Here is a 57,164-nt window from a genome sequence, read left to right on the forward strand (position 1 = left end):
GTCAGGGTCAGAGGCTGGGGACCAAGGGCACCAATAGAGGCCTAGGCATCATACTCCCTCCAGTTGTTTCTTAGCCTAGGATGGGACAGGATGCGGTCATCATCCACCCAAGAAGCAGATGAGTCCCAGACCACGTGCCCATCCATGCCACTGCATCCCTGTCATGTCCTCAGCCACAACAATAGTAAATTCCTGAACCCCAGGGACCCAGCTGGCCCATATCCCAGGAGCCTGCCTCAGTCAGAGAGCTCTGTGGCCTTAGAAAAGCCTCTTCACCTCTCTGTGCGTTCATGATTCTGAGACAAATCTGAGAGAATCACCTTTACTGTCTGTGGACAGGGCAAGGGAGGTTGGTAAAGGAGGAAGCCATTCTGAGGATACAATTTCTCCCCACCCCCCAACGCTCCGGGAAGGCAGGGCTGAGGGGCTGTACCCATTGCCCACCCTGAGAAAAAGAGGGTTAACCCAGCAGCCTCCATGCATCCCCACCCTCTGAGGGGCCCAGCCCCAAATCCTCTCCTCCCTCCCGGGGGCCCCCAGTGCTCCAGGTGGGGGGCAGCCTTGCCGTCCTGCCGCCAGGCAGTATCCTGGGGTCAAGGCCTCCAGGTAAGCCCGGGCGGCCCTGAGAGACTCCAGGTCCTTGCTGAGGTAAGTCAGGAGGGGGCCGTCCCCTGCGGCTGGGCAGGTGCCGAGGGCCGGGGCTGGCTTGGAGCTGACGCGGAAGGCCTCTGGGATGGGAAATCCTGAGGGCAGGCAGGGAGGAAGGGATGGAGGGTGCCCCTCAGTTCCCCCATCCCGCGGGGGGGGGGGGCCTCAACCTCCCGATTTTCAGGACCTTCCTCCCGTTTGGGGTCTTCTGGGGCACTGGATAGGGTGGGGGGCGCCCGCCCCGTTCCTAGTGACCCTGGCTACCGAGGGGTCAAAAGTTAACCCCAGGTAGGAGAGGGGATTTCAGCTGCCTCCGACCCCCACCCCAACGGAGGTCACCCGGCTCTTCTGAAAACCTGTCGAGGCTCCCAGGGCTGTCTGGAGTGGGGCTTCAGTGTCTGGGGCAGGTTCAGGGAGGGGGTGCCCACCTGTATCTGGCAAAGATCAAACAGGGTGCGGGTGTCCAGCAGGCACCAGAACTCGCCCAGCAGGGAGGTGAAGATGCCCACGAGGTCCAGCCAGCGGCCCACGGTCAGCAGCAGCAGAAAGAGGCCGCACATGCGTACCAGCACCGTCTGGGCCTGGCTCTGCAGGCCGGGATGCTGCTGCCGCTCCTCTGCAGAGACACGGTCCCTGTCACCGTCCGCCTGTCTGCCTGCCCTGAGGTCCAGCCGAGTCGGTTGCCTGGACCCCCCAGCTCCCCCCGCCGCTCTCCTCAGCGCGTGCCTTCCCCTCGCCAGGCAGCCCCGCTCCCTTCCTTCTCAGCCCACACCCACTCCCAGCAACTACAGGGGCGCTTCTTCCTCCCAGGCCTCACTGCCCACCCCCAGTCTCCCCCTGCAGTCAGGACAGGAGGTGTCCTGACTCCTCTTTCCTGCACTCCCTCGTCCGTTCCATCAGGAAGTCCTATGAGCTCTTTCTACCAAGTAGATCTGGGTCCCAGCGCCCTTCATCTCTCACAGCAGGCTCCTCACTGGGCTCCCGTCTTCTGATCTTGACCCTACAACTCAGCGTGTACTCAGCAGCCGGTAGCCTTCCCAACACACTAACGAGGTGAAATCATTCCCCTGCTTACAATCCTCCCAGGACTTCCCACTGCATTTGGAGTAAACTCCAAACTCCTCACCTTGGGAGGTCCTGCCCCATGTGACTGGAGTCCCCTCTCCGACCTCATCTCATCTCTGACTTGGTCCCCCTTGCTCTCTAGCCCCAGCGATCCAAGTTTTCACCAAGCATGCTAGATTCCTTCCCACCACAGGGCCTTTGTACCTGCTGTTCTGCCTGCCTGACTGCCCTTCCTTGTCCTGACTCTTCCATCCCATCCCTACCCTGCAGCCAGGTGGCTCCTCCTAGAGCCCAGATCTGATCAGGTCACTTTCCCCTGCTTAAAACCCTGCAATGGGGCTTCACTGGTGGCGCAGTGGTTGAGAGTCCGCCTGCCGATGCAGGGGACACGGGTTCGTGCCCTGGTCCGGGAAGATCCCCCATGCTGCGGAGCGGCTGGGCCCGTGAGCCATGGCCGCTGAGCCTGCGCGTCCGGAGCCTGTGCTCCGCAACGGGAGAGGCCACAACAGTGACAGGCCCGCGTACCGCAAAAAAGTAAAAAATAAAAAAAAAATAAAATAAATTAAAAAACCCCCTGCAATGGCTTCTCATCACACTGCCTTGCTAGGATGATGACAGCTCTCCATCAGGCCCCTGTGAACCCAGCCAGCCTCATCTGCTCCACTTGCCTCCGTGACAGCACTCCGTTTTCATGCCTTGTCTCACTTCTGGGCTTTGGCATTTATGGTTCCCTCTGCCAGGATCTCCTTTGCTCCCTCATCTCTCCCAGGAGCTCCTGCTTATCCTTCAAGGCCCAATTCAAGTACTGTGTCTCCAGGCTCCCCCTGCATGCTGCACCCTTATCTGAGCTGCCCCACTGCGTGGCCCCTGCTAGCAGGCTGGGTGCTCTGGGATGGCAGGGGCAGGGTCTGAGTGTCGTCGGCCTCCCCAGGGCCTAGCACAGCGCTGGGCCTGGGTCAGACGGTGGGATGTGAGTGTCGAGTGAATGAACTGCCGCCCGCGACCCTCACCCTGCATGTAGATGACCAGCAGGGCGTAGCAGATGGTGAGCGGCATCCAGAAACGCACAGCCTCCGAGGTGGTCAGGAAGTCCCGGTTGAGGAGGGTCACGGCTGCCAGGTTGCCCACTGCAAAGGTCACGGCCAGGGCGCGGCCCAGCAGCCGGGGGAGGCTGCAAGCGCCAGCCAGCAGGCCCAGGCAGACCCCACAGTAGCGCTGGCTACTGTGCAGCTCGTAGAGCTGGCAGACGTGGCGGCGGAGGCGCCGGGTGCCCGAGCGGAGCAGCGTGGCCAGCCCCAGGCCCAGCAGCAGGTTCAGCGTGCGGTGCGGGGCACCCTCCTGCAGGAAGCTCAGGCTGCAGGTCAGCCCGCAGCCCAGCGAGTACTGGCACAGTAGGTACAGCTGCAGCCTCTCGGTGCCCCGGGCGCCCTGGGCGGGGGAGGGGGCAGAGAGGGGCCACGATTGTGCGCGCTCAGCCCACTCCTCACCGCGCGGGGACCCAGAGGGTGTCAAGGTACAGGTGGTCCACTCTGTGGGAGGCCGTTCCCGAAGAGGGAATATTGCCTTCAGGTCAAGCCCTACTGGAATCATTTCTTTCAGCTTAATTTCAATCGTGATAATTACTTGGGACCTATCTGCTTGCTGAAGGGTGGTGGCTCAAAGCCTTCGAGGCCTGGGTTCAAAGCCCGACTCTACTTCTTGCTGGTTGTTGGCCACAGATAAGCCACGTAGCATCTCTGAGCCTTAGTTTCCCATGTGGGAGATCGGGATCACAGCAGACTTTTATCCCCTGTGGTTCTGAGAATGAGATGATGCACTCAAAGCATCTAGCGCCGTGCCTGGCTCACGGGAAGCTCTCGACATCCGGGAGCTGCTGTGTTATCTTCTTGGACTGGGGTGGTGTCCACTCTGAGGGGAGGCTTGGCTTTGGCGATGACAACCGGGCCCAGTTTCCTGTATTTGGGGGTGAAAACTAGGGCCCAGGGCCGGGCAGTCCTCACCCACCACCTGCCTGTGGTCTTACCTTGTCCAGGGAAAGCAGCATGGAGACAGCCCGGAGGGAGAACTCGAGCACCACAAGGGCGGCCACCCGGACCTGCACGACGGTCAGGATCAGGGCCAGCCCTGCCAGGTGCACGGTCTCCAGCGAGGCCCACTGGGCCCGCAGCCGTTCCTTTTCAAGCCGCCGCTCCGGGTCACTGTGGAGGTAGAGGGGGCACGGGCAGAGGGGCAGAACCACCAGCCTCGTCCCTGGAGGGGGTACCGGTGCCCCCAGCCACACCCTGGGGGTTAAGGACGGGTGGTCTCTCCCTCCCAGTCCTGCCCTCGGAGGAGGCCAGAGTCGCATGCAGTGTGGGCTCCAGGGGGCTGGGAGGGGGCCGGGGAGGCGGGCACTCACTTGGTACAGCCCACGAAGAAGTAGACCTTCAGGAGGTTGTTCAGGACGGAGACACCGCAGGCCCCGACGAGGCCTGACAGGGTTAGTAGGGAGGGTAGGCAGCTTGGTAGGGTTAGAGGAGGGGGCGGTGGGAGACGCACGTGGGTGGGGTTCGTCTTGCGCCGGGCTGGTGCCCCGGAGGGGGTGGGGCTGAGGGGGATGGGGGAGGGGCTCACCTTGCAGGAGGGCGTCGAGGAGGCCGGAGCCCCACTCAAGGGAGGGGAGGCTGGGGAGCCAGGAGGGGAGGGACAGCAGGGAGAACATGGCCGCCAGGATCCAGCCCCAGCCTCCGGCCTGGTCTGCGCCAGAGACACCGCAACGTCACCACCACCGGGCAAAGGTGGTGGAGGCGAGGGGAGGGGCTGGGAGGGGTCAAAAGCCCAGGCGAGGGGAAGGGAGGGAAGGGGAGGGGAGGAGAGCCAGGGCCTTAAACCTTTGGGCTGCTGGGTTAAGACCGCTGCCCAGGGTCTCCCCATTTGGGCAGCATGGGGTGGGGGGCATCTCTGGGTGGGCTGGTCTCTGTCCTGCTTTTCTCAGGACAGAGACCAACCCACCCCTGGGCCTTGCCACCCATCCCTTCCTGAAGCCCCAGGCCTCGCCTCTTCTGCCCTCCCCCAGCCTCCAGTCTGGGTCCTGCCCTCAGCCCAAGGTCTGGAAGGGGGGCTTCGATCTCCCCATAGCCTGAGGTCAGGCTCTGCTCTCTCAGCCCAAGGTCTGGAAGGGGGCGTCTCTCCCGCCACAGCCCGGGGCTGGGATCCAGCTCTGGGCCCTCCCCTCCTGCGCCGTAGGGCAGTCCGCCTTGACGATCCTCCCCGTGTCCACTAGGTGGCAGGCCTCACTTGGCCTACGGGGCGGGGCTGGCTCGCCCCAGTTCTTTTGGATCCTCCTTTCTCAGACCGAGGAGAGCGAGCCAAGGGTGTGGGTTCGGGGGTCGGGAGACTGAGGCTGCCAGCAGAGGGGAGTCGTTGAAGTAGACAAAATAGAAAACTTTATTGGTTTGGAGTGTGCAGTAGGGCTGCCCCTGGGGAGCAGCTCTTTGCAGACATGGGGTGTGGCAGGGAAGGTAGTTCAGGCTGCTTGACCTCTCCGCCAGTCCTGCCCCTTCAGGGACTCAGCATCCACTTCTGTAGCACAAAGGTCGGTGCAGGCCTTAGGAACACGCCCATGGTGGGAGGGTGGCTGCAGCGTGGGGAGAGCGCCTGGGATGAGGCCGCCCAGCTCTACTACCTTGGGCAGGTCACTTCCTTTCCCGGGACCTGAGTCTGCTCACCTGAACAACGGGCACCATCAAGCGCTACCTTCCAGGACTGTCGTGAGGATCTGTGCCAATGTCCACAGTGCTGGGCACCTAGGGGACCCTCAGTAAAAGCCCTCAGTTGATGCGCTGAATTGCGTCCCCTCCCCCTCCCCAGATGCATCTATTGAAGTTCTAACCTCAGAACGTGACTCTTTGGAGTCCTAAAGAAAGCAATTCTCAAAGGAAGTATTGATGAGTAAGTTAACATGCGGTCATTAAGGGTGGATCCTAATCCAATATGACTGGCGTCCTTATAAGAAGGGACTAGGACACAGACACAGAGGGAAGACCACGTGGGGACATGGAGAAGCCGGCCATCTGCAAGCCAAGGAGAGAGGCCTCAGAGAAAACCAACCCTGCCGACACCTTGATCAGACATCTGGCCTCCAGAATTATGAGAAAGTAACGTTCTGTTGTTTAAGCCGCTTGGTCTGAGGTCCTCTATGACGGCGGCCCTGGCAGTCTAGCACAGACGATGACATTACGGCCTCACGGTGCTCCCCAGGGCCTCCCCACGTGTACAGTGATCCCTCAGGGGCACCCCAGCACCCACGGTCCGGGCTCTTGCCAAGGGCACAGGTCTGGGCTGGGCAGAGCGGGGTTCTCTGCCCCTTCAAAGCTTTGTGGCTGTGGTCAAAGCACTTCACCTTTCTGAGCCCCCGCTTCCGAATCAGTAACAGAGCATTTCACCGTCTCGTACTGTGTGAGGACTAAGCGATCTGGCGCACGTAAGTGGCCCAGCTCATGGTAACGTTCACACCCTGAAGCAGTTATTATAACAATGGGATAAGGTTACCCAGGACAGAGAGGGAAGAGAAACTTTCTGGAGAACAGAGTGGGTGGTGATTCAAGGCGGATCCGTTGGCCCTGGGTGGGCCATGGGGCTGGGTTGACCACAGCTGTCTACACTCTCCCCGAACCTGCGGCAGGGCCTGGGCCTGGGCGGGCTCCTGGACGGCCATTCCCAGGTGGAGCAGGCCGTCGCTTCCTGCCAAGGGCACGGCTGTGTCAGGGTGAAGGACGCCGCCTAGCTGCCCTGGTGCTGGGCCCGCCCGGCCAGTTTCCGGAGCTCATCCCAGAAGAGCATGCTGAGGATGGTGTGGGGACCCAGGCGCAGGTAGGTGGGGCCCAGACCCTTGTAGAGCGCCAGGGGGCCCTCCTGCCGCCAGATCTTCACCAGGCAGTCGGCGAGGCCACCATACAGCCGGCCCTGGGGACAGACACAGGGCAGACATCACTACAGGTGTCGTGGGGCCCTGGCTGGCACAATGGGGTGTGTCTGTGTATGGGCTTCTGTGGCACATCAGAAAGGGCACTCCCCCAAGCTCGGCAAATCACATAACAGTAACCCTTCGGGCTGTGAAAGTTAAAAAAGGGCCTCTTCCTCCAGGCAGCCACAGCCCCAGGCCAGGCGCTCAGCTTGGTTAGTGGCACGCGGGTGGATTTCACCGCTAACTCAGCCCGTGGAGGGCACCTCTGTGTTCGGCACACCTTGCACCAGTGTACGTGACGGCCCCTGTGCACCTGTGAGGCTGTGGGGTCAGGCCTCGATTCCAGTTCAGGCTCCCCCACCTACCGGCTGCGTGACCTCAGGCAAGTCACTTGATCTCTCTGAGCCTCAGTCTTCTCATCAGGAGAACGAAAGTTGTTGTGAGGACAGAATAGGATCCAGGTGTGAAAATGCTTAGTACGTGCCTGGGACATAGGTGTTCAGCAAACAAGCCGAATTAATGTGTGTGTGTGTGTGGCACACTTCTCCGTGTCTCTGGCTGTGTGTGTGTGTGTGTGTGTGTGTGTGTGTGTGTGTGTTGGGGGATGCTGTCCAGCTCCCACGCCCTCCCCCACTCTGTCCCCTGCTCACCCTGCCCGCTCCGTCCACAGGCTGATTGTACAGCCGCGTGCTGACCACGTCGAAGGGGGTCATGACTGTGACCACAGCTACGCTGCTGATCATGCCCCCGGCCAGGGCCACCAGCCAGCTGTCCTCTGGGAGCCACTGTGGGGACACACAGGCTGCTGAGCCCTGTAGTGCCCTCCCCCCTCCCCCACGTGGCGCCCACCCCAACCTCTCAGCGCCCGGGGGCTGGAAGAGCTAGGGAAAGGGGGGCAGATGAGGCCCCTCCGGCCACTCCCCCCCCGCCCCCCGCCGCCCTGAGCTCCTTTACAGCTGAAGGGTTCACTGCGGACTCTCCACTCTTGCTGGACCCGAGGGCCAGAACCACGGCCCTGAGGGCAGAGTCAGGGCCCTCGGCTTTCTTAAGGGGCCTGTCACCACCCCCTGGGCTTCCCTGCGTGGGGTCCAGCTGGAGATGTGGAGGCGCGATACGGGGCGCGGGTGTCCCCCGCTCCTTACCTGTTGCTCCTGCACCCAGGCCTTGGCGGAGGCGAAGGTGGCCAGCTGAGCAGCCGAGCCCACCATGACCCGGGGCACGGCCCCACCCACACCCTGCCACAGCCCCGCCAGGCCCCGCTGCCGCCAGATGGTCCCCAGGGCATCCAGGACGTTCTGCAGGGAGAGGGCACAGGGTCACCGGGCGGCCCCTGCCCGCCCAGGGGCCCATCCAGCCCGCCCAGCCGGGGAAGCCCCGGGGAGTGACGGTCCCCACCTGGTGAGGGTGCTGGTGTCCCACAGCCATCGCGGCCACCGTCTGGGCCTGCAGCTGCGTTTTGACCTGTGAGAGCAGGGGTGACACAGGGCCTGGGGCTGGAACCTTAGAAGACCCTGGACGAGCTGTGCGTGTTGAGGGCACCCCTCCCCAGGCCCTGACACCCAGACCTCCCTGAGCCCACACCTGCAGCCTTGGGGGTGTGTGTGTGGAATAGGGTTGGAGTCGGCTTGGGTCTGCATCTGGTTGTGACCTGGGACAAGTTACTTAACCTTCTCTCCGCCTGTCTGCTCACCCTTGGAAGGCTGCTCTGGGGACCAAGAGAGATGATGACTGTAGCATCCAGGCTAGGATGTGGGGCCCTCTCTCGATGGAAGCTTTATGCTTAACTTGCACAGGGCATGCAGGAAGACAAGTGACCACGTGGCCCTGAGCTAGCACACCTCCTGCCACCCTCTGCCCCCTCCCCCGGCTCAGGACCAGTGGGGCGGGGGCCCCAGGGGAGCAAGGTTCAGGGCGAGGCCCTGGTGCCCTGGACCAAGGGGCAGATTCCAGGCCTGGGCAGGGATGTCCCGGGGAGCAGCCCCACCCCATCTGCTCCACGGAGGCCAGCCCAGGAGGCTGCAGAGCCCCCATGGGAGCTGGGTCCCAGGGTGGGAGCAGATGGAGACAAGGCACTCACCAGGTAAGCAGGGCTCCCCACGAAGGCTCCCAGTGCCCCTGCCACAGCGCCCGCGACCACGGTGCCACCCGGCTGCTGGGCGAGCCCGGCCTGGCATGCCAGGCTGTAGCAGTAGAAGCGGACGCCGTTCATGAGGCCCTGGTAGAGGAGGCCGGCAGCCAGCCCCTTCTGCAGGCCGCACAGCCCATCTGCACGGGTCACAGCGACGACGGAGGCCACAAAGCCCCGGTAGTGCCGAGGATAGGTGCCCCGGGCCTGCAGCTCCCCCTGCAGCTGCAGCCGCGTCTTCACCACCTCCAGGGGGTTGGTGAAGACACAGGCCAGGCAACAGGCCGAGGCGCCCAGCACCAGGTCCACAGCTGGAGCCACCGTCTCCTTGGCCTCCGGGCCAGGGCCCGGCTGTGCCCGTGTCAGAGGCATGGGCACGGGCCCTGGGGTGGCGGTGCTTAGGCTGTCTTCACTCCCACAGGGCCACAGGGCTGGGGATCGAGGGAGCCTGGGGCCATGTCTGGAGGGCAGAGGTCCGGGTCAGAGAGGCCGGCTGCTGCCAGGCGGCCTGCTCTATCTCAGAGGAGTCCACCTACTCTGCTCCTTTCTGGGAGCCTGGGACACGCCCCCGCCGGCTCTGGACCAATCCCAGCTTCCTACGTCCCCCACACCTCCCTGCCGGGGAGGGCCTGGACCCTGGGATCTGGGGGAAAGGTCGCCTGGGCCCCAAGGGAGACACGGGGTGGTGGGGGTGGGGTGGGGCAGAAAGTGCCAATGAGCCAAGACACCTCCTCCCGACCCTCGGGTCCTCCAGCCTCCCCTCTGGTCCCGGGCAAAGCGCTGGTGCCCAGCCTTCCCTCTGGCCCTGGGCAAAGCGCTGGCGCAGCTGCCCTCCCTCGGGCTTGCCCAGTCCTGCTGTAGCTCAGGGCCCTGGGCAAGAGGCAGCTGCTTGGGAGGCTCCTCTCAGCAGCTCAGCAACGCCCCCCCCCCGCCCCGCCCCCCTGCCGCTGTGTGCCGTCCCCTTTCCCGGCCTCAGTCTTCCAGTCTGGCTCCCACGGTCTGTGGTCCCACTGCCAGTGAGAGCAGAGGGCTCCGGAGTAGTGTGGGACTGATCTGGAATCCCAGGAGCGGCTATTAGGTGTGCCCTGGGCAAGTCAGTTCCTTTCTTTGAGCTTCGGTCTGTCCATCTGTAAGATGGGGATGTGGATACCCACTGCAGAGGTTCTTCGGAGGATTACGGGCGTGTGAAGAACGCCTAGCACAGTGCTTCACTCTGTAATAGGCGGCCCACATCCCCCCCTGCCTGGGGGCCCTGGGTGGGTAGGAGATGGAAAAATAAGGGCCACTGTGTCTCAAGGAGTGACCTTGCAGCTTCGGTTGCTCACCTGGTAAGGACTTGCCCCCTAGTCCTGCCCCTCCTCTTGGTGGGAGCTGCTCCTGGGCTGTGGTTCTCTGGAGCAGAGGCCCAGGCATGGGAATGGATCTTTGTGCCTGGTGAAGAGGGACCTCCCAGCCCTGGGCACTACTGTCAGGTGCCAGGCTGCTCAGGTCGGGGGCCGGCACCACCTTGCCCACCTCGGCCTCGGCCCCATGGTACCTCTCTCCTGCCAGGGCCACCCTGCATCACCCAAGTCCCAATCAGAACCAGAGGCAGGGCCGCCCTGCCCAGAACCCCACCTCTGTGGCCTCCGCACCTGCTTCTTCCAGGTGTCCACCCCTTTCCTCCCAGCTGTGAGGCCCTGGAGGCCGCAGTGCTGAGGGGCTTGAGGGCTGCAGAGCTCCTCCTAGGCCTGGCAGGCTGGGCACCCTCCGGCCAGCCCCGGGGTAGCAGCTCAACAAGAGGTCTTGGGGACAGCCTGGATTCTCCCGGGTTGATCCCGAGTGGCCGGCACTCAGCCCCCAGAGCTGGGGGAGGCAGGGCAGGCAGGAGTGCCCTGCCCTGGCAGTGTAGCCACGGCCTGGGACCCGAGCTGGTGGCTGCCCTCCCCTGGCCACTGCAGGAAACAGGAAGGAGGGCAAAGGTCCGGCCAAGAAGCTCCCAGGGCCCGAACTCCTCCACTCAGTGAGTGCTGGGGGGCAGCGGCCAGTGATCTGGATCCCGGTGTGGGCACAGAGCATCTGACGGAAGAGCATTTGTGGAATGAACGAGGAACGAAGGGCCGAGTGGCCTGAGAGGAGGTGCCGGAGATCCCTCACCTCCACCCTGGTCAAAAAGGGCCAGTGACGAGTCTTGGCAATATAACATGTCTATTTTATTTTAAAAAACAAAACCCAGGCCACCTGACCCCTTCCCCCAGAGGGCCCTCTTGGGAAGGACCTGGCTCCAGCCAGGCAGGGGACACAGGCTGGTGGGCTTTGCTCCTCTCCAAGCCCTCCTCCCTCCCCTTTGCTCCTGGCAAAAAGGAGATGGCCTGATCCCTGGGTCCTACAGGCACTGCCAGGTTTGGAGGAGGGGAGGTAGGGGGCCGTGGACATGCAGGGCCTCCTGGTAGCCAGGCAGGGCCATCCCGGCCCCCTGCAGCCCCCTGGGCCCTGGAAGGCAGGGAGCAGTGTGCTTGGGGATGGAGCTAGTGAGGAGAAGACATGCACTGAGACCGCGGTGTTCCAGCTTCCCTCCCAGCCGGGTGAACGTTCAAACATGAACAGGGATGGCCGGGCACTCAGAGCCCCCAGGGCGGCCAAGCCTCTGCCCGGGCCCCTGACCCAGGGGAGGAAGAGGGGCTCCTGCCCTCTGAGTCCTGCTCCCCTCGTGGAGTGAGGCGGTGGCCCCGGGGAAGGGGGCCGTGCATCTGCAGAGCCCATAGGGCTCGGACCCTCTGCCCCCAGCACTTCCCAGTTGCCACCTGCTGGGCAGGAGGCCCAGGGTGCTGGGCACCCGTTCTGGGTCCCTGGGAGGGAGACCTTGTCTCAAGCCCCACTCGGTGGTTCTGCTGCCCGGGAACGAGGGCGGGAGCCTGGCCCCAGCAGCCGCTCGCCCGCCTCCCTCTCCGGCCCCTCCAGGACGCCCGCCAGCTCCGCCTCAGCACCAGGGGTCCCGGGAGGCTCTGCCCCGGCACAGGCTGTCGCTCCGCTGCCAGGCGCTGTGGATGAGGCTCAGGGCGTCCTCGAACTTCTTCTTGTTGGAGGCTTCCTGGATGGCCTTACGGGGGAGGTCCACCTGGGTGGGGCGTGCAGGGAACCTGAGGGCTGCACCGAGAGCCCCCAGGGAGCCGAGGGGCCGTGGGGTTCCCCCGCACCGGGTGTAACCTTGCCCTGAAACTACATCCACGCTGCTGAGATCTCGGGCTCCTCAAGGAGGGGCTCAGGCCGACGGGAAGGCCCCGGTTCTCGGAGGAGGGGGCTGGGGGTGGGGCCGGGAGGCGGGCCGTGGAACTCCGCCCAGGGCTGGTCCGGAGCTTCCGCGGGGCAGCCCAGCACGCGCTCAGACTGCGATCTGTGCAGGCATTCGATGAGGCCCTCTCAGCCTGGTGCTGCGCTCCATGCCCCCATCATCCGGGCACAGCTCTAGCCCCACCGTAGGCACTTAATGCCGGCTTTTTCAGGGTAACTGAGAAGGTCAGGAATGGCGTTTCCTGGGCTCTATGCTTAGCTTTAGCCTCACACTCACTGGGAGGCAGGGTCTTGCCCCTTCGGTTTTACACGTTCATGTCCACCCCAGAGCTCCTAGTATGGTGCTGCCCCAGGCCCCCAACTCCTGCCTCGGTCTGTGCCGTGCAGGGGCTCCTTTCCCTAGGGAACGGCTCCACTCCGCAGGGGCCTGGGCAGCCGGGTACCTGGTAGATGGTTTTCCACCCGGAGTTCAGTGCAGACAGGAATCGGTCCAGTTCAGATGTGCAGCTCAGGTAAATGACCCAGGGTGGGAGGGGCTGCTGGCTGTCCTGGGAAAACTCCTGGGGAGAGCGGGGGCCCCAGGTGAGCAGACACAGCGCTCCTTCGTTAGGGCCTGCCTCCATCGCCCCCCACCCGACTCACCAAGACACAGTACTCCTTGCCCGGTTCAGTGGAGACGGTGCTGATGTCGGCCAGCTGGGCGGTGCCCAGGGAGCGGAAGAAGCTGGTCTGGCAGTCCTCGTGGCACGTGAAGAGGCGGTCATCCGTGATCACCAGGCAGCAGGGGATGCAGGGGCTGGGAGTTACCCCCTGGGGGATGACCTGAAGGCACCAGCAGAGCGGAGGGGAGAGGCAAGCTGGAGCTCTCCAGGGCTGGTCTGCACCAGGACTCCCCGCGTCAGGGGCCTGCCAGCCCCTCTGCCCCTCCCTCCAGAGGCCAGGAGTACAGGGGCCGACAGGGGTGATGGTGGGAATGTCAGGCCACAGGCGGCCCTAACCTCCAGGGTTCACTCCTGGGCTGGCCCCTGGAAGTCCCATCTTGGTCCTCAGAGGCCGCTGCATGACTCGCATGGGCTTGGGGAAGGGACCCTGGGGACCCGGGGTGGGGTTGGGAGGTGGTGAGCGGTGGGGCAGGAGGCCCTCACCCCTTTGGACACGGCCTGGCAGAGGTGCTGCATCCAGTCAGCCATCTCAGCCTCACTGCCGGCGCTCAGCTCCAGGCAGGGCCGGTCGGCGAGGATGACCTGGAAGGCGTGGGGCCGGTCCGTGGTGCTGGATCTCCGACAGCCACCGCACTGCTCCCCCCTGGGCCAGAGGTGGAGGGTGAAACGGGAGCAAGGGAGCAAGGGGGCAGGGGGGCGAGGGGCACGGGCGGAGCCCCTGGGGTTGGCCTGCCCCGGAGTCCCGAGGGCTGGAGGACACCAGAAGGTGGGCCAGAGCCCTCCGGCTCGAAGGAGAGGCGCAAAGCTGCTGGGCAGCCCTGCCCCTTTTCTGTGTAACACCTTTTATCCACAATCACCAAGGTTCGTCTAGATACCTGAGCAGGGCCAGGTGAGGGGCTGAGAATCAGCTCCTGGCTCCCGCCCTCTCGGAATCAGTGCACATTCATTGCTGTTCCCCTTACGGGCCGGATGTTTCCTCCAAGCGCACGCATGCGTGTGTGTGTGCGTGCGTGTGTGTGTGTGTGTGTGTGTGTGTGTGTCCATCCTCCCCATCAGGTCAAGCGCTTCCCAGGGAAAGGACCGCCTCCCCTATCAGATCGGGGGACGCCTCCCCTACCTGCTGGGATCCTTTCCAGGCAGGAAGCTCCTCTTGCTTCCCCACCCTCTCCCTGTTCACCCAGAGCTCAGCAGACCCCAGGGCACTAAATGGGGGTGGGGCCGAGGGGGGGTGCTCAACTGACAGGAGGGAGAGCCAGTTCAAGCCAGGGAGGACGGGAGCCCTGAGGCTCAGGCCCAGCCGGAGCCTTGACCTTCAGGCAGCGACACAGGCCCCGACACCTGCCCGGCCCCTCCCACTGCCCAGGACACTCACCCCATGTTCACTGAGAGCAGGGGGGTGACATCAGTGCGGTCGGGATACTGGTAGAGGATCCCGTTGCTGCAGGGGCACAACGTGGCAGGGGTGAGGCCTGTTCCAGGAACTGGGGGCCAGGTGGAACAGATCCCAGGGACCCCCCCACAAGCTGGGGTCTGAACCCCAGAGGCCAAGGAGCCCGGGGCCTGCCTTCTACGGCAGGGAGGGTGGAGGAAGAATTGCAGAGGCACAGCAGGGAGCGCGTGCCCCCAGCCCTGGGGACAGCCCTGGTCTTCACCTGGGGCCTTCTGGGCTTCCCTGGGCCCCAGGTGGCTGGCTGTACAGAGAAGATCTGGGATCCCAGGGGACATCTGCTCCAAAGCCCTTGACAGGGAGGGCGCTGTCCCCCATCCCAACCTCCGGGCCAGAGCTGCGGGGGCTCCCACCTGAGCACCACGAAGCATGTCTTCCAGTGCTCCTTGCCCAGGTAGGAGGTGCCCGCCTTGTAATGCAGCATGCCTTCTTTGGTGACGGCACCCTCAGGGGGTGAGCAGTGGCAGGGGATGCGGCCCAGGGACTCATCCTGGGGGTCCTGCCAGTGCACGAGCCCGTAGAAGCACACAGTAACGGTGGTCGCCTGGGGAGGGGGCAGGGGACAGAGTGGTGAGGTCTGGGCCAGAAGCAGGAGTGGCCGCTGGCTGGCGGGGTCAGGGCACACCCCAAGTGGGGAGGGGGACAGGCCGGGAGGGAGAGCCCCTCCCAGGTGGGTGATGGAGAAACGCTAAAGACAGTTATTTGCACTTATTTGCACCTCTTGACCCTAATACCAGGGCTGTCATCTCGGGGATGACACCCCCTCCTCCCCAGGTGCTTACCTCACACTTAGATTCCTGGGCCACAAATTTGGCCAGTGCCAGCTTCTCCATAGTGGCATCAGTCAGGACGCTGGGGTAGGGTGGTTCCCGACAGCCCTTGATCATGGCTGACTTCAAAGAAGCCAAGAAGAACCTGTACGCGGAGTGGGGTTTGCTGTCAGAGGCCTGAGGCCCCCACCCCTCAAAGGGACATGGCACAGGCCTGGGGACTTCTGGCCCGAAGGGGTCACAGGATCTTGCGGGGAGGACCTGGCTGGGACCACAGCTCCGGGTGGCGGGTGGGGCAGTGACGCAGCAGCAGTCCATGATCATCAAACTGCGGCCGGGAAAGGCCTAACCCTTCCCAGCGGCCGAGGGGTCTTGGGTTGTGACCTCAAGGGAAGCAGCAGGACTTGTACAAAGACCTGATCTCAGGACAGTTTCCGTATGGAAGCACAGGGGGCACTTGCGGCCCCAAGGCCCCGCAGCCGGGCTTGCGCTTTCTCTGCTGTGGGGATCACTCCTGCCGGCCCCCTTCCTCTCTGTGGGCCACTCAGGGCCTGAGGGCACCCGTCGGTCAGTGTGCCCGTCACCTCCCTGCTTCTCTGCCCTTCGCACCCCACTTGCCACCCTCCAGCCCCAAGGGCGTGGCCAGGCCAGTGGCAGATGCCGATTCGCCAGGCCTGCAGAAGGGGGCGTGTCACTCACTCGGCCAGGGCCACGTCCGCCGTGTCCAGCAGAAACTGCTTCCTGCGGTTGGTGCACACCAGCTTCACTGTCTGCTGGTCGAGGCCCACCTGCCAGAAACCACACCCTCACATGCACACGGGGCTTGGCCGCAGCTGCCAGAAGGGGCAGCCGGGGCCAGGTTTAGGGCGGGCTGGGGAGGGAGGCAGCGCACTCTGAGGTCACCACAAGGTGGGGAGGGATGGTCAGATGCACAGCGGAGGAAGAGGTACCCTCAAGCCTGCTTCTTTTCCCCGGCTCAGGTAGAGAAGCTGCTCAGAGATGAGAGCTGGCACCCACCCCCCGGGCTGAGGCAGGGGTCAGCCTTGCTCTGCAGGTCTGAGGCGGGGCGGCCCGAGGAGCCCTGCCCTACAGCACACACCAGCCACGGAGCCTGTACTCACCGACACATAGTCAAGTTCATTGTAAGAAACAGCCTCTTCCACCAGGTATGGCTTCTCTGTGGCCCCTGAGAGAGGAGACCCCCATGTCTATTACCCCCAGTGGCCTCTCTGTCCTCCCCCTGCCCCATTTTCTGAGACCTTTTCTCCATGAGGACCCGTCCTTGCCCTGCGATCTGAAGTGGCGAGGTAGGAGAACGACATGGGGTGCTCATGGAGGGGGGCCCCAGGCTCATGTGCTGGGGCAGCTGGGACTGCTGCCAACCCGTTTCATCACCACGTGCCAGGCAGCACTCTGTGCTCTTCAGCACTCTGTGCTGATCAATGACACTCAGGGCGGGGGGCGGGGGGAAGGGAACGAGGGCGGCGTCAGCCTCATCCTCCACGCCCCTCGGCACCTGCCCTGGCCTAGCCTGGGGGCGGCAGGCACCTTTCCGGAGCAGGTAGACATAGCAGTCTGTGAGCAGCACGTACAGCAGCTGCAGGTTGCCCTCCATGTGCCCCGTGCTCATCCGGATCATCTGAGGGGCCGAAGCACAGGGGTCAGGCACTGGGGCCCCGCGCTGCCCCAGACAGCCCGCTTCCCCTTCGGAGCGGAAGCGGAAGCGGAAGCGGCGGCCCATCCGGCCTCGCCCTTGCTGCGCGGGCTCTCGCTCCTTCTTGAGATCCCGGGACTTACTCTGAAGAGCTGCTCTTCGTTTTCTCGGAACACGTGGATCATGAGCAGGAGTAAGTGATTGTTGTCTACCCTGTGGGAGGGGCGAGCGCAGGAGGGCGCGGTGTCAGGCCGGGCAGGGCCGCGAGGGGCCGCACCGGTGCACACGCGCGACACACATGCACGGGGCCGAGGCAGGCACCCCGAGGTCTCATGTTGGCAGCGGCTCCGCCCCCCACCAGGAGCCAAAGTGAGGGACGGGAGGACCGCACCCCCCTCCTACCTCCCAGCCCAGTCTAGGTCTTCCGGGAGTCGTGCTTGGTGTACTTGGAGGGCAGATGCCCAACGTGCCCTGATCGACGACAGGGGCGTCTCAGGCAAGCGGCACAGACAGACTGGCTCACCTGAACTCTGCCGAGTGGCTCATCTCCGAAGGGCTCCCCTGCCCCTCATCCACCCCGGAGTCCTCGGCGCTGCTCAGACAAGGGCTGGGCTGGTCTCGCTTGAGTTGGCAAAGAGTTTCCTGGGTCCCAGGCTCCTGCTCAGGCACAGGTCCCTCACCGACCAGGGGCAACCGGGTCTCCAGCTCCTGGGCCTCTGGCTCCTGCGTCTCCCCCGGGGTGTCCTCTAGGGGCCGAGGCGCCTGTCCCGGCCCTCGTCCTCCTCCCTCTTCTTCTTGGCCAGCAGCCGCAGGGCTACCAGGAACATGCAGCGGTTGGCCAGGCCCTGCAGGGTCATGGTGGCCGCCACCTGATGCAACAGTACTTGGACTCTCGACGGTAAAGCGGTAGAAGTCCATTGGGGCTGGAAGCCCCTCACTAAAGTCGCAAAATGGCGGCCTCTCCGGGGCGTCCCCGGGAGAGCCAGTCCGAAAGGACTGGTTGGGGGGCTCGACGTGGGAGCACCAGGTGCTGGGGTCCAGCTGCCCGTGGAGCTGATCAATGACCTTACTCAAGGGCTGCCCCAAGCACTCCATGGAGGTGTCCTTCATCTCAGGGATAAGCAGGCCCACCTGGCCGGGCTCTGAGCGCTCGCTGCCCTCGGCTGTGCTGCCGGGCCCCTCTGTCTCCTCCCCGGCGGAGGAGAGGATCTTGTCTGGGGAGACCCGCCCGGGGCCTGGGCTGCTGACGAGGGTGTCACCACTGCCCCGCCTGGCACACGTGTGCTGGGTAGAGACCGGGTGGAGTGGACTTGCTTCCTCATCCGATCTGGGCTTCTTCTTCTTGCCAACTTTCTTCTTCTTGGTGACCCTGGATGGTAGTGATGGGGAGAGGTTTGAATCTGAGCACCCCAGTACTGAGGGCAACGAGATGGGCTGGGTCCAAAGAGGTGATCTGGGACTTCCTTGGTGGCTCAGTGGTTAAGAATCCGCCTGCCAGTGCAGGCGACATGGGTTCGAGCCCTGGTCTGGGAAGATCCCACATGCTGCGGAGCAACTAAGCCCACGAGCCACAACTACTGAGCCCGTGTGCTGCAACTACTGAAGCCCATGGGCCTAGAGCCTGTGCTCCGCAACAAGAGAAGCCACCGTAATGAGAAGCCGGTGCACCGCAACGAAGAGCAGCCCCCGCTCGCCGCAACTAGAGAAAGCCCATGTGCAGCAACGAAGACCCGATGCAGCCAAAAAAAAAAAAAAAAAAAAAAAAAATCATTTAAAAAACAATGTCTTTCAAAAGAGGTGATCCTGGGTGAGGGACCTCTGAGAGCACAGCCAGAGCTTCAGCGGTCCCGGGCAGCACTAGGCGGGAGGCCGGGGGCCGACAGCAGCTCAGGCCCCAAGTACTTCCCACTGCCGGCAGAGGCAGGGCCAGCACGAGGGAGGCACAGACGGCAGCGGCCAGAGGAAGCCCTGAGCGGGTCCTGTGAGTTCTAGCTGATGGTACCACTGGGCTAGCTGTGCTCTAGGGAACAAAAACAGGCTGGTCAGAGCAGTGGCCCCCTGTACTCAGCCTCCCCCTAGCATGTGGGCAGCCGACCCTGAGCTGACCCTCCTTGCCGTGCGGGGTCATTAGGATAATTCAAAAGAATCAAAGCCTTCTGAGCTCAAACTCCTTGGTTCCGAGTTGGCTGAAGTGGGCCTGGCTAAGCAGCCCTGGGTCTGAACCACTCAAGCTGCTCTGGACTCCAACCAGCCTGTGGGAGCTGGACTCCTGGCTCCAGTCACTGGGGAGCAATTCCCCCACCCTGGGCCGGCAAGCCTCTGGGAGGTCTGACGTGCACATCTTCTTATTCAGGGTGGAGAGACTCCAGAGCAGGAGCCAGGGAGGTCAGGGAGCCGAGGAGGCTCTGGGCCAAGAGTTTCCCAACCTGCCACCCACCTCCTCCTTCCCTGTTACGTCCCCAGCAGTACGATGAAGATGCTCTTCTTGCAGCGAGCCATGCTGAACTAGAATTAGTACGAATCTCAGAAATTGTGCTCTAATGTCCAAGAACTCCCTTGGAACGAAGTCCAGGCTGAAGGTGCTTTCTGGATGGACCAGACAAATGCCCCAGCAGTCTGGGCACAGCCCCAGAGGCTGGCCATGTTGATGCCTGTGTCACCCATCTTCCCTCTGTTTCCTCTTGATCAAAGAACTACTGAGCAGGGGTGAGGTACCTAGTCTTCGGGAAGATGCCCAAATGCCCTCCGGGGGGGAGAAGGTCCTAGTCTGCATGGACTAAAAAGTGATGCTAGGAGTGGACAGGATGGACACCAGGACACTCACCCAGCTTCTCGAGGCCCCTCCCCACTGACCTGATGACCTCGAGCTCTGTGCAGGTGTCTGGCAAGTCCGGGGTATGGGGCTCCCCCTTCTCCTGAGAGGCGGTGTGCACAGGGGTGGTGTCGGAGGAGGACACGGTCTCTGCCTGGTCCTCATTGAAGGGGTTGTGGCGCTGGGTGGGACTCTTGGTGGAAGCCTTGCTGCTGGCCGGGTCCGAGGCAGTAGAGCGGGGGCCACTGACAGTGTCTGTGAGGTCTCCATCTGGGAGAACAGGAAACACGAGACAGCCCGTCAGACACCAGCTGGGGACCACAGGCCCCCAAAGCATGCCTTATCTCAAGAGGGAGGCAGGTGAGTTCAGGGAAATCTGATCGGGGTGGCCTTGTTTCAGGAGTAGAAGCCCCAGGCCAACAGGACAGGGGGTTTGTGCTTTAAGAGCAACTTGGAGGAATGCCATCACCACCACCACTGGGCCCCCCCCCCACAAGAGCTCACAACAATGTGGCCAAGTTTGAGTTAAGAGCTCCAAGGTTAAGCAGCCTCCAGGCTTAAGCCCCTTGGGGATGGTGACCCTGATGCCTCAGAAGATGGGCTGCACACCTCTCAGCTTAACCTTAGAGCCTCCTTTAGCGCCAGACACCCCCGACCAGACTGAGATACCCAAAGCCTTCTGAAGGGTCCCCCACAGTGGCAGATACAAAGGAACAAAGGAAGAGAGAAGGGAGCCAGGATCAGAGAAAATGAGGGGTGCAGAGGCTGCAAGGCCAGGATAGGGTCCAAGGGTGAAGAGCGAGGGGGAGGGGCAGGAAGGAGGACCCAGGGCAGAGAAAGAAAGGTGCGCAGAGTGGCTGCCCCTCGCCGCCACAGATGCCTTGTGGGCCCTTCTCCTTCGATATCCCACCGGGCACCCCTTTAAGGCGGGTGCTGAGAACTCCATTTCATCCAAACCTCAGCCTGCCTACTGGTCCTCTCTGGGCACACACTCTCCCAGGGCTCCCCCCGGGAGATGACGCAGCCCCTCTAGAGAGGAGCTGGTTTAACGGCTGCCCTCACCTCCAACCGTCCATCCCAGGTCACTGGAACGGGACACAGAGGGGAGGGGGTGTCAGCATGAAAGCACATAGGGTGTTTATCCAGTGGCAGATGGGAGGCCACCCATGCTGGCAGAATAGCCTGGGTGACAGTTAACGGCAAAGCACACAGGATGTTCATGCTCCAGCTGCAGCTCGCTCACATCTTGCTGGCCTTTATCTGCCAGAGGAGACGTGGCAAACATGCTTCCCACCCTCAGCCTCATCTGGAAGGGCCAACCTGCTTAGTGGATCTTGGAAACCACTGGGCAGCTGTCTGCTGACGCAGCCCATCATCAAAAGTACACTGTCTTTTAATATAAGGACGAATGAGGGGGCAAAAAGCAACTCCCAGCTCTGCCAGAAAGACACTAGTGAAATATGAGACTGTCTTCAGATGTCCAGGGACCCCAGCCAGAACCCTGGTTCTCAGACGCAGAAAAGCCTGCCCTTCAGCATGAAAGAAGCCTCCTGCCAAGCCCACGCGTTCCTGGTCCAGCCCGAGATGTGCGGTTACGTCCCCCTTGGGGAGGGGGTCCCAAGAGGTGGGCAAGCAGACCTTCGGACGTGGTGGGGGTCAAGGCTGGGATACCCACCAGTTCTGGTTTTTTTCTGGCTGTGCTGCGCAGCAGCACGCGGGATCTTAGTTCCCCGACCAGGGATCAAACCCGTGCCGTGCCCCCTGCAGTGGGAGCGCAGAGTCTTAACCAACTGGACCGCCAGGGAAGTCCCTACCCCCAGTTATGTAAATGAGCCAAGGACCATGGGAAGGCCTCCCCAGTCCCCACCCCAGGGCCCAGAGCTGCCCTCCAAATCCTGCTCTCCTCCAGGTCTTAGGAGAAGATGAAGCCTCCCCAAGGAAGCTTCCAGAACCGGCTCAGGGAGGCTTCAGTGCTCTAGGGACTCAGGAAAGCAGGAGATGGCTGCTGGGACAATCTCAGCCCGCCCTGGAGCCCGGCCCGGCCCGAGCAAGCCGTGTGACTGGGCTGTTAGTTCTCAGGCCACAGGGAGCTCTGGAGGGCTGCAGACGAGGCTCAGGCCCTGCTTGTCAAGTGACTGCAACAGGCAGCAGGTAGCTGGGTCAGGAGGAGGTTAGTTGTTAGGGGGGAGGGGGGCGGAATCAATGCCCAGCATGTGCGCTGCGAGAAGAGAGGCTGAAAGGATAAATGATGTTGTTATGATGGAATTCTGGATTTCAAGCTCATCTTAACTTAAAACGGGGGACTCTTCCATGGTACTCTGTTGGCCAGATGACATAATTTATTTTTCCCAATGCGATATCTTCCCTCTAACTTAAGCTACTGCACACTTGCGTTACTTGGGAAAAGATCATCTATCAGATGACGGCTCTAACAACACGGGGCTCAGCTCCGAGCAGCAGGGAGAACCGCCGTCCCGCGGCTCTGGGTGACCAGTCGGCACCTCCTCCTCCAGAGGCTGCCCCCCTGCCCCCATCCTGGGTGGAAGTGGCCCACAGGGCAAGAGGCTGTTTAGTAAGGCGGGTCTGGTTATGGCCTCAGCTTTAAGGAGGAAGGATTAACCTTCTCAGAAACATGCCCTCTGCTTGAAATGATCCCAGGAATCCTCATGACTGTTCTCGAGCCCAGAAGTGGCGTCACCAGCAGAAAAATGCCCAAGCATTGCTGCCACCTAGTGGACAGGGTGGGAGGGTTGGCAGATTTTATTTTAGTCGGCCTTAAAACTTCAAAGAGAATCTCCCTAGAGGGAGTTTCAGTCATGCCAGGGCAATTTCCCTCATTTGGACTTCAGTCTCTATCAAAAACACCCGAGGGGAAGCCATTAAGAACAGAATCGAGCCCCTCTGCCTTTGCTTCCTGATGCTTCTGATACAGAAGCGCATCTGACCTGAATAGGAGCCTACCACCCACGTGTTCAAAGGCAGTGTTTCCCTGCGCACATCTGGTGCATCGACTGGCACTGGAATCAGGAAGGGTGATCCCTGTGTCCCCGAAACGCAGACACTTAGTGACTCCACAGGGCCACTGCATAAAGGCAGGAGTCCTGCACTGGGAGAAGGGGTTGGCCTAGGACTCAAGGTCAAGTTCTCCTACTGCAGAATTCCATCTACCAGAACACCAAACTTGGCTTTATTATGATCATTGATATTATTATAAATAATGAGCTGATTTTGAATCATGCAGCAAGCTTGGTATGGAAACGTTGCAAAACAGGAAAAGAGGGTAACAGCGGACTCTGTCCCACCTTCCCAGTCTGTGCTGGGTACAGACGGCACTGCTGGAAACACATCTCCAAAATCATAATCTATAAAAATGAGGGACAAAACTGAAGATTAGAAACACAGGCAGTGGAAGGGCAGGGAGGGTGGGGGCAACAGGGTGGGAGACATTGGGAGAAAACAAGAGAGGAAAAATTAAACTTTCTATATTTTATCTGACAACATCAGGGGAACTTTGAGGACCCCAGCTCCTTCTCAGCTCCGGTACTGGCCCAGTAGCCTCTGACCAGCTAGAAAGACCTGGGGGCAATCGGTTCCAACCCCAGAAGGACATGGCTCCCCTGTACCTAACCTCCTTTCCGGTCCCTGCTTTCCTTCCCTCCACCCCCAGCAGCTGAGATGAGGTGGGCTCAAGGGGACACTTCTTTCCCTGGGCAATCTGGCAGCTCCCTTGAGGCCTGTCCCTCCGGCTTCTGGCGGAAGCCCCTGAGCCCAACCCAAGGAGACTGAGCTGCCATCTCCTGCTTCTACAACGAGCGACACAGGCCTTGCTAACAGCGAGTCTATGTCCCTCCCTGGGACATAGCGCCACAGCACAGGCAGAAATAAAGAAAGAAGAAGGTCAAGGTCTCAATGTTAATGCAATTGTAGGGAGTCCCTGGGGCTGAACTTGTGCTTGGAGCCCCTTCCCTGCAGGTGGGGTGGGGTCCCATAAATGAAGAGCTCTGGTCCCCACAGGTGACGAGGCGGGGAAAACAGCCAGTTTTATTAGATGAACACGGAGGCCGAAGGTTTGGAAGAAATCAGGCTGTTCCAACCAGTTGTTGGACCAAGATAACAAATGACCTACAGGCGTGAGGACGTTTTCAGTCTTTGATGGCATGAGTGTGATGAGTGTGAACACCTCCAACATGCTGGCAGGTACGGGAGGGACTCGGAAATCGATGGACCCATGGGAAAGGGGGGCGAGTCTTCCTCCAAACTTTAGACCCATCGGGTCCTCCCTCCTCCTTCTAGGGGTCGCTTATAGACTCTTTCCACCTAAAATCGAGGGTAGGATGAACTCCCCCGAAGTGGGTGGCGCTCACCCCTGGAATGTCAGGAAGAGTTTCCAGGCTGCCCTGCTAATCCCCCCGACCTCAGAGAACGGCCCTGGGCATATGGCTACAGGTTTCTGGAAAAGGGTCTGACATTCGTAAGATCTCACTTTGGCTTTTTACCCCCAGTATCAGTTTTTGAGCCACCACAGGGACTCTGGGGAAATGAAGATCTGGGAAACGACTGGCCCCGTTTAACTCCGAATTTCCACCACTGGACCAGAACCAGCCAAGAAAGACTCCCCTCAGCCAGGCTTACGCGGCTCCAAATCCGTTTCGCCACAGAGGCCGGACCCCTCCCCGCCCCGGGCACTCACCCTCACTAGACGGGGCGATGGCACTGTCGTCCCACTCCAGGGTGGTGGAGGTGACGGAGTTGAAGGAGTTGAGGGAGAGGCTGTCCGAGCCGTGGACCGAGCTGGGGAGGCGGTCTTCAAAGTCCAGCAGGTACTGGGGTTTGTAGTAGTCGGGCATGTAGGGGGCCAAGTCTAAGTAGGGGGCGTCCTGGGGAGAGAAGGGGAGAGGCAGGCTTGGGTGACGGGAGGCCTGGGTGGGCCCAAAGGCACGGCCTTCCAAGGATCTGCCTTCACACCCTCCCAGGCCGGTGTTTCTTTGGAAATCTATGTCCTTACGGTGCTAAATCCAGAAATAAGCTGTTCAAAGGAGGACTGTGAACGGCTGTGGTTCGTAAGGCTGTGGACTTGGGGCCCAGAGATGACAGTGCCCACTGGGCCTTCTGACCCTCCTTGACCTCTTGTATATTAGAGTCGCTCATTTGCTCCAGTTTCTACTACTTTTCAGTAGCCAAGTTCCTCTTCCGGTCTGTGCTGCCGGGGTTGGGACCTAGGCTGGTGACCCAATTAGGACGGGGCGGCTGCGCGCATCTTGACAAGACCGCAGAGGAGCCTCTGCAGCTCCTGGGCCGCCCTGCACCTCTCCAGTGCGTGACCGTGACCGTGAGGGAGGCCGGGAAGCAGGGAGCTGAGAGGCTTGCAGGATCCCGGGAGGCACAGGGATGAACCTGCCTCGTCTCTGGACGACGACTCACGTCCTGATCACGAAGGAGAATACTCCAGTGCTAAAATGCTCCAGGCAATGCGGCTTTTCTCCAATGTGGGACAGAGAGACAGGAAGGAGTACCCCAAACCAGGAATTCTGGCCAAGAGAGAATCACCTCAACCCCACACCGTTCCACTGGTCAGACCCTGAGCTGTTCCCTCACCTGAATGGAAAGGATGGTGCTCAGACTCAGTCACACCCGTCAGGCTCCCTGAGCGGGACCACGTGCCCAACCCGCCCGCCCCTCTGCTCCAGGAGCAGCGAGAGCCATGGCGTCTCACCAGGTCCAGGTCGAACCGAATGAACTCCAGCCCAGACACCAAGGTCAGGAAGAGGGTCAGGTGGTCATGGCTGCAGACCAGGGCATTCCTGCGAGACACGGGAAGGGGCGAGGGTAGTTCTGGGTCTGGTTACCAGCGCGGCCCCGCCTCCCCCGCAAGCCAGCTGCGCTGAGGTTCGGCATGTGGCGTCCCTCCACCCCAAGCTTGATGCGGTCTTCACCCACCCCCTTCCAGCGCTCTCCGGCTGGCTTCCGGGCCGTAGGACACTTTACTGCCCTGCCTGTGTCTTCAGATACGGGGCGGGGCCGCAGCAGCTCTCAGGCAGCTGCTCTAAATCCCCTGTTCCCGCGGCAACCCCAGCGGAGGCTGAGCCTCCAGTCAGGACTGAGGCCTGGGTGGGGGATCGGGCAGGGGCGGACTAGGCACCAAACCACTCCCAGGAGCCCGGCCGGAACCAGCACACCTGGCCAGGGCCGTCACAGGCAAGCTCCCCTGGCCCTCTGGCCATCGCTGACGTGTCCTCAGCACGCACCGCCAGGCCAGGCCTCGGGGTGCCACAGCGCGGTGTCTGTGTGTGACGGGAGACTTTGGGACGGGGCCCGGGCGCCCTGGAGCGGCGTGAGACAGCGCTCCGGACACTCACTTGACGTAGTACTTGTGCAGGAGACCCAGGTTCTCCTGGAACAGCCGCAGATAGCTCTCCAGGGAGTTCTCGTTGAGGGCCAGGTACAGCCAGGCCCGGCCTGCAGACAAAGGGCAGGAGTAAGCCACTAAGGGGTGCTGGCTTTCCTTGGCCCAGCAAGGGTGGGAAGGGCAGCAAGAATGGCGGAGGGGAGCCAGCGCCCCAGCAGCCTTCTCTCCTGACGGAGCGCCGCACCCTGAGACCTTGATTTTCCCTGTCAAACCCTAGCCTGTAACTGGCCAGGAAACTTGGATGAACGGGGCAGATCGCAAACTCCAGATGGGTTGAGAAGTGCAAGGACTTTTCACTGATCCTGTAGCTGACACTGACCCTGGCTCAGGGAGAGAGGCGAGACCCCCCCACTAGGTGCTCGGGCTGGGATTTGGTAGGAGCCCCGCTCTCTTCAGCATCTCACTTTCCCTCCTCACAGCCACGATGCTCCGGCCAAATGTCATGTGCGGGACGAAGAGAGGCCTCGTGGAGGGCGCTGGCATTTTAACCAGCCTCCGCCACTGGACACCACAAGGCACTCGGCCTCCCGGGCGGACCCTGAGGTCACACCTGAGCCCCAAGCTGCCCCCAGGGAGGGCGGGACTGGTCCCGTCGCCGAGCCCACCCGGTACTACTCACTGCGTCCCAGGTTGGTGGCCACGTGCTGCAGCACCTCGATCTGCTTGATGGCCTCTCTCCGGGTGAAATGCACCACCAGCACCCAGTAGCCAGATGAGAGGTCTTGCAGTCTGAGAAAACAGGACAGGAGCTGCTATGACCTAAACGGGGCCACCCTGGGAAGCTGCAGTCAGTTGGTCCACCAGCCTTCGTGTCAGGAGGAAGCCCAAGGCTGAAAGCAAGGGATTCCCAGCGGGACCCCCAGGCAGCCACCAGGCCTTCACACCATCATTTCATCTGTCGCTAATCCTTTCCCCAGTCATTCATGCCCGCTCAGAGACGGATTACTGGGATAACCCCAGACAGTCTGCAGCCCACCTGAGTGAGACAAATCGTTTTCTGCTAAGGGAAAGAAGAAATAAAAGGCAGACGAGGCTAGGGACTTCCCTCTGAGGGCTACTCACGGGCTTGGGGTCCTGCCCTGCTGCTCTGTACTGTCCTCTCCAGAGGCCACCTCCTTACCCATAGAGCAGGGCGTGGTCCAAGTGCTCACACAGACGCTGCAGGACCTTGTCGTGGTTCCGGATGGCAGGGGTCTCATCTTCACATGCAGCAAAGTAGCTTTGCAACTGAAAGGGAAAAAAGGAAGTTCCCCCAGATTAGAAATGGATAATAAAGAGGAGGGCCATGGAAGTTCTGGAATCAAGAAGGGAGCCGAGAAAACCAGTCAAAGGGTGTATCTGTGTTGACCAGCAGAGAGTTGACCTCAAACTGCCTACACCAACTGCTTATCCTATACTGCATGTTCCAGAGGCACAGGAGGACACTTAGAGCCCAGTCCCCACGAGGCACTCAGTAAGTGCTTGGCACGATGACAGCTCGATGCTGGTGAGGAATTCATGGTCTATGATGTGGGTCTCCGGGGGTACCAGGCTTCAAGCCAGGGCCGCCGAGCTCCACAACTCCAGGGGCACTACCTACAGTGCTACGTACATAAATGAACACTCAGTGCCCAGTGTAAATCCCCCTGCCCCGCCCCTGGAGTTGGTCACACAGTGGCCCGGCCTGGAGCTGTCCCTCTGCACAAACTAAGGGCTGATGGACGTGGGCACCTGCTCCAACGGCCTTCTTGCCAGAGGCTGACATGGGACGCTGGACTTACCTGAGGAAGCCGGCCAGGCTGGATAAGGATCCAGGTACCTTGCCAGGCTCAGGTCAAGCCCCACACCAAGAAGGACACTGTTCCCAGGCTGGACTGAAAACAGGAGATTTGGCCAGTAGGCGAGATGAGCTGCAGCCTGAGGAAACCCCAGCAGGCTGACGGAGGTGAGGGCAGCTCGCTCAGCTCTGTTAAGGCCAAGAAAGCCCAGATCAGGACTGAGTTCTCTGCAGCCACAGTGAGGAGGGGGCCCTGTCAGGCGAAGCGCCAGGAGAAAAGTCTTTCCCACTTCATTGGGCCACACTCTGGTCTGCTGCTGCCCTTCTAATGGCCAGAAGGGGAAGAACACACAAAAAAGAGCACCCATCCCTGTACACCCGTCTCAGGTTTAAGCTCCTGGCTCTGGGGAGACGTGCTCTCAAGTTTTTTCTGGAAGCAGTGGTAGAGACAGCAGCAGCAGACAGGACACATCGACCACGCCCGCAAGCACGCGCTCTTGGCGAGAAGCCAACAATGCAGCTCCCACAACAAAAATAGCTTCTCTTACTCTGTGGCCTGGAGTAAGCCCAGCAGCCCTGCTGGCCCCGGACAGGCCTCGGTCCTGCAGGGTCTGCCCCTCCTTCCAAGAGGCAGGCAAAACAGAGCTCCAGGAGGAGAGGTTTCTAGAACTGAAAGAAAGAGCAAAGAGCCTACGAAAACTGCAGTGGCCGAAGGTATGCCTGCACGGCTTAGTACTGAGAACCATGACGTCGGGGGCCAGGGTTTTTTTTTGTTTGTTTGTTTTTATTTCAAAATCCAAGTAAATCTGAGATCAGAGATTCTTAGATGTTAGAACTGGAAGGATCTTTAGAGAACTAGTACAACTCCCTTATTAAAGAAGGAAAACAGAGGCTTATTTATTTTCTTGATTATAAAAGTAGCCACACCCACCATGCTTGAAAAACATGGAAAAGTTTAAAATTTTACTGATCTTGACGTGCAGGCTCAGCAGCCATGGCTCACGGGCCCAGCCGCTCCACGGCACGTGGGATCTTCCCGGACCGGGGCACAAACCCGCGTCCCCTGCATCGGCAGGCGGACTCTCAACCACTGCGCCACCAGGGAAGTCCCCTGATTTATTTTTAAACAGAGAAGGTGACTAAGGCCAACAAAGGTTAAGTCCTTCACTATGATTTTCAGCTAAGTGAGGGAGCCACGGCTGGAACTCGGACTCCTTTATCAGGTCAAGATACCTTAAAAAATAAATATTCTGAAAGCAGTATTTGCTCATTGTAAAAGTTTAAGCAACACGGAAGTGTGTATAAATGTAAAGACCTCCTCTCCCCTGTCCCCCACTGGGAACAGCCTGTGTGTGTGCCCTCCCAACTCTTTTCCTGCACACATAGACTTAAGAAAAAAAAGTGAAATGGGATCATGCTGTACTCATTGTTCTGAAACCTTTTCCTTAATAGAAAAAGATTTAATAAGCCATTTTTCTAGACTATTTTGTCTAATTGATCCAATGTTTCTTCCAATACGTCAAACATATACTTCCATATCATTACATACAGATCCACTCCATTCTTTTTTTTTTTTTTTTTTTTTGCGGTACGCAGACCTCTCACTGCTGTGGCCTCTCCCGTTGCGGAGCACAGGCTCCGGACGCGCAGGCTCAGCAGCCATGGTTCACGGGCCCAGCCGCTCCGTGGCATGTGGGATCTTCCCGGACCAGGGCACGAACCCGTGTCCCCTGCATCGGCAGGCGGACTCTCAACCACTGCGCCACCAGGGAAACCCGAAAAATGGTATTTTTGCAAAACTGAGTCTTTCCATCCACGAACATGGAATTTTTTTTTCCATTTATGCATGTCTTCTTTTACATACTTGGTAAGTTTTCCAGCTTTCTCTGGATAGGTCTTTCACATTTGAAGGGGAGAGGCTGCATACATACACATGGTACTAAGAGTTAGGGAACAGTCTGTAACCAGGAGACAATTAACCAGGAGACAATTTCTGCAAAAAGTATAATAGAAAGAGTGTATAACATGGTGGTGAAGAGCAAGGGCTCTGGACAGGAAACATGGGTCCAAAGACTGGCTCTGCTACTACAGAGCTGAGTAGCTTTGGCAAATTACTTAACCCTCTAACCCTCATTTTTTTCTCATCTGTAAAATGGATTCAAAAGATTGTTTAGAGCTGAGCTGTCCAATACAGCCAGCCACTAGCTACATGTGACTATTTGGATTTAATTAAATTTAAAATTAAACAAAAGTAAAAATCCAGTTCTTCAGTTGCACTAGCCCCATTTCAAATGTTCAGTGGCTACTGTACTGGACAGTGTAGATATAGATATCAGTCCATTATTGCAGAAAGGTCTGTTGGTTTAGGGGATCAAATGATATAAAGCATGCAAAAGGCTTAGCATAGATCCTGGTAAGCAACGAGTGCTCAGTAAGCATTAGCCAAGATTCTTTTATCTATCTATCTATTGGCTGTGTTGGGTCTTTGTTGCTGAGTGCAGGCTTTCTCTAGTTGTGGTGTGTGGGGGCTACTCTTTGTTGCGGTGCGCCGGCTTCTCATTGCGGTGGCTTCTGTTGCGGAGCACAGGTTCTAGGCAAGTGGGCTGCAGTAGTTGTGGCTCGCGGGCTGCAGTAGTTGTGGCTCACGGGCTCTAGAATGCAGGCTCAGTAGTTGTGGTGCACGGGCTTAGCTGCTCCACAGCATGTGGAATCTTCCCGGACCAGGGCTCGAACCTGTGTCCCCTGCATTGGCAGGCGGATTCTTAACCACTGCGCCACTAGGGAAGCCCCTAGGCAACATTCTTAAGAATAATGAAGCCACAGGACGGTTCACGCAGCATTATTTACAACAGCCAAGCTATGGAAGAAATCTCAGTGTCTATTGACAGATGAATGGATAAAGAAGTGGTATATATACAATGGAATATTACTCAGCCATAAAACAAAACAAACAAACATAACAAAACAGATACAGACTCATAGCTACAGAGAACAAACTGGTGGTTTGCTAGAGGGGAGAGGGGTGGAGGGATGGGCAAAATAGGTGAACGGGACTAAGAGGTACAAACTTTCAGTCATAAAATAAATAATTCACGGGGAAGTAATGTACAGCAGCAGTCCCCAACCTTTTTGGCACCAGGGACCTGTTTTTTGGAAGACAATTTTTTCCACGGACGGTGGGAGGAGGGGATGGTTTCGGGATGATTCAAGCGCATTACGTTTATTGTGCACTTTATTTCTATTATTATTAGGTTGTAATATATAATGAAATAATTATACCACTCACCATAATGCTGACAGCAGGTGGAGCTCAGGTGGAAATGCGAGCGATGGGGAGCGGCTGTAAATACAGACGAAGCTTCGCTCACCCGCCCGCCGCTCACCTCCTGCTGTGCGGCCTGGTTCCTAACAGGCCACGGACTGGTACCGGGGGTTGGGGACCCCTGATGTACAGCATGGGGAATATAGTCAATAATACTGTAATAACTTTGTATGGTGACTTATCATGGTGATTTTATAATGAATAGAAATATCGAATCACTATGCTGCACACCTGAAACTAATATAATGTTGTAAGTTAATTACACTTCAAATAAATAAATAAACAGAAGCAACAGTGAACCCATATTCTCAGCCACACCAATGACACACCACTTAGCTCAACGTAAGTTCAGGGGCAAAGAAGACTCAGTGATGTTCTCTGCTCTCAAGAACCAGTATCCTGTTCACCAGCTCATTAGCAGGTGGTTCCAAAGCCTATTCTTTAACCACTCTTTTACAGCAGGTTGATAAAAATTTTCCATTATCTCAGGGAACAAGGAGACCTTCCATCAATGTGACAACCCAGCACAGTTCTTGAGAGGAGCAGGAAGGCGAAAGGGACTGTCTCTGAGTCAGTGACGGGAGCGTTTCAGGAGCTCTGCCAACAGCTTGAGCTCACACTCCGGGAGCTGGTCAGAAAGCACCACATAAAGATGCACAGCTGAAGTCTTCTCCCCCCGCCATGGAGAGGCAGCTGCGAGGAGCCACTCACGGCACCAGGAAGGTCACAGGCTCTGAAAGTGGGAGGAGAGCAAACATCGAGGCCTCATTTGAGGGCCCCTGAGCAAGCGAATCAATGAAGTGAGGATAATGGGCAGATTTTATTCCAAGTTACTCTTCAGTGACACACAATACTTGCTGGTGGAGCTACCACTGGCTGTAATTAGAGCCATCATTTATTGAATGCTTGTTATGTGCACTAGGAAGGCAGCAGACAACTTGGATTTTTTTTTTTTTTCCGGTACATGGGCCTCTCACTGTTGTGGCCTCCCCTGTTGTGGAGCCCAGGCTCCGGACGCGCAGGCTCAGCGGCCATGGCTCACGGGCCCAGCCGCTCCGCGGCACGTGGGATCTTCCCGGACCGGGGCACGAACCCGTGTCCCCTGCATCGGCAGGTGGACTCTCAACCACTGCGCCACCAGGGGAGCCCTACAACTTGGATTTGAATGTGGGCTCTGCTACCCACTCACTGTGTGGCCTTGGGCAAGTTACTTAACCTCTCTAAACTCAGTTTCCTGCTCTACAGCCCTACAGGTTGTGTGAGGGTTCAGATAATACCTCAGCTGTTTATCAAAGAGCACGATGCCTTGGAAACACTTCATAAATGTTAGCAGCTGTGATGACGTACTTCACAAACACTACTTAACTTAGTCATCACAGCAACCCCATAAAGTAGGTCACAGAGCTAGTAAGTGGTAGAGGCAGATTTTAAAGCCAGGTCTTCTCATCCAACCTGGCTTCAAGATCCCCGAGTCAATGACGTATATAAAGTGTTGTTCTAATATGCTGTTCTAATATGTTGTAGGAGAACCCAAGAAAGTGAAACGCACTCCCCTCTTTTTTAAGTCACAGGAACTAAAAAGCCCACAGTGCACATGAGACCAGTGTCTTCTGCAGCTCTGCTTCCTGGAAGATGGATTGAGGAGAAAGGCTGGTGTGGCTCCTTTAAGAAGAAAGCTTGCCTGCTCTCTCCATCCTTTTGCCCCACGTTGGCCTCTTCCCAGCAGTGAGGAAGTGCACTGTTTGGTTAAATCAGCCACAGTTGCTCCAGGAGGAGATTTCCTCACTTCTGGGAAGAAATTCATCCTGCTGATCAGACTGCCAAGTGGTTTTGAATGTTTCCTTTATGCCCATGAAAGTTTGGGGAAAAGGCTGAAAATTTCAGAATTAGTAGGGGTCTAGAGCAGGGGTCAGCAAACTATGGCCAGTGGGTCTGCCTCCTATTTTTGTAAATAAAGTTTTATTAAAACACAGCCACACCCATTTGTTTTGTATTATCTACAGCTGCTTTTGCACTATGATGGCAGAACTGAGTAGATGAGACAGAGGCTGTATGGCCTGCAGAACCTAAAATATTTACTATCCAGCCCTTTATAGAAGGTTTGCCGACCTCTGGTCTAGAGCCTTAAGCAGGGGTGACAAGGAATGCACACCTGTTACAGGCTGGCCAGGAGATGTCTCTCGCCCAACGCTCAGTTCAGCAGTGGCCAGAAGAGGAGGCTCGAGCCTTGAAGATTCATATATTTCAACAAAGATTTACTGAGCACCCACTATGAATACACCAGCTGCTATTCTTATACAGAAGTCCCGGCCCTTGTAAAATGTAAATCGTATGCAAATACATAATATAGTGCCAGGGATGAATAATGCTATATAAAAACAAAGCAGTGATCAGGGGTCTGTTATAAATATGGGGTCAGAGAAGATCTCACTGAGGAAATGACTACTGAGGTAACTAGGGGAAGAGCATTCTAGTTAGGACAGCATGTGCAAAGGTCCTGGGGCAGGGGCAACCGGAAGGAGACTGGTGTGGCAAGGATGTGAGTGATACGAGCTCAGAGAACAGCCAAGGGCCACATCATGTGCAGGTGTTCAGGCTGTGGTAAAAGACTTGGCATTTCATTACTAGTTTGATGGGAAGTTATTGGAAGTCACTGAAAACAGGGAGGTAATATAATCCAATATGTATGTTATGAGGCTGCTCTAGCATATGTGTGGTGTATATACGGACTCTGGAAGGCCAAGGTGGAGGCAGAGAGACTGGCTGGGAGGCTATCACCAGTGCAGATGGATAAGGGAGGCTTGGAGCTGGCTGTAGCGGTGGAAGCAAAAAAGGGTTAGATTTAAGAGCTACTCTGCAGGTGGTGCCCCAGGGACTTACTGATGGATTAGCTGTGCGGAAGGAGAGAAAGCAAGCTGCCAAGGATGATTCTAAGGCTTTTGGTCTGAGCAACTGAACGGCAGTGCCCTTTCCAGATCAGGTGGAGTTCTGCGCCGGCCATGGTAAGTTTGAAACATCTATCAGGTATCTAAGTGGAGATGTCAAGGAGACAGTTGTACAAATGAGTCTGGAGTTCAGAGGCAGGTCAGCGCCATCAGCCTTTGGATGGTATTTAAAGTTGTGGAATTGGATGAGATCATCTTGGGAATGCAGAGAGAGGAGCATCTGAGCACTACGCAGGGCGCTCCAGTGTCAGACCAGGGGTCCTCCCACAGTCTGCATGACAGGGCCACTTGGGGAACTGGAGGAAAAGAACAATGCCCAGGCGCCTCTCCAGATCAACCGGAGCAGAAACTCTGGAGGTGGGGCCCAGGAACCAGCATTTCTTAGTAACACTCCCCAGATAATTCGAATGCCCAGCCAGGGCCGAGGATCACTGCTTTAGACTGAGAAGGCACAGGCAGCAAGGCAGTGGACAACCCGGACAGTGTGTGCTCCAGAAGCTACATGAAGACAGTCTGCAGAGGGAGGGAATGATCAGTCCATCGGGTCATGTTCCCACATAAAGGGAGGGGCCGGGAACCTGGATGAAAAGCAATCGGGGTGAAGAGAGAGGGAAGAAAGCCTGGGAGGAGTCCGCCAGGGAGAGTCAGAGCTTTTTTGGATCCTGTTTCAAGCAAATGAGGTATTTGTAAACTGACATTGATGAGGCAAGTGGAACTTGAAAACGGGAGATGTTTGATGACATGGGGTAAAAATTATTATTAAATTTGGTTAGAAGAGAGAAAAGGAGAAGGAAGGAAGGAAAAAAGAGAAGACAGCAATACAGAAAACTCCTTTGACCAGCTTTGCCAAAAAGGTGGCAGGAAAATGGGGGTGGAGTAAAGGAGCCAAGTCCTTGAACAGGAAAGACGGGGTGGGATCCACTGTCCAGGGTAGGGGTGGCCACAGATGGGAGCCCAGGTGGGCTGGTGAGCTTGATGGAGGGAGGGTGAAAAAATTCTCATGGGAAGAAAATTTAAAAATAAGCAAGGCACGGCTTCCCTGGTGGTGCAGTGGTTAAGAATCCGCCTGCTGAGGCAGGGGAGACGGGTTCGAGCCCTGGTCTGCGAAGATCCCACATGCCGCAGAGCAACTAAGCCCATGCGCCACAACTACTGAGGCTGAGCTCTAGAGCCCATGAGCCACAACTACTGAGCCCACGTGCCACAACTACGGAAGTCCATGCCCCTGGAGCCTGTGCTCCACAACAAGAGAAGCCACTGCAATGAGAAGCCCACGCACCGCAAGGGAGAGTAGCCCCCCCCGCTCGCCGCAACTAGAGAAAGACCGCGCACAGCAATGAAGACCCAACACAGCCAAACATAAATAAATTTTTTTTTAAATTAAAAAACAATAAGCAAGGCCCGCTGAGAATGAAGAGAGAGAGAATAAGATTTAAAATTGTTTTTAGGGCTTCCCTGGTGGTGCAGTGGTTAAGAATCTGCCTGTCAATGCAGGGGACACGGGCTCGAGCCCTGGTCCGGGAAGATCCCACATGTCATGGAGCAACTAAGCCCACGAACCGCAACTACTGAGCCTGCACCCTAGAGCCCGTGAGCCACAACTACTGAGCCTGCGCTGTAGAGCCCGCAAGCCACAACTACTGAGCCTGTGAGCCACAACTACTGAAGGCCACCGCAATGAGACGCCCACACACCTCAACGAAAAGTAGCCCCCGCTCGCAGCAACAAAGACCCAACACAGCCAAAAATAAAGAAATTTATTTTTTTAAAACTTGTTTTTGAAGCCATGGTTTCCTGAGAGTCCTTGAACTCAGGCCTCATCTCCAAGTCATGCTCCCAGGCCACACTCGGACCGGCTAAGCTGCTCTTCTCTCCCTGTTCCCGGTTCTCCGGGTGCACTTGGGCACCCAGGCCAGGAAGAGCTGGGTTCAGCTCACCCCAGACTCTCACGGCCAGGAGGCCGGTGCTCCCTGCTGAGCCCTCTGGGAAAACCAGCCATCACGAGACTGTGCCAGACCCCGTGGCTGCAGGGACATGGGGGTGGCGCACTTCCGCAAGCCAAGAAATGCCTGACTCCGGGCATTTTAATCAGGGTTAGTCCCACTCTCTGCTTGGAGCTGCCACAGCCAGGCCCTCTCAGTCTTGTCTCTCTCCTGGATGCATAACCATGAAACAATTTCTAGTTCTATGGTCGGTACCAAGAAATCCTTCCAGAATTGGTCCCTAATAGGTAACTCCACGGCAGCTGTGAAAGATTAACAACGGCCAAGTGAAAATGAGCTGGTTCCAGGGGCCTCCCTTCCTCCTCCCTGGTCAGCTGAGACCAAAGAGGCTGTGATGCTGCTCAGCAAACAGCCGGGGATCTGAAATCTCACTCTGCTCACCGTCTGTACTGGGGCGGGCGGGGTGGGGTGGGGGGCTCCGCACGCCTAGGTTTACAGAGCAGGAGAAAAGTCCCTGCCCCGACAAAGGCAGGAGAGTCTGTGAGGCCGGACAGACCCAGGCTGGCGACACGCCCGTGTGAGCCGCCCAACCACTTAGGGGCTCACTGCTGGGCCTGCTGCATCCCTGGTGGAGGACACGGACCTTGAACACAGGAGACTCTCCCGCTGCTCAGGGAGGAGGTCGCCGGGTACCAGCAGCTGCTCTACTGGCTCCACGGAGACCAGATGTATTTAGACGACAGAGTATTTAGAACAGCCTCCCCAGTGCAGGCCTCGGAAGTAGAAGTCCAAAAGCAGAAAAGACCCCAGCTGAAGAGAGGTGGACTGCCAGCCGACCTCAGAGCACCTCTTTTACAAATTAAACCAACGATGGCCCCGGTTACACGAGCTCAACTCAAACTCGGAGCCACCCTGAGCTGCAGGACCCACTTGGGACACCTCATCCCAGGGCTGCCTCTCACCGGCTGCAGCTGGGGTGCGGCATGGGTGAGGGACGAGGCCTGCGGGAAGTGGGAGGTCTCTGTCCACCTTGCCTTTGGAATTCTAGCCACCGTGGGGCCCCTGCTGGGTCAAGCTGCACCTGTGGGCCTCGCGGACACTTGCTCTTCTTTCTGAGGCAGACCCTCCGAGGACAGGCAGAGGTCAAACTGTGTGATACCATTTATTACTTCTGGGGTTAGGATGTCCCCAAACCTGGATGCCTGGACGCCCCCAGGGAGAGGGACCCCACGAGGGCTCGTGCATGGCAGACACGGCTAAAGAAGGGTTGGTGCGGCCACCGAATCAACATCCCCACCCTGATGCTGCACCAGTAGTTTGCATTGGCTTCAGACACAGACTCTCATGGATCTGAAGAGAAGGCCAGTGCTCGCCACCCTTCCTCTCAAAAATAAATGTAAACAAATAAATAAATAATAAGGCAGGCAGGCTGGAGTCTTTTAAATCTTAGCAAAGCTTCTTAAAAACAATAATGCTGGGACTTCCCTGGTGGCGCAGTGGTTAAGAATCTGCCTGCCAATGCAGGCAACACGGGTTCGAGCCCTGGTCCAGGAAGATCCCACATGCCGCGGAGCAACTAAGCCTGTGTGCCACAACTACTGAGCCCGAGTGCCACAACTACTGAGCCCACGTGTCTAGAGCCCGTGCTCCGCAACAAGAGAAGCCACCACAATGAGAAGCCCACACACCACAACGAAGAGTAGTGCCCGCTCGCCGCAACTAGAGAAAGCCTGCACGTAGCAACGAAGACCCAACGCAGCCAAAAATAAATAAATAAATAAATTTAAAAAAAGAGCAATAATGCCTGCTTTACATGATCCAAGGAAAGGAAGGCTACTGTCGACAGCATTTCTGGAAAGACTCTCCATTGGAATCGAAGACAAGGCTGGGTGCTGGCCAGGATGAAGAATTTCAGAATCTAAGGGCATAAGAGCCCTTAGAAATCACCAGTGGTTCGAGGATGGAGTAGAATCCTGTGTGTGGCGTGTTTTTTCAGGCTGTTGCTTGGCTTCCAGGTCTCTGGTGTTTGCGCAGGGACCTCTCGGGAGGGCCTCTTACCGTCTTCCTCTCCTGGAGCCTCTCATTCAGGAGGGTGTGGGGGGCAGTTAGAGTGAGCAAGGGAGAGGCTGTCAGTGAATGGAACTTTAACTACTGAATGCACTGAAAATCAGAAAAATAATCACTTAGCCAGAACCCTCATCTCATGGGTCTGGGAGGCTGGGGCCCAGGGAAGTGAAGACGCTTCCTGCACCTCCTGGCTTTGTCCAGTGGTCCTTCTGCTTTACTGCAGCGTCTTGGCCCGGTGTGCTCAGATACCACAGAGGTAGCTATTCCTGGAGCCCCTTCTGCTTCCACCCTCCCTGGGGATAAAGTGAAGGTCAGGGCACCTGCTGTGACCATCCGGAAAGTGCTCATCCCAGCGTCTTACTGAGGGGGACAGAGCAGTAGGGGTCTTGGGCCACTCCCAGGACTCTATCGAATGGGAGCTGGGAGTTTAGGGGGGCGACGTCAGGAAGGTTCCAGCCACTTCCTTCCTAGACAACATGAGAATGTCCACAGAAGCTAAGGCCCACTGGGTGTCCACGGCTCCACTGACCCCAGGCAACCGCAATGTTTCTGACTCATTCTCCTCATTTTAAAATCCCTCACCTGAGATCCCACCCTACCTTAGCCTGGAAAATAGCTCATTCCCAACGACAATCAATTATAGTCGATTATAGAACTAGAGAACCCAGGCATCACCTCTGCACAAGAACCAGTCAGAGATCCTGCCATTCAGAAACGACGGGCCTGGTTTCTCGGTGGGCATGAAAAACACAGTCCTGCAGCCCATGCCCCTGCCCGGGAAAGGCTTGTGCCCAGGCTGGTGGCATCCTGGGACTGACTGGCACCACCCCATGTAGGGCTGCCATAAAGGGTGCGCTGTTTGTTTACCATGGCCTGCATCGTTCCTGAAGCAAGTTGGGTGAAATCAACGCTTCTTAACCATTCATTTGCCACTAAATACACCCAATTATACAGCTTTCTTTCCCACCTCCCAAATCACTGCTTATTAGCCCCTTTGCTGGAGTTGGCAGGCTCTCTGCCTAGCTCTGCTGAAAGATATACTAGGGAAAAGATGAAAAAAGCAGGTACTTGGGAATTCCCTGGCGGTCCAGCGGTTGGGACTCCGTGGTTCCACTGCAGGGGACCCGGGTTCAAACCCTGGTCAGGGAACTAGGATCCCACAAGGTGCGTGTGGCACGGCCCAAAGGGAAAAAAAAAAAAGCAGGTACTTGGATTATCCATGGATTTCATTTTTTGCGCTTTCTCTGGGGTGTTGGAACGATGACAGCAGGAGGGGACTAGCCTAGCTGGGCACAGATCTCTTGGTAACTGGGTACTTTGACAGAATATGGTTTCCAAAAGCAATTAAATGCTCCTCTTCCTGGCAGGGGAGTGTCCCAGCCCCGAAGTACTACGATTGTTCTGCCTCTGAACTCAGCACAGCGTTGACCTCTGATGGAGGGACCAAGGGCTCCTTTCAGAGTGGAGAGGAAAATGTAAGAGGCCCTCCCGAGAGGTCCCTGGGCCAACACCAGAGACCTAGAAGCCAACCAATGGCCTGAAAGAACGCGCCGCAGGCAGGATTCTACTCCATCCTTGTGCCGCTGCGATGGAAGCCGGAGCTGGCAGGGCCCCTGCTCTCTGTTTTCCGAGCGCTCACATTCAGTGTTGTGTGTAGCACCGGCGGGAGGAGGGAGGGAGTTTTTCAAAGCCTCATTTTACTCAGTCTTCCAAAGCCTGGGAGCCTTCGCTGGCTGTGTTCATCTTTCACTTCCCTCTTCCTCCGCCGTACCTGCAATGTCCCCCACCCAGACAACCATACCGTTGCTGAGGAAAATGGCCATCCAGTCACTGTCTAAATCACGACTTCGGTTGAGAGGTGAGACAGTCAGAGACTTCGGAGGCTGAAGGTGTAAATACAGGGTCAGGAAGTGTGCCGAGAGCACCATGGATAGGTTCCTGAAGGACACGTGGGAGGGCCTGGGGCTGGGCACACGCCCCATCCGCTGTGATTTGTTTAACTCTGGTCTGTCTTCTAGAGTGTCAGCCCCGAGGGGGCAGGGGCTTGGTGGGCTCTGTTCACTGCTGATTCCTAGTGACTGGAAGGGTGCCCAGCACAACACAGGCACCCATTTGTTAAGTGAACGGGTGGTTTTATAGCGGACTGGCCCACAAGACTGACCTGTGGGGATGGATTATCTGTTATAATTTCAAGACAGACATGATGGAGACGGAAAAGGCTCAGAGAAATGGAAAGAGCGAGAGCGAGAAACATGGTTCAGGTCCAGACCTGCCCCTTATGAGGGTTAGAATGTTGGGCGCGTTACTTTTCTAAACCTCACTTCCCTCGTGTATTAAACAGGGATCGTGAGCCATCCTGCAAGTCTGCTGTGAGCCTGACTGAGGAAGTGTGTGTGAACAGCAGGTGGTGAGTGCATTAAGTGTACGGATTCTGCTATGATCACTCCCCTTCCTGTTAGCGTGTCTGGACATTTCACGCCTCAGTAGTCTGTAACACCAAAAATACAGAACTTAGGGTGAAGTGTGAACAGAAGTTGACTACTTTCAAAAGTTAAGTGTGGATTTCAAGTCTACATTAGCCCTTCCCTTGCTCTTACATGTTACTGGGTTTCTTAGACTCTTTTAGCTCTAACTCTTAAGTACAGATAGCCAGGGAGGAGGGGTGATTATAGGAAAGGACCACTTTCTTCCTTATACATTTCTATAATGTTTGTGACTACTTAGAAGCAAAAGGAATAAAGATGAATTACAAATACGTAAGATGGGAGAATGTCTCTGTGGCAGAACCAGTTGCTTTGCTAGAAAGACAGAGGAGATGCTCTTGGAACCCTAGGTAGTCATAACAACCAACAGATCAATGACCTAAACTCTCAGCTCCAGCCAAATGGACTCTCCCAGAAACTGTCCTTCTTCCCCTGCCTCAAATGGAAGTTCTAGGACATCGAGACATCAAGCAAGCAGCAATGAGGAGGAGGACAGGGCTGGAAAGGAACGGTCACCCAAACCCGCCCCAGGGAGGAGAGCTCTGGGCCCAGGGTCGCTTACTTCGCCTTGTGCCGGGGCGGGGGGTGGGGGTGGGGGTCCCTGCTCCATCAGCATTGAGGTCACCCGGGAGAACTTTTATTTTTTTTTAAATTTATTTATTTATATTTATTTTTGGCTGCATTGGGTCTTCGTTTCTGTGAGAGGGCTTTCTCTAATTGTGGCAAGCGGGGGCCACTCTTCATCGCGGTGCGCGGGCCTCTCACTATCGCGGCCTCTCCCGTTGCGGAGCACAAGCTCCAGACGCGCAGGCTCAGTAGTTGTGGCTCACGGGCCTAGAGCTCCACGGCATGTGGGATCCCCCCAGTCCAGGGCTCAAACCCATGTCCCCTGCATTGGCAGGCAGATTCTCAACCACTGCGCCACCAGGGAAGCCCCCGGGAGAGCTTTTTATCGAAGGGGGAAAAGGCCCGTTGCTTTCCTTGGACATAAGGGCACTGCCAGCCTCAGTGGCACCACACTCTCCTTGCCATGGTGGCAAATCCTGATGCCAGAGATGAGCACTGAAGACTCGAGGGGGGAGAATGACCCACCCAGAGCGCCCCCAGCACCTACAAATGCCAGCCTTCTCCTTCCACAATGCTCGCACCCAGAATACCAACTCCTTTCTCTCCACGTGGAAACGTCTTGACCACTCCACCCTCATTCAGCATTAGCTTTTAGGCCTGACGTTTCTGTCAGCCATCGGCAGCCTTTCAATCTTGCCGGGAAATTTCTTTTCCCAACGGGCTCCAGCCAGATGAGCTTTGAGGGGGACCCAGAGGAATCGCCACTGCTCCCTCCGAAACTCCGTGTGTCCACTGTGATTACACAGATGGCTGGGGCCCACCCCGACTGAGCGGAGCTGCCACTGCCTGATGCAGACCTGTTTCTGCCTGGCCTCCAGTCATCAAACGGGGCCTTTCGAGGTGGATGAGCCTGATGCTAGAGCCAAGGCACGGAGGAGAAAGAGAGGGCCCGGGGTGTCCTGTGATGGGGTGGAAAGGACCACAATGTCACCAGCCTGCAAACAGAGCCCTAACATCAGAGAAGCATCTTGCAAAAGGAGAACCAGAGTAAAACTCAGGCAGGGCTCAGAAAAACCAGTGACCGCTTCTCCACTAGCGTCTCATGCTGGGCCTGGGTGGGGTCATTCGGGGGGTCAGGGGCACACCTAAGTGGTTCCTGCTTGGAACCACTCATCCCTCTCTAGGTAGCCTCCGTGATGTGAGAGCGGAGAGGAGCAGAGAGCTACTGCCAACCTCAGGACTCGGGCAGGGGAGGGGGAGCCCTTAGCACTTCTGTTTATAAAATGTGTGTGTGGATACTTACTATTTTATCGAGCTCTTTGCCCAGGTGACTCAGGTCATCAGGGGTTTTCAGAACGCTTAAGATTTTAAAACTCTTAAGAGTTTTTCCATGAAGCCAAGAGAACAAAACTACTGATTGAAATCAAATGGTCAGTGTAATTCCCACATCGATCTAACTACCACGCCCTCTCTGGGAAAGAGCTGCCCTAACTCATTTTTAATGTACTGGCAGATCTAACCTCTCTGGTAGAGTGGAAAAATGGGCGCAAAGAGCCCACCACCGGACCCAGCCGTTTCAGCTGCACTGCCAGGCGAGGCTGAACAGCTGCAGCTCTTAGACCAGCGTCAGCAGACCCCGATCGGGAGACCCCCGCTCAACACAGGGTATGCCTGGCCGGAAATAGAAGGCCACTCAGAGCCCAGCCCGGTGGGGCAACCCGCCCAGACTGAGGGCGCTGGGGACCTGGGTTGTCCTCTGTGAGAGAAGGTGGTCCCGACCTAGGAACATTCTCTCAAGGAGGGTTACTTTATCAATACACGTCTATTCACCCTGTTTAAGGGGATCAAAATTGGGGCTGAGGAGACAGAGAACTGGGGTCGCTTACTTTTCATTTTATACACTTCTGAGCTATTTGTGTATTTTTTAAAACAACTCCTCATCTTCCTAGGCTAATGTCTCACTCTCTCATCGTAGTCAGTGTCTCTTGCTGGAAGCAATGTCACCTCTTTGGCAAGTCTCCTCTGACCACCCCCCTCTGCAGCAGACCCTCTGCCAGTTCACCACCTTTTCCTGACCGAGGCCTTTTGGACACATCACAATATGAAGGTCTTTGTATTGGTTTGTATGCTAACTTATCACTTTCTCCTCCTGAAACAGGAGGGAAGGGGGCAGGGCACAACCTTTGAAAGAATAACATAGCCCGAGGACATGACATAAACTGATTAGAACCAAATGGGTCCAAGATGGCCCCCCAAACCCGGAGCCTCAGTATATGCTTATATCAGCAAGCTAAATGACACACCCACAGGCGCCATGACAGTTCCAAGATCAGTAAGGATCAAAAAGTGGGCAGTGGCCCAATTCCTGGAAATCCCCGCCCCTTCCTAAAATAGCTGGAATACTCCCCCCACTCTTTAGCCTATGAAATTACCCACCCCCATAAAACCTGACAACCCTGCACCCTGGTGCCTTTCTCGCCTTCTGAGATGGCCCACGCTCTGTCTGTGGAGTGTGTTTCTCTAAATAAATCCACGTCTTACCTATCACTTTGGCTCTCACTGAATTCTTTCTGTGATGAGACATCAACAACCTGAGCTTCATTAAGTCCTGAAACCAGGGGTGTGATCTCACTTGGAAGACTGTGGGTTTTGGCTGGGTTCTACCCTTCTAGGGCCTAGGACAGTGAGGACAGAAGGAAGGTGATCAGTAAATGTTTTTGAAAGACACACATCCAGTGGTATTTACGAGTGTCCATATTCATTCCACAAGCCTGACATAGTGCAAAAACCCAGTGACAATAGAGATTTCGTTGACTATGGGACTGGCCATCACACCAGCTTCTTTGAAAGCGATCCCTAGCCTACCCTGGGGAGGACACTTTTGTGCACAAATACAAAGTAGCTCTGGGCCAAATCCAGCTATGTGTATGGCTTGTCTGTGGTTGCTTTTGAGCTACAAGGGCAGGACTGAATGGTTTCAACGAAGACCACATGGGCTGAAAATATTTACCATCTGGTCTTTGAAGAAAAAGTCTTGACAAACCATGAGCTTGAAGGAACAGAGAAGTGTAGTGTAAGACTTTGAAAACTGCACAAGAGAAAATGGCAGGGTTCACACATACACTTGCAAGTGCTAATGGTAGCTGATACCTTATTCAGGCCTTGTTATGCATGAGATCTTGTACTCAGTGCTCTGAGTGTGTCATCTCCTGTAATTTCATTCTCATTACAACTATGAGTAGGTTCTGACTGCTGAGGCTAATTGAGGTACAGTGATTTGCCAGGGTCAACATGGTCAGTGACAAACCCCAAATTCAAACCCAAATCGAGGTCTGTGTACTTGTATTTGTATCCTGCATTTGTAACCTGCGTCTGTATCCACTGTGCTGGACAGCTTCGATGGAAAGCACTTTCCAGCCGTATCGAGGAGAACCCTCCACACTCCCAAGACTGCTCTGTCTCCTCTGTGTCCTCAGAAGGCCACCTGGATGTCCCCACTGCCTTGGGGATGTTAAATGCCTACTTTCTATCTTAAATGCCCACTTCTTCTCTGTCTCTGAATTCTACCAATTTGTCAAGACTCAGTTAAGCTCTCCTTCTCTGAGGCTTCTCCTTGCCTCGGTGACTTTTTAAATCCTCCCTCCAACCAATATATGAACTGTTGGAGGGCAGAGGCTGCCTTCCACTGCAGAGCCTTTGTTCAGATTGCAAGCGTATGCAACAGACATGCCCCTCAGAAACAAAACAAAACTCTGGTGAAACCCACTGTCTCCCCTCCCCTGGAGAAGATGCTATTTAGTAGAACCACATGCCAATTCAAAATGCCAACACTCTTTAACTTGGACGTCTCTCTTTAGCTATTAACAAATCGGGAACCACAAGCTTTATTGTCTGCATCTGGGATGTTTCATATTGCACTTGCCTTTTATTGTTATCATTATCATTTAACTGTGCTAACTATTAAACTCGCCACTTCTCTCTAACTCCCAGGAATCCTGCCTTCATATCAGAACACAGGTTCCCTGGATCAGCTACTGCACTGGTGTTACAGGGCATGTTCAACATCACAAAATCTAGGTGTGAAAATAGCTGAACTCAACAATGCTGCTTAGGAACAGTGGTTGCACTTGGGGGTGTAGTTTCTGGGATGATGGCTGTGTTCGTTTCTGGCTCTAGGTGCTGGATATGTGGATGTGCTCACTTTGTGAGAACTCACTCAGCTCTACATCTAGGAGTGTAGGTATATTTTATTTTCTGTAGGTATATGCTATTTTCTGTAGGTATATTTTATTTCAATAAAAAGTTCTCAAATACCCTTTGCAAACATAGCTAACACACATGGATCTTTTTTTTTTTGGCAGAAATCACACCTCATTTTCTTCATGCAACGTCCTTATGAAAGGATCAGTTAGACCATTTTACTAGCGGTAGGATGGGCAAAAAAGGCGAAGCAACTCTTAAGGTACCATATAACAAATTCAGGAGGGATTGGTGCTCAAGGTCAAATCCGACCCCAAGACGGCTAGCCCTCCATGCCTACTGCTGTAGCTGAACCGATTCCCATTAGAAGCAGATACTCTGACTCCGAAAACCAAATGCCCTTCATATGCCAGAATCATAAAATAGTTCTCTGAAACGCAACATACAGAGGAAGTGGGTAACAAGGCCCATTAGCAACGTCTAGGTGGTAAGGTCGTTTAGCTACCTTCAGACCTTGTGAAAGGGAGGAACTGGCTCTACCACAAACAGAAAAAGCGACCACTTATGCTATAGACAGAATGTCTGTGTCCCCCTACAGGTTCATATGTTGAAATCCTAACTCCCAAGGTGATGGTGTTAGGAGGTGAGGCCTTTGGGAGGTGATTATGTCATGAGGGTGGAGCCCTAATGAATGGGATTAATTCTCTTATAAAAGAGACCCAGGAGAGCTCCCTCCCCCCCACCCCTCCACGTAAGGACGCAGGGAGAAGTCAGCAGTCTGCAACCCAGCCCCAACCAGAGCCCTCACCAGAACCCGACAATGCTGGGACTCAGTGTTTTCAGGCTTCCAGCCTCCAGAACTGTGACAAATAAATGTATGTGTTTATAAGCCACCCAGTCTGTCGTGGTCTGTTACAGCAGCCCAAACAGACTAAGACAGCTTACTAAGACTGGGTTAAGCATCAGGCTAAACACTGTCCATACAGACTCTCATCAAATCTTCACAACAGCACTAATTTCATCCCTGCTTTACAGACGAGAAAACTGAGGCATGGAGAGGGTAAGGAACCTACCCAAGGTTACAGGGTTATTCATTGGCAGGGCAGGGATTCTATCCAGGCCACCAGACTCCAGAACCCATGTTCTTATCCACGATGCTAGTCACGCCTCTTGTTGGGATTCACCCGCGGATGGGTTTCCAGCTTCTACTGTGCGACATACCTTCTGATTCACCCTCGCTTGTCCAAACGCATCCAATGATAAGCGTCTTGTCAAGCACACCAAACTCCTTCATAAACGGCAGGCTGGTTCCCAGAGTGCTCTCTGCCCTCAGAAGATTCGTGCTTACACACATGTCCACCCCCTTTCTACCAGGACTTTCCCCATTTATTTGTAAGTTGGAAATCTAAAGATAAAACACGAGGCCTACATGAAGCCATAACCAGCCCAGATTAGATTAGAAAGGTCAGCAGTCTTCCTTTGTCTTCCATTACTAAAGATGGATTGCTTTTTTATTTATGTATTTATTTTAAAAATTTATTTATTTATCTATTTTTTTTGGCTGCGTTTGGTCTTCGTTGCTGTGCACGGGCTTTCTCTAGCTGCGGTGAGCAGTGGCTACTTTTCGTTGCGGTGCACGGGCTTCTCGTTGCAGTGGCTTTTATTGTTGAGGAGCATAGGCTCTAGGCGTGTGGGCTTCAGTAGTTGTGGCATGCGGGCTCAGTAGTTGTGGCTCATAGCCTCTAGATCTCAGCCTCAGTAGTTGTGGCGCATGGGCTTAGTTGCCCCGTGGCATGTGGGATCTTCCCGGACCAGGGATTGAACCCGTATCCCCTGCACTGGCAGGTGGATTCTTAACCACTGCACCACCAGGGAAGTCCCTGGATTGCTTTTAAACAAACCATTTGCTCATCCTACACTCCTTGAGTAAGCAAAAATAATACCCCATTGCATTAGCAAAGCTCAGGAAAACTAAATAAAACTTTCATTGGATGTTTGCAATGTTGCTTTTAGTTGTACTTTTAGAGGAACCTTTTAGTAAGAGCACATTTTGAATCGACTTTTCTTTGTATGCTACACTGATCTTTATGAAAGGTAAAATTGCTTGCCTATGTTGCTTTTGAGGAATTTAAGTGGGGGGAGAACACGGTTATTAATTAATTAATTAATTAATTTTTGGCTGTGTTGGGTCTTCGTTTCTGTGCGAGGGCTTTCTCTAGTTGCGGGAAGCGGGGGGCCACTCTTCATCGCGGTGCACGGGCCTCTCACTATCGCGGTCTCTCTTGTTGCTGAGCACAGGCTGCAGACGCGCAGGCTCAGTAGTTGTGGCTCATGGGTCTAGTTGCTCCGCAGCATGTGGGATCTTCCCAGACCAGGGCTCAAACCAAAACATGGTTATTTAAATATAAGGTTTGATTTGGGACTTCCCTGGTGGTCCAGTGGGTAGAATTCCACACTTCCAATGCAGGGGGGGCTCGGGTTCGATCCCTGGTTGGGTACTAGATCCCGCATGCATGCCGCAACTAAGGAGTCCACATGCTGCAAGGAAGATCCTGCGTGCCGCAACTGGGACCCGGCGCAGCCAAAATAAATAAATAAATATTAAAAAAAAAACAAATTTAAGGGTTGATTTAATGAATTCTCTTCATTTTGGTCTGTTGAAGTAATTAAACCAATCTGATGAGCCTCCTCCTACCCATCAAGTCATCCCTGCCTCCACCACCATCTCACAGTTTCTGCGACTATCAGGTGAACTAGGAATTCAAATTAGGAAAACATTCCAACAATATTCCTCAAATGATTATCAATTCTGGTTTGGTTTTAAGTGAATATGAATTCTACCTTTTGTCCCTTATCTGGGACCCTTCCTCAGATAAGCTGACTCCTTCACACATCTAGTTACATGCCCTTAATAGGTCATAGTTTTTCTCTACCTGGAACTGGGACATGATCTCTACTGCAAGGAGCCCCATACACCGTAGTGTCACCATGTTCCACAGGTCACTGTCCAAAATGCAAGGTGCTTTAGGTTCTCAATCAAAGCTCTGAAATAAGCCTCTTCAAAACTGCCATCCTTGGGCAAGATTTTTCAAGGAACTTCCCAAGACCAGAGGCAGTATCACCCAGAACTGGGAAGACTGGAAGCTGCTTATCACGGGCCTTCACCCAGACTGCCACTCCCGAGAGGCAAACACAGGGGAGATCGAGGATGCAGCGACGCCGCCCAGGGATGCTCTGCAGGTGGGGCCCTCCCAGAGCTTTTCTGCTGCTACCCCCAGAGTGGGGGGTCCTGGCGGGTGGCGGCCCCTCTAAGTGACTCAGGGCCCCCAGGCCTGGCTTGTAGAAGCTCCCAGGATGCTGACCTCAACTTTGTTTTTTAAAAATAGCTCGGAGGCAGCGGCGCTCACGTGAGCCGCCGGGCTTCCCCTCCAAAATCCCGGGGCTCCCGGCGGCTCCTCGTCCTCGGGGTCGCGGAGGGTGAGGGCGGTGTCCCGAGCCCCGGTGACAGGAGGGACCCCGGCCCGCGCGAACGACCAGGGGGAAGAAGGGGGCGCTGGATGGGGTCGGGGGCCCGGACAGGGCGGGCCGGGTTGACCTCGGGGCCCGGGCCGGGGAGGGAAGGCCGCGCTCACCTTCTTCACCGACAGCGAGATGTTCTCCAGGATTCGGTCCTTCACCTCCCGCGGCTCCATGGCGCCGCCGCCGCCGCCGCCGCCGCCGCCCCGCCGCCGCCGCTTCCCGCGCCGGGGCCCCGGGGCCGCCAGCAACCGCTGCCGCCGGCCGTACGGGGGCTCCGTCGTGCCGGCCGCGGGGCCCGGCGCCCACCGCCCGGCCCTCGCCTCGCCCGGCCCCTCGCTCCGCCGCGGCCCGGCGGCTCCGGAGCGCGGCCGGCGGGGTAGGAGGCCACGGGCTGTGCGCGGCGGCGGCTGCAGGAACTGATGTCAGGCGGGGCGGCGCCAAGGCCGGCGGTCGGGCTGGGACGCCGGCGCCGCGCCCGCGCCCGCGCCCGTAGAGCCGGGACACCGGAGACGCCGTCGGCCCTCAGACCCAGGTCCCCCGGCCTTTCTTAGAGACCCTGAAGGCCCGCCTCCGCTCCGCTCGGGGCCCCCGGAGGCCCCCTCGGACCCCAGGGATCTGGACACCTCGCCTCCCGGAGACCCCCACGGCCCAGACTCCATCGGTAGCGTCCCCTTCCTTAGCCCCGAGGTTCCCGAGAGCCCTCAATACTCAGACTCCGGCTCTCAGGCCCCTTGGCTTCTGGCAGCGCAGAGACTCCCTCCCGGAGCTGCCCACAGACCCCGGCCGACTGGTCCCCACCGGCCAGCCTGGCCCTCACCAGCCCAGAGGACCCGGTCACTCCACTCCTCGGTTCCCCACCCTCACCTCCCGGTCCCAAACTTTCAGGCCACTCCGGGTCCTCGGTACCCCTCCCCACCTCCAAAACACACCCTCTTCGCCTCACCTTCACCTTCGGTCCTGATGCCCCTGCCAATTCTCACCCCGATCCCACTTCTAAAGCTGGTCCACATATCCTGAGGGCCCCCCACTGCCTCAGCCCTGAAACCCACCGTAACAATTCCCCTTCTCCCCGCACAGCACTCTTCCCAAATTTCACCATGTTTTGCAGCCACTTATACTTAAGGTTCTCAGTCTCCTACCTGGCTCACTTACTCATTTGGTTCCCAAATAAGTATATTCCTGATACATCCATTAGTCCCTCCTTTCTATTCCTTTTTTTTTTGTCAATATATATCATTGTATTTATTTTTTTACGCTTTTTAAAAGTTGAGATATAGTCATACAACATATTAGTTTCAGGTGCGTGACATGATTCAATATATGTATATATTGTAAAATGATCGTCGTCCTTTTTATTCTTAAGATACCCCAATTCTGGGCTTCCCTGGTGGTGTAGTGGTTAAGAATCCACCTGCCAATGCAAGGGACACGGGTTTGAGCCCTGGCCGGGGAAGATCCCACATGCCACATGCCGCAGAGCAACTAAGCCCGTGCACCACAACTACTGAGCCCACGTGCCACAACTACTGAAGCCCATGTGCCTAGAGCCCGTGCTCAGCAACAAGAAAAAACACTGCAGTGAGAAGCCCACGCACTGCAACTACTGAAGCCCACGTGCCTAGAGCCTGTGGTCCGCAATGAAGAGGTGCCCCCGCTCTTCGCAACTAGAGAAAGCCCATGCACAGCAACAAAGACCCAATGCAGCCATAAATAAATAAGTAAATAAATAAAATTTATTAAAAAACAAGATACCCAAATTCTCAGCTATAGCTCCCCAGTTTCTCCTCTCCTCTGCTCAGGCTACCCTTCCCTCAGCCTCCAAAACCCAGTCACCCCAGCACTGATCTGAAACACCGATTGTACACCTTATCCTAGATGGACTCCACCCTATACACACCAGAAAGATACCTCCCCAACCCTCAGTTTCCCAGGAAAGACCCAAGATGGTAGTAGATATTTTTTGTTTTTATGTGACTGGATAAGGGGACAAAAGTATGTGTCAGGAAAAGGAAGGAGAAACAGATTGCTGCATTCTATTACCACCCAGGATGAGGATCAAGGGCAAGAGTTCTTAGTACCAACGACGATGATGATGATGTGTTGAGTGTTGACTATGTGCCGTGAACTGAACTAAGTGCTTTCCATACATTTGTCTCATGTATCCTCAAATAACAATTCTTGGGACTTCCCTGCTGGTCCATTGGTTAAGACTCCATGTTCCCAATGCAGGGGCCCTGGGTTCAATCCCTGGTCAGGGAACTAGATCCCACATGCTGCAACTAAGAGCCCACATGCCATAACTAAAGAGCCGGCTCAGTCAAATAAATAAATAGATAAATAAATATTAAAAAAAAACACTAAAATAACAATTCTTGTACCCATGGATAAACTGAGGGGTGAGGGTAATTTGCCTAAAATCATACAGCAAATTGTGGAGCCCAGAAACAATTTGTACCCTTTTCTGAGCCAAGGATCCCTTTACATTTCTTCCTACTATTCGTGCAGAGTCTTATTCACTTTGCCACCAGGGAGGTCCCCAGGGTATTTTCTTAATAATACTGAGTTCAGGGGACTTCCCTAGTGGTCCAGTGGGTAAGACTCCATGCTCCCAATGCAGGGGGCCCGGGTTCAATCCCTGGTCAGGGAACTAGATCCCACACGCATGCCACAACTAAGAGTCCACATGCCGCAACTAAGAGTCCGCATGCCGCAACTAAGAAGCCTGCATGCCACGACTAAGAAGCCTGCATGCCACGACTCAGAAGCCCACATGCCACAAATAAGACCCGGCGCAGCCAAAATAAATAATTAAAAAAATAATAATATTACTGAGTTCAGGAAAATAGGAGATAACAGCCTCTGTGGAGCCAGGCAGAGGGCAGAAGGACAGGTGGGGATTGAGGCTGCAGTCACTGGACAGGTAGAGAAAAGGCTGAAGGCAAAGGACATGTTACTTTGAATTCGGAAAGAAATAGCCTGGTGTCCAAAGGTGTTTGTGGCAAGCAGGAGGAAAGCCAGCTTGAATGACCGGTTGGTCTAACAGCTTTGATGCACTCCCTTCCCACTCCACCCAGACAGGGTGCCTACAGGCCCCAACTTATCTGATGCAACTCCAGCTTCTGAGAATCCATTCAACCCAAAGTGGAACAAACTAGCTTCGCGGTTCCTCCCTGCTGTTAATAGCAAGCCATCTTCTGAGCAGCATCTTCTGCTGGTCACCACCTTCCTATAAATGGCTTGCGCACAAGACAGCTTCAACAGGTGTTATTATCACTTGTGATTAACAGGTGTGATGCAAGATGGTGGCATTTCTACCATGTTGTTTCTATCTTCACGCATTGGGGGATGGTCAGATTAAACTTTTTACAACATTCAGGAGGAACTTATGGTCTCACTACCTAGCAAATTCCTAAGGTTTGCATAGGTATGTGAGTGGGTGGGAGAAGTGAGGTATATTTTAGTCTCACAAGACTTCTTGCAGGGAAGGGGAGGGGGCCCAGTGTGTGTTTTCATGTGCAAATAATTGCCCCAGGCCCAGAGCTCAAATATGGAATCCATCCCCGCCTATCAAAAATAAGAAAAGGACGGGACTTCCCTGGTGGTGCAGTGGTTAAGAATCCGCCTGCCAATGCAGGGGACACGGGTTCGAGCCCTGGTCCGGGAAGATCTCACATGCCGTGGAGCAATGAAGCCCGTGCGCCGCAACTACTGAGCCTGCACTCTAGAGCCCGCGAGCCACAACTACTGGGCCTGCACTCTAGAGCCCGTGCGACGCAACTACTGAGCCTGCACTCTAGAGCCCGCGAGCCACAACTACTGAGCCTGCATGAACCCGTGCTCTGAAACAAGAGAAGCCACCGCAGTGAGAAGCCCAAGCACTGCAACGAAGAGTAGCCCCCACTCACCGCAACTAGAGAAAGCCTGCGCGCAGCACCAAAAAACCAACACAGACAAAAGTTAAATAAATAAATAAATAAACAAGAAAAAGAAAGAGAAAAAAACAGAGTGCCCATCAGTCTGGGTATTGCGAGTCATTAAGTTCAAAATTGAAACCTATTCATTTATTGCACAAGACTTTTGATCATGTGGAAAGTGCATGAGACTCTGAGGCATCAAGAGCCTCGACTGAGTCACTCTAGGGCCTCGGACAAATCTGTCTTAGTTTCCAAACCAGTGACACAGGAAAAATGATCTTTCTTTTTTAAAAAAAATATTGTCCACACCTAAATCTCCTACGGCTGAACACCGTCAGATGAAGGAAGAAGTAGGGAAGGCAGGTGAGGTCGTAAAACTACCACAGACCTGGCCCACCAGGTCGCCTCTACTCTTCTTTCCAAAGGTGTGTACTGCCACAGAGAGGAAAAAAATAAGAACAAATTCCAGCAACTTCCTCTTAAAAGATAATTGGAGGACATCCCTGGTGGCGCGGTGGTTAAGAATCCACCTGCCAATGCAGGGGACACAGGTTCGATCCGTGGTCCGGGAAGATCCCACATGCCGCGGAGCAACTAAGGCCGTGCACCCTAACTACTGAGCTTGTGCTCTAGAGCCCGCGAGCCACAACTACTGAACCCTAGTGCTGCCACTACTGAAGCCCACGTGCCTAGAGCCTGCAACAGACAAACAACCACAATGAGAAGCCCGTGCACCGCAATGAAGACTAGCCCCCACTAGCCACAACTAGAAAAAGCCCATGCGCAGCAACAAAGACCCAACGCAGCCAAAAAAAAAAAAAAAGAAAAAGATAATTGGAAGTGGAGGATGGTTTAAGAGACTAATTCCTCCCCTCTCCCCAACTCAAGGCAAATATATTTATAGTTCCAGAGGAGGGAGTAAATATTTCCTTGGCCGTCAGCCTTGTGAAGGTGCTCTCCATCTGAGAAGGGGAGGGAGGAGGGGCTGACTGTACAAAACAGCAATGGTCCAGGTTCCCACACCTTAACTCCGGCACCTGCAAGTGCCAACAATCTGTAACTCCAGGACTGTGGAAACCAAAACAAGGCAGCTTTAATCTAGGGGATTTTATTTTAAAATGTTGAACATCTGGGAACTCCCTGGTGGGCCAGTGGTTAGGACTCAGTGCTTTCACTGCCATGGGCCTGGCTTTTATCCCTGGTCGGGGAACAAAGATCCCTCAAGACATGAGGCACGGCCAAAAAACAAAAAAAATGTTGAACATCCAGTTCCTTTCTCCTTATTGTCCAGCCAGCAAGATGGGTTGGTGAAAATTGGGATATCATTCAACCTCCCTGCTTCAAAGGTTCCAACAGCTTCCTGTCAGAGCATTTGGAATGACATTCAAACTCTTCTCTGGCCTCCGAGGCCAGAGCTGATCTGGTTCAGCCTCTCCGCCTGACTCATCTCCTAATCTGTCCGCTGGTGTGTGCCAGCTCCCACCAACCTTCTGTTTCTTAAACAAGCTTGTGTGTTCACATCTGAGGGCCTCTGCTGGGAAAGCTCTTCCCCAGGGCGGCAGAAGCCTCTAGCCGTTCACCAAAATCTGCTCGCTCCACAGTGACAGCACTGTAGCCAGGCAGTGCTAGACTGTATTTCCCAGCCTTCTTTGCAGCAGGCCTGGCTACCTTATCACGTTCTCGCCAATGGCATGTGAACAGACATAAAGTGATGCACTTCCAGGCTGGACTGTTAAGCCAGTGGAACACCTGTCTTGGACTATATAGCATAGGCAAGATAAAAACTCTGTAATAAATTCTTGAAATTTTTGGCCTCTTTGTTCCCTCAGCCTAGCCTAACACAGTGCACCCCAAATCCTTACCTGGCAGGAGCCTAGCCAGCCAGGTCTCAGTTTAAATGTTAGCTTCTCAGAAGACCTTTCTCCTTCATTACTCCATATTTAAGTAGCCTCTAATCCCTTATAGCACACCGACCTACTAAATTTTCATTGTAGAATGTATTACTATCTGCATTTTCTTGTCTGTTGTCAGTCTTCAAAGAGACTGCTAGAGCATAAGCTTCATGGGAATATGCACCTTTGCTTAGTTCATGCAATGCTGCATTCACAGCACCAACTCAGTGTCTGGCACATGATACTCAATGTTTATTGAGTAGTATTTTGATTAATTTTTTTCTTATAAATTCATTTATTTATTGGTTGTGTTGGGTCTTTGTTGCTGCGCGGGCTTTCTCTAGTTGTGGCGAGTGGGGGCTACTTTGCGGTGCGTGGGCTTCTCATCGCGATGGCTTCTCTTACTGCGGAGTACGGGCTCTAGGCGCGCGGGCTTCAGTAGTTGCAGTGTGTGGGCTCAGTAGTTGTGGCTCACAGGCTCCAGAGCACAGGCTTAGTAGTTGTGGCACACGGGCTTAGTTGCTCCACGGCATGTAGGATCTTCCTGGACCAGGGCTCGAACCTGTGTCCCCTGCATTGGCAGGCGGATTCTTAACCACTGTGCCACCAGGGAAGTCCCTGATTTAATTTTTAATTCAATAGGGATGCAGAAAAATTTTTAGCTGGCCTTAGAAGTAAAAGCACAGAAAGAGAACTAGAGCCAAATATAAGGCTGCTTCTCTTTACATCTGATTTGGGCCTTTTCTATTCTAGGAAGACAATGGATGAGGAATTACGGCCCAAGTCTGTATAACCGTTAGCAGAGAGGTGCTGTTTGCCAATGTCCAGATTAGTCTTAGATGTGGGTCTGATAAAAAGTACTAGCTCACATGGAAGCCTGCAAACTTACTAACCTCAGAATGTCATCCACCTTTTAAAAATTTTTTATTAAAAAAAAATTATTTTTTGGCCGCACTACACAGCTTGCGGGATCTTAATTCTCCGACCAGCGACTGAACCCAGGCCCACGGCAGTAGTGCCGAGTCTTAACCACTGGACAGCCAGGGAATTCTTTGTCATCTGTCTTTTAAAATCCACGTTAAACTCAAGGTCAACAGTCATCCTGGGCTAGAATCCCTAAACCTGAAAACTGACCTCAGTGACCTGGCTGGGTTTCAGGCAGTTTGTCACTCTACTTATGGGCCTTTGAGATGATAAACTGTGGAAGCATGACGCTGTTTACAGATTTATTACTTCAATACATATCTGAGGGCCTACTATGCACAAGGCAAAGTTCTAAGCACTGGGAGATAGCAGTGAAAAGGAGACATAAATCCCTGCTCTCATGGAGCTTACATTTTAATGGGGGAGAAAGATAATAATATGAGACAGAACTGAAATGCAGAGTATGGTAGGTAGTGTAGGTGTTAAGCAGAAAAATGAAGGGAAGTGACAAGATAAAGTAGACAGAGAAGGCCTTACCGAGGTGGTATTTGAGTAAAGACCTAAAGGAAGTGAAAGAAAAACCCATGAAGCTGTTCGGGGGAAAAGAACATTCCAGACCATGGAAAGAGCAAATACAAAGGCCCTGAAGAGAGAGCATGGCGAACTCGAGGAATATGGAGTTCAGGGTGGCTGAGCGAGTGAGGGGGAGGCAGGCAGGTGAAGGCAGAGAGGTACACAGGGGCCTTGGAGGCATTATAAGGGCTTTGGCTTTCATCCTGAGTGAGATGGGGGCCCATTGAGGGGTTTTAAGGAGAGGTGTGATCGGATTTAACAGAATCATGCTGGCTGTTGTGCTTAGAACATCATGTAGACAAGGGCAGGAGACTTAATGCGATAACCCAGGTAAGAGGTGATGGTGCCTTGACCACGGTTCTAGAAAGGATCAGATTTCGAATATATTTTGAAGTGGAGCCAGCAGGATTTAGGATGGGTTGACGTAGTTGTGAAAGAAAGGAGTCAACATTTGAGTGAACAACTGAAGGGTGAAGTTGCCATTTACTTCTCAGGGAAAGACACAGAGGAGCAGGTTGGGGCAGGGAAGTATTTCTGGCTCAGGGAACTTCAACTTCAGGTATCTGCAGTCGAACAGGGAAAATGTTGGCTTTTAGTAACTGTCTAGGAGGAACCAAGCCACCCTAGCCCTAATTTTTTTTTTTTTTTTTTTTTTTTTAAGGACAAAAGTCCATAGATAAGGACTGGTATAGTTAGTTGGTTAATCCCATTAGAACACTAATAGTTCTGAACAGGGAAGCAGTATCTGGTGACAGTTTAGCGCTTTTATGTAACATGGCAATATGTTCTGCTTAATTCACATTCTGAAATTTAGAACTATGTTCTTTTTTGAAGTCTTTTTTCCCATTTCTCTGTATTTCTATTTTTAAATGTATATCCTACCCTTTTCTTAAATTTTCCTCCTCCAAGCTGTAGATACATAGATTCCTGCCATAAATCCCCCAAAGCATTTATTTCCCTGATACTTTTTAAACCTTTTTTTTTTCTTTAAATAAAGATGCAGTGAATTCCCCTTTCTCTGTGCCAAGGACCCGAAATTCTTTCCACCGATAACTAATGTCTCACAATCTCCTACCACTCTATCAAGTACTAGAAATCTCATTTCAAGTGAACTGATTATCAAAAGATTGAGATCTGAACAATGGCAAAATAATTAGTACTTCTTACCTCCAACTAGAAGTAGACTTTGCTCTCAGTATTCTTTTTATAAAGGCAAGGAAAGATAACAGAACACGGGGGGATTTGTTCAAACTAC

General features: G+C 55.4%; 3 protein-coding genes across 5 annotated transcripts; all 3 read right to left on the minus strand.

Annotated features, from left to right (window-relative positions):
• Nucleotides 1–337: 337 nt before the first annotated feature.
• On the minus strand, nucleotides 338–4,436 carry TMEM82 (transmembrane protein 82). Its single transcript, XM_082834841.1, has 6 exons — nucleotides 4,327–4,436; nucleotides 4,112–4,184; nucleotides 3,737–3,911; nucleotides 2,724–3,141; nucleotides 1,077–1,264; nucleotides 338–743 (listed from the first exon to the last, which is right to left on the minus strand). Exons 1-6 carry the CDS (start codon nucleotides 4,412–4,414, stop codon nucleotides 654–656), a joined length of 1,032 nt encoding a protein of 343 aa, XP_082690967.1. The 5' UTR covers nucleotides 4,415–4,436; the 3' UTR covers nucleotides 338–653.
• A 711-nt stretch (nucleotides 4,437–5,147) lies between these two features.
• SLC25A34 (solute carrier family 25 member 34) lies at nucleotides 5,148–9,299 on the minus strand. Of its 3 annotated transcripts, none has more exons than XR_014325966.1 (5): nucleotides 8,736–9,299; nucleotides 7,801–8,119; nucleotides 7,309–7,443; nucleotides 5,421–6,657; nucleotides 5,148–5,329 (listed from the first exon to the last, which is right to left on the minus strand). XR_014325966.1 is itself a non-coding variant. In XM_082832455.1 (5 exons), exons 1-5 carry the CDS (start codon nucleotides 9,153–9,155, stop codon nucleotides 6,475–6,477), a joined length of 957 nt encoding a protein of 318 aa, XP_082688581.1. In that variant the 5' UTR covers nucleotides 9,156–9,299; the 3' UTR covers nucleotides 5,148–6,474. The 3 variants fall into 3 exon arrangements, 2 of the variants coding, with proteins under 2 accessions (XP_082688581.1, XP_082688580.1); XM_082832455.1 differs by having other exon boundaries at nucleotides 5,148–6,657; nucleotides 7,801–7,953; nucleotides 8,054–8,119; XM_082832454.1 differs by having other exon boundaries at nucleotides 5,148–6,657.
• Nucleotides 9,300–10,879: 1,580 nt separating this feature from the next.
• Nucleotides 10,880–48,839, minus strand: PLEKHM2 (pleckstrin homology and RUN domain containing M2). The gene is made up of 20 exons (XM_082832453.1): nucleotides 48,720–48,839; nucleotides 26,925–27,031; nucleotides 26,424–26,533; nucleotides 25,755–25,854; nucleotides 25,112–25,199; nucleotides 24,089–24,275; nucleotides 22,701–22,760; nucleotides 19,440–19,668; nucleotides 17,110–17,955; nucleotides 16,730–16,799; nucleotides 16,481–16,571; nucleotides 16,054–16,118; nucleotides 15,632–15,720; nucleotides 14,945–15,077; nucleotides 14,516–14,706; nucleotides 14,088–14,153; nucleotides 13,199–13,358; nucleotides 12,696–12,875; nucleotides 12,497–12,613; nucleotides 10,880–11,880 (listed from the first exon to the last, which is right to left on the minus strand). The coding sequence occupies exons 1-20, from the start codon at nucleotides 48,777–48,779 to the stop codon at nucleotides 11,743–11,745; spliced, it is 3,087 nt and encodes a 1,028-aa protein (XP_082688579.1). The 5' UTR covers nucleotides 48,780–48,839; the 3' UTR covers nucleotides 10,880–11,742.
• Nucleotides 48,840–57,164: the final 8,325 nt, after the last annotated feature.

This window comes from Leucopleurus acutus (assembly GCF_964270905.1).
Source record: "Leucopleurus acutus genome assembly, chromosome: 2".
In the NCBI taxonomy this organism is placed as follows: domain Eukaryota; kingdom Metazoa; phylum Chordata; class Mammalia; order Artiodactyla; family Delphinidae; genus Leucopleurus; species Leucopleurus acutus.

Coding starts and splice junctions, on each gene's coding strand:
- TMEM82 (XM_082834841.1), bottom strand. CDS start 4,414: ATGTTCTCCCTGCTGTCCCTCCCCTCCTGGCTCCCCAGCCTCCCCTCC. Junction 4,185..4,326: donor CCTCGACGCCCTCCTGCAAG/GTGAGCCCCTCC, acceptor TAACCCTGTCAG/GCCTCGTCGGGGCCTGCGGT. Junction 3,142..3,736: donor TGCTGCTTTCCCTGGACAAG/GTAAGACCACAG, acceptor TCCCCCGCCCAG/GGCGCCCGGGGCACCGAGAG.
- SLC25A34 (XM_082832454.1), bottom strand. CDS start 9,155: ATGCCTCTGACACGGGCACAGCCGGGCCCTGGCCCGGAGGCCAAGGAG. Junction 8,120..8,735: donor TGGGGAGCCCTGCTTACCTG/GTGAGTGCCTTG, acceptor CTGCTCTCACAG/GTCAAAACGCAGCTGCAGGC. Junction 6,658..7,308: donor CTGTGGACGGAGCGGGCAGG/GTGAGCAGGGGA, acceptor GTCTGTCCCCAG/GGCCGGCTGTATGGTGGCCT.
- PLEKHM2 (XM_082832453.1), bottom strand. CDS start 48,779: ATGGAGCCGCGGGAGGTGAAGGACCGAATCCTGGAGAACATCTCGCTG. Junction 16,572..16,729: donor ACGAAGAGCAGCTCTTCAGA/GTAAGTCCCGGG, acceptor TCGGCCCCTCAG/ATGATCCGGATGAGCACGGG. Junction 15,721..16,053: donor ATGAACTTGACTATGTGTCG/GTGAGTACAGGC, acceptor GGTTTCTGGCAG/GTGGGCCTCGACCAGCAGAC.